The 65,892-nt window shown below is 32.6% G+C and overlaps 4 protein-coding genes and 1 long non-coding RNA gene across 9 annotated transcripts; 3 read left to right on the plus strand and 2 right to left on the minus strand.

The window, feature by feature from the left end:
• Positions 1-298: 298 nt before the first annotated feature.
• On the minus strand, positions 299-7,907 carry LOC125075832 (peptidoglycan-recognition protein LE-like). 4 transcript variants are annotated; one of them, XM_047687622.1, is made up of 6 exons: positions 7,858-7,907; positions 7,364-7,772; positions 6,869-7,033; positions 6,011-6,211; positions 4,756-4,907; positions 299-1,170 (listed from the first exon to the last, which is right to left on the minus strand). In XM_047687622.1, exons 2-6 carry the CDS (start codon positions 7,740-7,742, stop codon positions 763-765), a joined length of 1,305 nt encoding a protein of 434 aa, XP_047543578.1. In that variant the 5' UTR covers positions 7,743-7,772; positions 7,858-7,907; the 3' UTR covers positions 299-762. The 4 variants fall into 4 exon arrangements, with proteins under 4 accessions (XP_047543578.1, XP_047543580.1, XP_047543577.1 ...); XM_047687624.1 differs by lacking the exon at positions 7,858-7,907 and having other exon boundaries at positions 7,364-7,525; positions 7,676-7,820; XM_047687621.1 differs by lacking the exon at positions 7,858-7,907 and having other exon boundaries at positions 7,364-7,820.
• A 1,161-nt stretch (positions 7,908-9,068) lies between these two features.
• On the plus strand, positions 9,069-13,136 carry LOC125075813 (RUS family member 1). Of its 2 annotated transcripts, XM_047687586.1 has the most exons (10): positions 9,069-9,129; positions 9,383-9,534; positions 9,605-9,766; positions 9,875-10,013; positions 10,291-10,448; positions 10,725-10,866; positions 11,610-11,818; positions 11,938-12,194; positions 12,359-12,551; positions 12,663-13,136. In XM_047687586.1, the coding sequence occupies exons 2-10, from the start codon at positions 9,453-9,455 to the stop codon at positions 12,974-12,976; spliced, it is 1,656 nt and encodes a 551-aa protein (XP_047543542.1). In that variant the 5' UTR covers positions 9,069-9,129; positions 9,383-9,452; the 3' UTR covers positions 12,977-13,136. The 2 variants fall into 2 exon arrangements, with proteins under 2 accessions (XP_047543542.1, XP_047543541.1); XM_047687585.1 differs by lacking the exon at positions 9,069-9,129 and having other exon boundaries at positions 9,293-9,534.
• Positions 13,137-14,955: 1,819 nt separating this feature from the next.
• Positions 14,956-35,461, minus strand: LOC125075802 (probable citrate synthase 2, mitochondrial). Its single transcript, XM_047687568.1, has 9 exons — positions 35,310-35,461; positions 29,217-29,378; positions 28,031-28,260; positions 27,163-27,319; positions 26,344-26,543; positions 18,077-18,209; positions 16,846-16,991; positions 16,551-16,713; positions 14,956-16,308 (listed from the first exon to the last, which is right to left on the minus strand). The coding sequence occupies exons 1-9, from the start codon at positions 35,352-35,354 to the stop codon at positions 16,147-16,149; spliced, it is 1,398 nt and encodes a 465-aa protein (XP_047543524.1). The 5' UTR covers positions 35,355-35,461; the 3' UTR covers positions 14,956-16,146.
• A 624-nt stretch (positions 35,462-36,085) lies between these two features.
• Positions 36,086-48,172, plus strand: LOC125075902 (putative serine protease K12H4.7). Its single transcript, XM_047687751.1, has 9 exons — positions 36,086-36,407; positions 36,660-36,847; positions 38,199-38,434; positions 38,630-38,765; positions 39,571-39,718; positions 39,842-40,001; positions 40,218-40,350; positions 42,863-43,032; positions 43,153-48,172. Exons 1-9 carry the CDS (start codon positions 36,195-36,197, stop codon positions 43,263-43,265), a joined length of 1,497 nt encoding a protein of 498 aa, XP_047543707.1. The 5' UTR covers positions 36,086-36,194; the 3' UTR covers positions 43,266-48,172.
• A 2,782-nt stretch (positions 48,173-50,954) lies between these two features.
• LOC125075907 lies at positions 50,955-53,753 on the plus strand. The gene is made up of 3 exons (XR_007120255.1): positions 50,955-51,222; positions 51,727-51,850; positions 52,244-53,753. It is a non-coding gene; the product is annotated as an uncharacterized LOC125075907 (long non-coding RNA).
• Positions 53,754-65,892: the final 12,139 nt, after the last annotated feature.

Here is a 65,892-nt window from a genome sequence, read left to right on the forward strand (position 1 = left end):
TAACTGGCATATTTTAAAGCAATTAAAAATAAATTCATAACGTCAACCAAAATTAAAATACACAATTTGGGAGTATAAAAAAATATTATATAATTAAATCTTCTACTTAAAAATGTCAAATATAATTTTAGCCTTAATGGGGTTACTAAAAAACTGTCATGATAATATCTACATGTATCAAATTTAAGTTTATTTAATTTTTCTCTTAAAACATTAACTACGATATTGTAAATACAATTTAAAAATAAAAAGTGGCACAGTATTTTTTTTATATATTTATAAATAAAATAATCAGGTCAATATCCTCGATATCTTAAGATCTATATAAATAATGCCACATAATTTTGAAATTCGAATTATTTAATAACACTTAAGATATAATAATTAATTTCGTACGTTTTAAACAACAATGTCGTACCGTAAAAAATATTTTAGTCAATTTAATGTGAGATTCCTTAAAGCCAATAATTTAGAATCAAATAGCAAGGAACTAATCAAGTTTTTAAATAACGTAAATAAATGTCGATTGATCTCGTACAAATGTTTAATCGAATTTTGATTTCGTAAATTTTATATCAAATTAATTGCAAATTTTTAATATCACACTCAAAACTATACACCCATATAACACAAATTTGTATTTACTTAGTAACTAAACTATCGTCTATATATCACTAACTAAATAACAAATAACAGTAAGCTAAAACTAACTAAAATAAACTTTCATTCGATGTTAAAACTTTGGGGAGTCAGTCTTCAATGTCAGTTGGGTATCAAGGAGTCCAAATCCGTAACATTGCTTACGAAATTCGGCCATTTTTTAATTATATTAAACAATTCGTCGCCAGGACTTAGAGTAGACATCAACTGTCTATGCGCAAAAAGTTTATAGTCCTTGACTAGTTTTCGTAATTGAACGCCCCGCTTGATAATTTTCTGGCAGGCTTCGAGCTGCTGTTTCGACGGTGGATCGTTGTTGAACGTACCTATGAAAGCTATTCCTATACTGTACTTATTGTAGCCCTTTGTATGGGCGCCCTCGTAATCCCAACCTCTGCCGTAGTAAATGGATCCGTCGCCGCCGACGAGGAAGTTGTAACCGATGTCGTACCAACCACGGGATTCGATGTGGAACGACTGGATGAGACGTACGCGAAGTACACATTGACTCTGGAATAACGAATACACCAAAACTATAGAAACATATATCCTATAAGTAATTATATAAAAAATATAGATACTTTAAATTTAGAAAAATAATAGTAATACATTGTTTTTTTAAGTTCTATACTTCATGTTAGTAAAGCCGCGATGGCTTTATGTTTAGAACACGAGAATCTTAACAGGAGAAGGTGACACCACTGAATTTTCATGTGCCTATTTGTGTTTTCAATTCACCTCGCGTTTGGTAATGAATGAAAACTTCGTTAGGAAACCTGTTTTGTGTAAATCTGCATAAAGTATATCCACCAATCCGCTTTGGAAGTGTAATGAAATGAAATCCAAACAACTCAACCGTTGAGGTTTCCCCAAAAAAAGATTTCGATGGTCCCTGACTTGACTATCATCGGCGGGACCTCGAATGCCCGCATCCGATATTTTTGCGCTCCTGGATTAAAACTAAGGGCTAAGCCTAGCAGTATAATAGTCAGGCCCTCACTTCGAATAATTAATTTAGAAATTGCTAGTTAATGATGTTATTGAAAAATATGTAATACTCTATTCAAAGCATCATCTATACATAGGAACATAAAACATACTTTTATATATGTCGAAGAATGAGCAACGCTATTTGTTAATACGATCAAGATCTATGCCTCGGTGTTGCTGTCAAGGGGAAATCGATTTTGAAAAACGACAACACTGCATTTTTGATGGGGCTGTCATTCATTCATTTTGTTATTACAGATTTTGTTTGTCGTGAAAAAAATAAAAAGATTGGGAAGTCCGATAACGGTGGAGCACGGAGTAATAATGGAAGAGGAGCGAATTGAGCCCGAACGTGCGGAGGATTCGACATATACATACATATAAATACGTTATAACACAGAAAGCTTAACTGGAAATAAAAAAAAAAATGTATTATAATAATTAACAACATAAACTCAAAAAACTAGAAAGCAATAAAGTTTTTGGTTACTTTTAGACTAAGTTCGAAAGTCAGTGGCATTTAAAATGTATCATGTTCTCATCCATATGTTATATGTGTGATTCAGGCAATGGAGATATGGTATTAAAAAAAAAGTATAAAGCCAATGCATATGCCTGTATAAAGTAAATATACCGCTCCGATTAAGCTTAAGGCTTGTGCTTGGAGTGGAGACGACAATAGCTCAAGGGTTCAGAATCGAACCTGCGAATACTTACATCGCTAGGCCCGCAAACTATTGCGTTACTGACGCTTTCAACGTATTTACGGTTTGAAATAGAAAGCGGAAAGCAATCACCACCGTCATAGACACCATCTACATATAATAAAATTGGAGTGTCTGTTTGTAATATTAAAATAACCAATTTTTACTAAATGCATATGTATGTATGGTATAGATATACCAAAATAACATTTCCTACAATTCTTGTCTGTCTTTTTGTCTGTTTGTTCCGGCTAATATCTAAAATGGTTGGAATGTTATTTCGACGGGGCTTTCACTGGCAGGAGTAACTTTGGCTACTTTTATTTTAAAATTATATATAATATAATAATAAGGACACGCTGCAATGTCAAAATACTGTACAGCACGCAGACCTCGCTCATACCACCACTCTGCCGTCATATCGGGCTCCTCCCACAAACGACATAATATCACAAAAGCTGCCTAATGCAGAATTAATAAGTTATAGTAAAATCTGCGACCTGAACAATAACTTTTTTTTTTTTAATTCAAACGCGCACGATGTCGCGGGCACAGCCAGTGAGAAATATTAGTCAGTCCACATATCGCCATTGCGCCACAGACTGAGAACTAAAGAAGTTATGTCCAGAATCCAGTGTTCAGTTACAGGGACGTGTGAAGACGGACATACAAAGAGCCCTACATAATAATTTAGTTAATAATTATTTTTGATATTGCAATGAGATAAGATAATTATTGTGATTTAAACTACTAACCGAATACTTATACGGGTACTCGAGATAAGCTGTTCTTGGATATAGATAATATTAACCGGATGAACGAATTTATATAACGCGTGTATAAAATGTTCTATGTAATATAAATTTTAATGTATATAGAACACACGTGTCTGACATGTATATACTGTATATAACGACATATACATAACTAAATTGAAAGTAACTAACAGTCACTTTCAATTTAGTTGCATAAAATTGCTCAATCAAATTACGTAATAACAAAGTCTACATTAGTTTTGGTAACTTTTAATTAATTATTTCTGATTTCCAAGTGATGCATGAATTTAACTATATTTTATATAAAGTATTTTATGATGAAATATAAATGTAATGAATTAAATGTTAACGCGCTAAGTAATATATCACTTAAATGATCGTAAACTATCAAAGTGTACCTGATTTGTGAAAATATTTGCATAAGATTGATTTCGTACAGAGAGAAGCAAACGTGACTTTATTTAAACTATTTATAGATAAATGTTCAATTTTGAATAACTATCACTAAAAATATATTTACGTATACACTAAAGCGTCACAAGCTTATATTCCTAAGCAAACTCTAGCTCAACAAACATAATAAAATATGAATAACGCTTGCAATGACAATATGGAAAACTCAAACGTCCTACAATTATAAATAGAGTATATTTTCGTATCTTCAATTTCATTATTCAACTCATGTAAGTCATAAAAGAAATCGGTAGTTTATTGTGTTATGCACACAAACATGGTAATCGAAAAATATTGTCTACACAGCAAGCATAGAACAATACAATTAAATATTTTTTTCCTGTTATATTAATAGAAACAAACCCATAAACATACCTAAAATACATAAATTTATTTACATAATATATAACTATTTAAAAATATATTAAGATATTTAAATTAAGAACGACATTTTTATGACACAATATTACTATATTATTATTAGAACATCAGTTTCGATATATATCAATAATTGATTCTTCTTCAAGAAGACTATCATATAACTTATAATAATAATTTTCTTCTAGAACTATGTTTCAATAAACGATTTATTCATTAATTTAAAATTTATTCCCATTTTAATAAACAAAATGTCAAATAGTATGTCCCATCGCCCATAGACAATAGTACATAACCCACCAATGCTCTACTAACAATATGAACTGCGTCATATCCACAAATAGCTACCATACTAACCATTAAGACCAGAAAACACCAATCAAATATTGCTGTTTGGAGATCAGTGGCGTAGCTATCGTAGGGCCAGGTGGTGCAGAACACCAGGGCCCCTGAGGTCTGGGGGCCCTCTAATCTAAGCTATGAAAAGAGCTTTGAATAGAGATGAAGTATGGATTTAACTTACTAATGATATGTTCAACTCACAGTATCCTGTATCCCATTCTTAATTACTATCTATAATTTTGAATGCCAATATACGTTAAAGAGGGGGGGCCCTTACCCACCTAGCCACTGTTGGAGATAGAATAATTGATAAATCAGCCTAACCATATAAGCTTGCAAAAGCTATACTATCAAGAAGGCAGTATAAAAAACATTCTACAGGCTGTGATCAAACCCCATCTAGTCACAATATTTAAAAACAATGCAAAAGTATTGCATATTTACCAACTAACCTGAGTTAAACATGTTTCGGTAGCTGTGTGCATAATAATAACCCATGGCACGGGTTGATCCAATTTATTCAAGGGTTTTTCTACGGGCTGAGCTAACCAGTCTGTTCTTGAAACTATCCTTAAATGATCAGGAGCTATTAATAGTGGATCACCTGAAAAACCATAACCGTTCAATATATTTATTGTTTTAAATATTACATAATTGATAAAAATAAATGATCAAAAACGATAGTAGTATTAATAGTATTAAATTAGTAATATAATTTCAAATACAGAATGTGATAGAGTAACTACAAAGTTTATAGGATTATTCCTATATTTTTTTATTTATAATGCAAATAACTTTTTTTCATCATACATCAAAACAATTTCATTACGCTTTATTATTAATAAGACTTAAAAAAATTATCTTTTGATTTTTATTGATAATTATTATCAATGTTTTATTTGAAATTACAAAAAACAGTATTTTAATAATCATGATATATGCAACAAATCATACAATCAATTTATATGTTTTTATCACTTAAAATATATCAAGTCTCACATAAATAATATATGGCAGATTGATTAGGGGATGGCCCCAGTAGCGAAAAAGTCCCTCAATTAAATTATTATATTATTATTATTATATCTCCTATGCAAAATTTGGGGAATTACATAAATATTAGATACATACTTAATTTTGTTCTCCAATTGATATATTGCATATTTTTACAAATGTGTCTTTACAATTCTTCATTACTTGGTAATGAGGAAAAGAACATTACGTAACATCAATGTAATATAAATAAATTATTAGGTATGACAACAGTATGTTGGATTAAGTTAATCATTACCATTACCATATAAGAAAGGATAAGCAGCTATTGCATTTCTCATAAATAAGAAAAAAATTAATGACTTTTCACTAACTTTATATTTATTACTATCAAACAATCATACAAATTTTGCAGGGCCTTACTCAGGTGGAATTTTGAAATATAAAATTGATGTTAATTATTTCTGCCTAAAATTTATAGTCCATAAAAGTTTTGTACTTTTAAAATGTTTATTATTGTTATGCAAACGTTATAGGAAAAAAACTTTGACATCAAAACAGACTGCCTATTTTTTTAATCTTTTTTTTTAAAGAAATGCATACAGATTTCACGAAAGTATATCTGTGAAGAAGGAAATAGTATATGAATCAAGATATTACATGAAATAACATTAACACACATTGAATGAAACAAAGCAGTTTGTAGTATCATACCTTTTTTGTTGCATTGCATGCAAAAATTTTTCAGGCACTTCTTGTGAATTTTATTCTTCTTCACAATGCAAATCATTCCATCACCGACAACATCTTTTGTTAGTAATGAATAAAAAATTGTCAACATTAATGGTAACAGAATCACTAATACTAAAATGACTTGAAAATTTTCATGACAATATCCCACCACCGTTGTATCGGCTGAAATAAATAGTCATATGTCTATATTTCATGAAAAATCTTATCATACATTGTTGAGAACAATGAAAACATAGTTTGGTTAGTTACAAATGTTCATCACAATTTTAAAGGACTTGGTAAGGAACCAATATTACATAAAATGACTAATTTAAAATATCAAGGAAAAAAGATTTAATTTACAAAACATTTTTTCAAGTGGTCACTAAAGAGATAGAAAGGTGATGCAACTATTTCCTATGTGAATGATATGCCACTTAATACTACTACTAGTTCGTCAAACTTAAGAGGATTGTAGTAGCCAAAGTATATTGCTGTTTTATAGGTCATCTATGGAGGTGAGCTCACACAAGCCCTACTACCAAAGAAATTCATGCCTAAATATAGATTTTTGTTAGCACAATCCAGAATTTCATAAATAATAGAATGCAATGTTTATTAACATATTAATTCTAAACATTTGATAGTGGAATTAATTTAAATTAAGCATGATAAGGGATAGAAAGTTTTCTAAAACTAGACACAATATCAATTAATTATAGTATAGCATAATGCCTATAGCTATTTACCGTCTCACAAAGTGTTAAGTACTATATCCACCAGATTACTTTACAGCATTAGACTTTAATATTGTTTTATTTAAAATGTAAAGATACTTACTGTGAGATTCAGATGTTTTAAAGTCTGTTTGTGGATTGGTTCTCTTTTGTTGCTCGCTTTTATGTTGTAATACAATTACAATTGCAACAATACTTCCTATTACCGTGAAACAAACTGCAGAAAATGTAATTTTATGCCACAGTAGTATCTGTTCTTTCTTTATTACTGCAATATCAAATTTCTATTATAGCATATAATATATACTAAAATTTTGTGTATATATAAAAACAATTTATTACTTAAATCTTTTATTGTCTACCTTGTTAGTCAGCTATTTTGTTTTTTTAATATGACCTCGGTCATTTCAATTTACTATTTATGTAACTAGAATAGGATTTTCTAATTCAAAAAATTCATATTCAATTGATTTAAATTTTTGACAATACACTCAGGAGTGCAGAAACTAGAAATATCAGAAATTTTCTCTGTCAAGGTATGATATGAAGAAACAAGGAAATTGAACGACTTTTTTAGCTAAGCCTGCGAAAAACTTACATGTACCAGCAAACTTTCCACTATGGAGATGATGAGAATTAGGGTCGATTTCATCTTCCGTGCTACTGTAAGCAGCATTATCTACTCCAGATTTATTATGAATCACTTGTTTTATTGTCACGGGTCCATTGAAATACGTGTTATTACCAATTTGCACATTGTCTGAATTTGAAACTGTTACTGTACCAAATACCGGAACAGTATTTTGAAGTAAATTTGCCGGAATTGTTGATTTATTGCTTCGTGAAACTTTTTGTATTTTATTATTATGGTCATCTTCACAATCACTACTTTCAGTTATTTGTATATCACCTAAATCTCCCACAACTTTTGTACAGTTAATGTTATTTTTATTTGAACAATTTGAGTTCAAAGCCATCTTAGTTTCCTGTTTTCATATTTTCTATATCTAGAACATAAATTAATAGTAAATAAACAGGGCAGCTTTTATTTACACAACGAAATTATAAATCTATAGAACTATAAACTCATACATGATACAGATAATAATTATAGTGCTACGATCATGCTGCTGTAGCCTGTAGGTATGGCAGAATACTATTTTATCATATTAAGCATTCGGTATAGTGCAGATTAAATAAAGATTAAAGAGCGAATTAAATTAATTAATTTAATTTTATACAATATTGAAATGAAAACCAGAGGACACAAAAAAATTATAAAGCTGGTAAAGTTTTATATTTAAGTACTCGAATAGTCGAATGTGTCTTCCTAAAGTTGATGGAATAAAATCGAGTAAGTTTAATAATACTTAATTAATAACCAATGGCAGAAAACTTAAGCCACAAGGGATATGATAAAATCCAATCTTCCCATATTAATTGAATTCATTTCATAGCTATTTAAAATGCTCTTTGGTAGACCAAACTTAAAATGTTGAGTTGAATATTGAGCGTTTAAATAACAGGTAAAATTCATAACGCCTACGAATGCGAATTATTCGATTTAGCAGATGTAGAAATCAAATCCGCGAAGCTTGAAGCTTAAACGGCAATTGGGTGCATTTTATCATATCTGGATATGTTTAAATTCATAAATACGTAGTCACAAACTGGATCCCTCACAATTATAGTCGTCTTATAGACCAAGAAGGTCTACAAAAAGATGGACTGACGTATTATCTTCCTTTCCGAAAAAGACGTGGCTAGGAAAGGATTTTTAATAACGACTTGTGGTATTCCACAATCACTATAAGGGATAAGTCTTTGCCCCAGCTGTGCGGCACTTAAGAGCTATAAATAATTATATTTGTGTACAATTTATTATTTGTTAAATTATTTTCCCAGGATTTTAATAATAGAATATATATTATATGTATAAAAATTCTACCTCTAGCCCAACTTAAGAAAATTATATAATTGAATATTAACAAATTTTAATTCACATTTTTATATATTTAAGTCTTCATGTTAATACATCTTATATGTAATTACAAAAGAAAACACTAAGGTTGACGTAGAACGAACAGTTGTTTTTTTTAATCGAACAATGGATGATAACTAAACAAAAAGTGTAAAATGTATAGTTAGTGCTAAATTAAGAATTAATATTTTTTTAATAAAAAAAATTAAGTTAAAGATAATTATCGATGAATTAACTTCTAAATGAAATGCCACAGAGTAAATAAACTGCGAATAAAAGAGTTTTGACTTTGAGTAATGTATATAATTACGTTTTTCACGAACTAAAATAATAATTATGAAAATTTGTTGCTTAAAATATAATAATTGCACTACAATAAATTGGTAAACAAACTCGTGTCTTAAATAAGCCTTAAATAAAAAAATGCATTATTGTTATGAACTCAATCGTTTATTATTATTATTGATTATTGCTTAAATATTTTATGACGTTTCACCCGGTGCCCGTGATTATTGTAAACTGTAATGATTATCATTATTCATTAATGACAAATCATAATCAACTGAAATGACATAACAGTAATCAAATGCACTAGTTTTTAAAAATAAAATAATGTCTAAATATTATCATTTTTAGAATTATTACATGCTTCGTTGTAAACTATGATTCTGCAATAATTGCATAAAATACTAAGAAAGAAGCAAATATGAAATCGCAAGACGGAGATATTATATTCAAAGAAAAGTATGGTTCATCGACTAAGGAAAGATATTTTGTGAAACCTCCAGGTAAAGAACTGAACTAGTCTAACTAAATTAATGAAAATACAGAAATAAAAAGTGGAAATTCCTTTTTTAGATCAATTAAATGTTGTGGTATGTAAAGAAGAGAAATTCAATGATGTGGCAAGTTTATTCACCAAGGTATTTTTGCCTCAGGGTTACCCTGACAGTGTAAGCAAGGATTACATTGCATATCAAATATGGGATACAGCACAAGCATTTTGCAGTACAATTTCAGGTTTGTTTTAAATACTCTCATAAATTAAATGCATTTTTGTATTTGAAAAAGAATTGCTTATGAAATAATGTAATCCTATCTGACTTAGAAGGTAGAGTAAAATTACAGGCACACTTGCAACTCAGGAAGTTTTGCGGGGTGTAGGAGTTGGTAACAAACATGCTACTCCTCTAGCTGCTACTGTTACGTGGGTGCTCAAGGATGGTTGTGGCCATCTTGGAAAAATACTATTTGCCTATAGTCATGGGTAAGAGATGTATCCATATTATTGTAATTTAAGTAATTAGATATTATGATGAGTGTGCTATAATAATGTATCAAATCATGTAAAATCTAGTTATCCTCAGTTATGGTTGTCCAATTTTCAACAACAAACAATAATCTAGACCAGCAAAAGCTTTGATTTTACTATTAAAAAGTTAGATAACAGACTAGAAAAGAATATTGAAATTATTAATAATACATATCAGTCTTATGACTGTAGATGATCACATGCATATGGTAATATAAATTTTCCTTAACAGTACTTATTTGGATGCATATAGCAAGAAGTGGAGATTATATGCTGATACTCTTAATGATGCTGCCATGTGTATTGAAATAGCTTTGCCCCTATTTCGGAATTATATTACTTTTGCTTTGTGTGTGAGTACTGTAATGAAAGCGGTTGTCGGAGTTGCAGGTAAGTTTTTTTATATAAATAAAATATTTATATATATAACTTAAACACATATAAAGTGACATTAATGTAATAAATATACTTTGTATTATTATTTAAATTATATATATATGTAATTAAATATAGCATATGTGCCACACACACAATTTGCCATTTTGGTACCCTCAAGACATACCAATAAATTATTCACATCAATAAAATATTATGATAATAAAAAATTAAAACCCACAAATTGCTGCTAGTTTATAATAATTAATTACTGAGATACTATTAATAAAGGTGGTGCCACAAGGGCTGCAATGACACAGCACCATGCGCTTCGTGGCAACATGGCCGATGTCTCAGCAAAAGATTCATCCCAGGAAACAGCAGTCAACCTAATAGCATCCTTCACTGCTCTCTTCATTATTACTGTTTTTGGGTAAACATACCTGTTATTTATTGAAACATTTTACTTACTGTTTTAGTTTAAGCTAAATATTGAATAAGTATTTTTTATTTTAAAAACTTTACTCCTTAGATTCTTTATATATATTACAAGAACTAATACAAAAATGTCAACTTTATCTTATATAATTCGGTGTGCATATCATACTACTTTACTAGTGTGCATGTACTTAGTGGGCAACTTTTTATCATGGTGTTGTGAGCTTTGACATTACATCGAGGCATGTAAATAATAAAAGCTTTATTTTTTACCAAGAACCTCTTTCCTTATATAAATACAACTAAAAAACATATAAACCATTTATAAGAGCACTTTCGCCTCAGTATTGCATCCACTGTTATAATACTTAACATACAGTCATACAATAACCAAGAGCTATACTGTTTTACCTGTAAATGTAATTTCTTCTTATTTTGAATGTTAAAACAGTTATGGCAGAATGAGAGAACTTTGTGTTTAACTAATTCATTAAACAATGTTTGTTAGTAAGTCATTTTTTTTTTTATATCGGTAGGCGGACTAGCTAATAGGTCACCTGATGGTAAGTCACTACCGCCCATAGACAATGGCGCTCTAAGAAATATTAACCATTCTTTACATCACCAATGCGCCACCAACCTCGGGAACTAAGATGTTATCTCCCTTGTGCCTGTCCCTTACACTGGCTCACTCACAATTATTATGATAATTAATTGATATTTAATATTTCCTTACAGCAATTCACTTTTCATATTCAGTCTTATGTTGATATTGCATATTGTGTTCAATTACTTTGCGGTCCGCGCAGTATGCCTGAGATCCCTTAACGAACCACGTTTCATACAAGTAATTGATACTTACCTGAAAAGGGAGGTAATTGCAAATCCTTGTGAGATAAACCGAAATGAACCTATTATATTCTATCAACTTGGCCCTAACTTGTTAGGTAAGTTTTATGGTTTTAATTCGTTTAGTAATATTAAAATTCAATTAGTAATTGTATGATAATTTTATCATTTAGCTTTTAATACAAAATGATATATTGAATTTGTTTATTTTTTTTAGACTTAAAAATATGTGGATTTCAAATGAAACTTGGAGGTTCGATGGCGCAAATAATCAAAGAGGCGTCAAAAGCATCGCATCTAAAGGAAATTAAAGAAATATACAATGAGAGGAAATACATTTTGTATCCAAACACCAACTATAGGATTATGTATATATTTATCAAAGATGGATCAACGACCGATGATATATTGTGCGCGTATTTTCATGCTGTTTTGCTATCAATAACAACGTGTGCCATAAATAATTATAAATTGGTGAGTTTTACTGAATTTATATCTAATGATAATTTATTTTCTAACCACTGATCTAATTTTGATGTCTGTTTTATTGAAAATATTTATTATACAGTAAAATGGAAATATATTGGTATTTTTTTTTATTCTTGAGGACTAGTTAATAAACTATTCAAAACTTGTAGCCAGTGTTCCACAGTACTTCAGAACTTAAGCCCTTTGCCCAAGTGTGTAAAATGCTACAATCAGTTGAATGGAGCAGAAAATCAGGCAAACGCACTGGGTTCATCTATGAACCATCTTACGAATTACAACGCTATGTTAACAGTATTGCTACACAAGAATGGCAGTCTGTAAAATCGGGTCTCATACAAACTGGTTGGTACTATAACTGTGATAATATATTGGATTTTTTTTTTAAAGCGTTAAAATAATGAATATACTTTATTTGATTATTCAAATTATTAAATAATTTATATTTTTTTTTAGGATGGGATTTGACCAAGCATTTATTAATGGTAGACGAATGGCGAGTATGTGGCGAAAAATCTATTTTGAACGAAATATCATTTGAACACATAGAGTTTGCAAAATCTACCATTGATCCACAATGCACACAAGCCAAACCGAGAAAAATATCTGAACAACAAGGAAATGATCTTGACGATTTAATGGATGACGAGATGTTTACAATAGAACCTGAGCCATCAGTCAAGTTCCGCGACTCAGAGGAGAGAAAAGGAGGGAAATCGAAAACAAATATCAAAGATACTGCTGAAAAAGATCCGGAAAAAAAAGATTGACATCAACTGTTTACGAAACGTAAAGCAAGGAAACGCAAAAATCGTAAGGGCAAGTTGTAATAGGACGATAGTTTGTGTGCAATTATGACAATCCATTTGTGGTGTGATTAAGTTAAGTTCTGTGTTAATTATTATATATTGACTGTAATTGTGAAAATATATACATTCCAATATTATCATTTCTTTCCACTTAATCATTTGCTGCTAAAATGATTGTACCAATTTTTGTTTAAAACTAAACAAGATTACAAATAGGCCTTCAGCAGGATTTAAAGGGGCCCCAGCTAAGTCAAGTCAAAGTCAAAAATAGACCTGTAATTAAACAAACCCATTCAATTAATTTAATTCAAGTCTACGTTCAGATATGTCGTAGATGGGCCACTAAGTAGTGTTAGCTGAGAGCCCCCTAAACTTACGGGCCGGCCCTGGCCGGGTGTCGGAATTCAATTCAAAATATGGAAACAATTTTTTTTATCAGTAATCTGTGCAATTCCTTCTATTCAGACGAGTGTCGAAAATCATTGTAAGGAAGCTCAATGTGTTACTAACGTGAAACTTAGATATTATTAGTAATACTTTTGAGACAGAAACTATAAGGATCGCATCTGTCATCATCGTTGCGCTGCATTGTCAGTTGACAACGCTTTTAGAATCGTTAGAAAGATTTTGATGACTTCTTTGTGGATGTTTGGTTTTCAGAATAATTTTGAACATCAGCCCCATAAGGAGATATGCGTAAAATATTCTCGAATGGATTTATTCTTTTTTACAAATATGCAGCAGCGACGTCTGACTTTAAATAATTGAACTAAATCGATTCGAATTAATGAAGTGTCTGTTATAAAATAGAAATTAGTAGTGATTTGATTACAAAATATAATCAATGCTAAAAGTAAAAATGACTACTTCTGATTTTACATGAATTCAAAACAGAATGCTAAAAATATTTTCACCGAATATTATTCAGAGTTCATAAAAATATATATTTTTAATGTTTATTATAATTATGTCTTAATTGTCACCGCAAATGGTAGATTTGACTTTATTGACAAAGTTCTGTAAGCAATCCGCCCAATTGGTTACACTATCAACTCTTCGGCCGATGTCCAATGCAGTTCACAGCGCGGAGCAGATAAGTTGTCACGGCGGCAACATTGGTGCTTTCTTCTAAGTATTATAATAAACAGTTATCGTAGGTGGATTTTCTTATTAATTTACAGATTGCTATAATCACCTAGTTTACATTAATTATATTTTCTTTTTATGTTATTGATTTGATTATGGTTCTGAATAATACATGACTTTTTATTTTAAAACAAGATTTCTAAAACTAAATCACTTTTTTTGAATAAAATAACCAAATTCCACCATTTCTTAGATTGAACAAAAATTTGATTCTAAGTTATTGTAGAAATTTAATGTAGGTTGAACTGTATAAGGATTCATCCTTAAATCCAATAACGATTCCGAAGCTACTACTTTTATAATGTGTTATATACAAAAAAATCTTATTTCCTACTTCAAAAAAAAGTACACATTTTCGTAATATTTTTTTAAATTGTCAAAGTTGTAATGTAGTACAATTTAACTTTAAAGAAACTAAATAATATAAACAATAGATGCTGGATTTTCTAAATGTTACGTTCCTTTTCAACGACATCTCCATTTCTTCTTAAATCTGTTTGATATGAAATCGGTTAATTATAAATATATAATTTATAACAAAAGATCAAGAATATTTGAATTACAAAATTAATATTAATGGACAATTTAATTGTTCAATAAATCATTATTTAATCTGAACTGTCATTAATTAATGTGATCTTATCGGGGAAAAAAATTATAAGAATAGAAGTAATGGACAAGTGCAGCACGCGAGCGAGTCACTTCACAGATTGCAATAATTACTTTTATTATGACATACATATCGCAATGTAAAGCGTTCGCCGTGACTGCACGAGCAATAAAAAACACGGACAGTAACTACACCGTACCAATTTATTTTAGTATTGTCAATTTACCATATCGTCGCCATGATATTCGTAGATAGAACATTACACGACATAGTTTCTCGATATAATATTGTACGCGCTCAGCGCACCGAACCACACACACAACCATACAACTAAGGTGATCGAATAAATATCCATGAACAAAGAAACAATGATCGTCTGATGTAACATCACTAATTACATGACAGAGCTGTGCGAATGAATTCCATCAATATAATATCACACTATTAGTTTACAATAAAATCATTATAAATCGATACATTTATACATAACTGTTCAATCAAATTGTTCCTCCGTATCCACAAAATGAATACCAACAATACTTTGGTAACTTGATTTTAAATTACAGTACAACTACGAAAATGTTATAAGATGAAGAATAAATAAATAAAACGGTAAGATGTTTATAGGTGAGAAGTATGAATCGAGTTTTCTTAAAGTGAAAACTACGCACTTACTAATACCTCATAAATGTCTTACTACGATTAACAGAACCTATTGAATCTAAATACAATGACAACAATACAATACTGAGTGAGTAACATCACTTCAATCTAGTATAAAGACGTGAATATCGTTCTGTTCGTCGTATTCATTTTCTAAAACAACAGTATGCACAGCATACTATCACATTTGCTATGAAAAACCCTACATTTATTTAATGAACCCAACAACGAAACATCTCGCTAATCTAGAGCAGCTATGAAGCCCGGAGTTGAATCACACCACCAGTCAATTTTACTTTCAATATAATAGATTAAATTTTTTTAAATCTAAATATATGTATACAAAATACCGCATACAAAATACAAAACAATCACAGATATAAGTACACCGAGATAATTGTAAGATATTGTATAATGCATCAACAATTATATAAATTAAAAAAGAAAATAACACTATCAAAACATTCACTTACACTTACCGCTAAACAATATTTTAATTTAAGTTAAAATTTTGAAAAATACCTCCCATATACAAATTGACTATTGGTGTTGTGTGTGAATCAAGGTGTGTAAAGAAACCGGGCAATAGTGACAAAACTATCACTACATGGCCACTACGTGGAGTACTGATACGTAGGCGATCTGACTATATTGTTTCCTGCATTGCAACATGTCAGATGGCAGTGAATCGCCTAGTGGGTGGTGTGGGGGGTTACTTGCCGATCTGCTTAATAAGGAGTTCGGTGCTGAGGGACTTGGGGCGTTCGATGGGTAAGCCTAGAGCGCGGGACCAGATCAGTTGAGCGAGCACGCCGAGAGCACGGGACACGCCGAACATAACGGTGTAGTAGTTCATTTCCTTCAGTCCGTAATACTGTGAAAACACACAGATATAAGTAAAAACATACTTGCATATTCATTTCAAACTAATAAATGATTACAATAACTTTTGTACAATTTTGACCTTGAATATAGTGGAATAATAAGGAATTAACTGTTGTTATTTATGCATTCTATATGTAATAATAATAAGTCAAAAGTTTATAATATTTAGAAACACATTTGTCATTAGTACCAGACCATGTATCCAATAAACAATATTATAGTTTTATTTACCTGTAATAGCACACCAGAGTGAGAGTCTACATTGGGCCAGGGGTTCTTGACCTTGCCGAGCTCAGTTAGGATTGGTGGGACAACCTTGTACACGGCAGCTACCAACTTGAAGAGTGGGTCGTTGGGCAAGTGCTTCAAAGCAAACTCACGTTGGCAAGTGTACCTAGAAGTATCAAAATGAAAATCGTTAATAAAATCTTTTTATATTTTATGATTTTATTATAAGGGTATTATGATATTATCGTTTATACTACTAAACAAATCTTTTTTTAATATAATGTTTCTATAAGTTTACCTTGGGTCAGTCTTTCTAAGCACAGCATGACCGTAACCGGGCACAACTTGGCCAGACTTGAGAGTCTTCCAGATGAATTCCTTAAGGCCTTCTTCTGTGAAGTTGTCTCCCACCTGCTTACGGAGTTTCTCCAACCAGACCAACACCTTTAAAACAAATAAGTTTAAGTTATTGTTTATTGTAACTACAAATTCTAAGACAGTCAAAAATTAAAATTTACTCATTTTACAACTATTTTAAAATATCATTAATTGAATAAACATAACAACTACTTTATTAAACATAATTATAATTGAGTTTGTCCAGCTATAGCAATTCACTCGCATTTAAAATGGTCCATATATACCTAAACTATATAATATACCTCACTACTTATATTACGAAATAATATTTTTACAATATGTATATATAGATGTTACAGTATAGTTTTGATTCGAGTGCACTTGTTACCGATTATTCTTAGTAATGTGTACATGCGACTAAACAAACACTTACTGCTCTGTTTGTTGATCTCTTCAAACAATGGCAACATAAAGTGTACTACTTAATCGTCCTTTGTTTTGTGGTCATATAGTATTTTATTTATTGATTTATTTTAGTTTCTTAACCAACTGAGTTACCAAAACGTTTAGGTATTTTTAATGATTATTATTATGAGCTTAGCATTAAAATGTTGTAAAATTCGTATTTCAATTATTATAATTACACAACTGTATTATTGTATATTATTGTTTTTGTTCATAATCGAATATATAATCTGTGGTTTAGTCCGCCTAGGAAGGTACCACCCATTAATCGTATATTTTACCGCCGAACGGCAATATTCTGTTCCAGTTTTAGTGAGCAATTGTAATAAGCAAGGCACGAGGAACATAACATCTTCGCAACGTTAGTGGCGCATTGGATATATAAGGAATTATTAATATTTCATAGGGTGCCAATGTCTATGGGTGGAGGGGGGCACTTAGATGGTTATAGTTATCACAGTTAAACTAATCTTAAGGTAGGCCCCTGTGAAGCATCTTGTCTAAATCACTTATACCATCTTTAGCTGGCATCAAATAACCACAAACAAGATGAAATCAATAAGCTTTTTCTAAGCAAAGAGAGTTAATAACCGACGATACAATGGCAGAAAAACTACCCTCTAGCAAAATAATTCCTGAGGGTTGGTGTCAAGACGACCGAACGCAAGTTGATAGATTTCATAATGATTGCATAGTTTGATTACCTCTTGATTGGCGAGTCCGTGAAGAGGTCCAGCAAGACCGTTCAGTCCAGCTGCGAAGGACAGGTAGGGGTCGCTGAGAGCGGAACCCACCAAGTGAGTAGTATGCGCGGACACGTTGCCTCCTTCGTGGTCACTGCAAAAATAAATTAGTTTATAATACATATTAAATGTAACAAACATTAAAATACATATTTATTATATACGGTTCCTATAATAATTATATTTTCAATTTTATGATGATGTTTATTCTTGGTTTTTTATGAGCGTGAAGAAATCGTATCATCAGCAATATATCTCTCTCTCTCTCTCTTAAATGTATTTAGTACTAACATATGAACTTCAAATTATAGGTTCTCCAAGTAGTTAGGTATATAAGGGAACTTTTGATTAGTCATTGTACGAGATTAAATATAGTTACTACCGGTTTGTTAAGTATAATCTCCGAGAAGATACTCAGTAGTTGATTAAGTTTTACATTCATTAAAAATAAATATGTTCATTGCAATGAACTTCAAAGGTGTCATATAGAATATTCGTGTTAATAATAAAATGTAAATAATAATTTATAGTCAGCGAGTTTTACTCTACACTCTATTCCAACCAAAAGCCAAATAAACAACATTTGACAGCAAATTGATATCGAGAGACTTAATCTACGATATTCACTATGGATTTGCAAAAAAATGGCGAACGTCGACGAAACTGTTATCGGAATTTTAAAAGTAAAATTAAATTGGATATAAGTAGTCAAGTGTAATAGTATTTTATTATAAAGAAATATATATTAATCGTAATCTTTTAGTAGTGAACAATATAAACCAAATCGCATGAAATACGGTAAATTTGAGGTTTGTATTATCTTTATTCCTACTTCGATTGGAATAGGCTATAAATATTAATCTATTACTGGTTCCCAAATTAAACTTTACTCAATGACAATATACATTAATTATTATTTTACGATTAATATTCGTAACAAATCTGAAAAATTTGTTGTATTTCAACGTCAGATATATTAGTCCTATTTGGAAAAGGATATTTTTTTTAATTTACTTTACGCAACTCGTTAATTTAGAAAGGTACCGAGCAGTGGCGTATCTAGGTGGACAAGGGCCCCGGTGCATAGAAAAAGAAACGGGCCCTCACCCCCTCTTTAACTTATATTGCGCTTCAAAATTATAGATAGGAATAAAAATAGGATACAGGATACATTGAGACGAACATTAGTAGGCTAAATCCTTATGTCATCTCTATTCAAAGCTTAGGTTAGAGGGCCCCCTGAGCTCCGGGGCCCTGGTGCACTGCACCACCTGACCCTACGATAGCTACGCCACTGGTACCGAGGTAGCAGCGACTCAAAGGACGAAGCAGGACGTCCAACGATATTTCAACTTCTATCACACTACTTGGTAAATTATTGAATGAGTATGTTTCCCTCGTAAAGGGCATTAATCTCACCAATTGTTTTGGTACAGGCACGAGACGACTTACTATGGGGTATATATATATAGGATTAATTTTTTCGTAATGTGTCAATAAATGACTACTTAGTAAAGAAGTATTTTGATATTTCGATTTGAATTTTCCATCCTTCGAATTCATCCAATTGACACAATCAAGTATTATCATTTCCGGTAAACCACTACAAACATTAATGGTCATGTACGACAATACATACTATACAATAATATTTTATTTTCAATTGGATTTCCAACCGACTTTTAGCGCTAATGTCATAAAACAATTGTATTTGTATTTATAAAAATGTCTGAATTATTACAATGTTATTTCAATCGTGTATTATCAGTTCGCTCGACAGTTTATCACGTATTCCTAGATTCGTATTCTCAAGTAGACGTATCATGGATTAATTGTTATCGGCCACTTGTCACTTTATCGACTTTAACTGGAAGAAAATGTCTTAATCCATCAAAATAGATCATCTTGGACATATACATGTGTATATCTCCATATCCTTTATTTTATAGTCGGTTTAATAAACAATCTACACGATATAATCTATACGATAAAAATACAAGTTTAACTGAATTACTATTTATATCATCTTTATACTCATTTCTGAACTGATTACGATCACAACTGATATTCTAAATGTATACGAGCTAATTGGGTAGGATATAAAGACGCACAAGAATGTGTGCGCAACCACAGGTGCACACAATCTGACCGAAAGGAATTCAGAGAGGTGCAAAACTATCACTTTTACATGCTTCCCGAGGCACGGGAGTGTAAATATTGTCAATTTTTGGGCTCTGGGCCGGTACTGAGTCGACGGAAATATCGAATAACTCTTTGTTGTATAGATCCCGGGTTTGAAACCTGGGCCTCGTCGTGAGCATCGTCGTAAGTAGTTTTAGGAATATACTAGAATAACCCCCAAAAGTTATCTTGATTATGTATCGATACTAATTGTCACAATCATCGTTTGGATATAATGTCGAGTGAATGTGAGAAAAATATGCAAAAATCAATTTATGTTATATAAGATTACAGCGACCATTAGCTAGTAGACCACAGTGCACATATTATCAGTATTGTATGCGCGTGAGCGATAACGTGTATGCCTATATCTATTTCTCAACAAAAAAGATAAACTTCATCTATACTTTAATCTATATTTGTATTTTAAAGCTACAGTATATATATGGTAGAACTACATAATCTTGTATCTATGGGCCAATTTAAATTTATTTAGTAATAAGAAGCAATTAGAATTTACACTAATAGTACTAAACTTTACGCTACGAGCGTAATCAGCGGAGCGGTGACTAAATACGTCAACCAATCCTGTGGGTCTGTAGTTGGGACGAAACTTAAAGTCGATCTCGTAATGAGAGAACGGCAAGCTCGTATTGGTAGATACCCACCCACTGATCATAAATAATGTTTAAAGGGTGAGTGAGCCAGTGTAACTACAGGTACAAGGTTTAGGCGATGTAAGAAATATGTAAAAGTTCTTACAGCTCCAATGTCTACGAGGTGATCACTTACTAAAAGGTGGCTTATTTGCAAGTCCATCTACCTATATTTAAAGAAATTTAAAAATACATTATTCTGATACTATGTAAGAACACGATAATTTACCGAGTTATCAGTTTTTGTCACTAAATTTAACGGTATGTCTAGTATAATGCTTACTGCATGTATTTATAAGTTGTAACTATTATAATATAAATTTAAATAAAACTAAAAACTAACTTTTACTTTTTATAAATAAAATATTTTTTTATAAATTTAAATATCCTACTGCTGGGCATAGAACTGCTATTGTTTTGAAGAGAGAATTTGGCAGAGTTCTTAATTTTCCTTCATCGTAGTGCAAGAAAGCACATGAAAACTCATCGGTGCTTACCGGAGTTTGAACCTGCCAACTTTTTATCTCATGTAAATAATATATAACCGACAAATACTGGGAAAAAATCCAAATTCAGAATATTAATAGATATCATATTCGTTTTATCTACGCAATAAAATGAACAGTCGTTCAACATAATATCTAAAACGATTCTCATACCGTACGTACTATCTATTTAATCAAGCTATTGTCGTGATGAAAACGATTTTCAGATTATTATCATTGAAAATTACACAAATTACGCGGACGGTTAAGGTATTATTTAACGTTAAAATATCGTAATGCGGTTAATGGTGTCGTCGGACACGTGTCTCGTGTTACGCCGTACACAATTTGATATCCAGCTCAAACAATGAATCGCTATACAAAGATATCATTGTTTCTCTTTTTTTTTTAAAACTATTTATAATACATAAATTACTGAAACGACTTTAAGATACTTTGTTATGTTTAAGATTACATAGTTATATAATTCGTTACGTATACATTTTGTAAAATATAAAATAATGAGAATTATTACTTAGTGATAAACGACAAACAGCTATTAGTATTATGGGTTACAGTTCAAAGGATGGGGTCAATATTACTACGGGTACAGGAAAGGTAACATTTTAGTGCTCAAGGTTGGTGGAACATTCGCATCAAAATCCGTTGCATAGTTTTAAAGATCTAAGCATACACAGGGACAGACCGACAGCGGGAATTGACTTTGTTGTATACTAGTTAGTGATTTAGAGCATCTTTAATAACATATGAAACTCACCATAGAACACTAGTGGAATGTTCGATGGTTAACGATGTAAAGGGTGGTTATTATTTCTTAGTGTCAATGTCTATGGGTGGTACTCACCACTTACCATCAGATGGCCCGTTTACTATCCATCTGGTGTAAATTAAAAAATATATATCAGCAAAGCTGATAAACTATATTGAGAACTGATTAAAAAAATTGAATGATCTCGCATCGTGATAAGATTATATGTTATTATAGCCTAGCTGACATAAAATATTATTTACTTTTATTAAATTACTAATTATTAAATATTATTAACTTAGTAATATACAAACAAACTCATACTACAAACCCCACTCACGACATAAAGAAAATTTTAGTTACAATTTAATTCATTGTTAAAATTATAAAGTAATATCGTTTCAAAGATGTCTCGAGGTCATATCACTTGCAATATCGCAAAGCAAAGCGACAAAATTGTGCGAACAATTCAATTTAACATCAATGGACAATCAAAGAACCTACAATACGGACAGACGATGTCTTTATAAGTGCAATATCACCCCTCGTGTTAGAAAACTGTTGAATATATCACGCTGGCAAAATTTATTGAGTGTAGGTTATACTTTTTGCGATAAACAAAATAATGTACTATAAATTCTATATTTAAAAATGAATATTCATAAAACTTTCACTTTTATGCTGTAATCAATTGTGTAACAAAATATATATCATTTATTGCACAATAAAATGCATCGTAAAATCCTAACCGTATCACACATTTGCAAATGTTTTTTTCTATATGAACACACGCACACAAGCGTAAAAACAGATGGAAGCCGTGACGATTTTTTTATTAAGACAGATGACGGCTAGGAAACGTAAGACGTTAAAAATTGCAGAGAATTTATGCATAAAAGGCTGAGGAAATAATGAGCATAGCAATTCGCATACAGCAGGGAAATTACACACAGCATGCAACGAGCGACACGTTATGGAAAAACCAGTACACACATTAGCAACAACCAATAAATAATATTTCACGGTATAAATGATATTATTTTCGCAGGGCATTATATTTTTATTAACTTTCAAATTACCGGTTATAACCGGATCAGTATTTTTCAGTCGTATATATAATTGTAACATTCGTCACCAGTTTAGATGAATCGTGTATGTATAGCAATTCATGTTTTTAATTTATTCTTAATGCATAGCGAACGATAAACTTACAAAGATGCATAATAATTATAACTATAGATCGCATATTACATAATCAGCATGCAATTAGTTACTGATTCATACGTATTGTATGTCTTTGGAAATATTTATAAATAAATTACAAAAATTTACTCAATTAATGCTCAGCTGTCGCTACGCCGTTTTATATAAGGACACATTCCAATTCGAGTTTTTAAGCACGTCACAGAGTATTAGAGTAAAGTTTTACGAATTTGTATAATAATTACTTATCTTACCGAAAGTATTTACTATACAAGCAAATACAACTATTATCAATGAATTAGGTTAACACGTTAACATAATTTTATGGTGGGAAAAAGTCGCCATATTGTTGTGAAATATATTTAATGTTAAGACATTATTGAGTTATTCGTAGCAATATTACATTCTTCTATTTCACTTGTGTAAATGTTATATCAAAAAAAAATGTATACCTAAACAACGAACTGGAATTAAATATACATATAGTATTGGATATTGTATTGTATTTCAATTGAACCTTATAATCTGTTTCATAGTACATAATTCAGTTAACGTAATATACATACTTTCGTACGGAGTATACTATAAGATATATTTTAATTTATGAATATTTTTCGTATAAATACAAAGCTGTATAATTCAAAGGCAATATTAGGTCTTTCTTCGTTCGATTCGTCTCAACTCTCTTTACAATCCTTTAAAATTTTGGTGTTTTTAAGGTAAGTTGTAAACAGAATCCTAAAAACTGTGATACTCGTACTTGTATCGTTTTGAATTAAATTAACTGAGAACACGCAAAGCACGAACAAACGTTTCATTACAATCATTATCTACAGCTCGAGGCTCGGTGACGTCACTCACCTATCTTTAAACGTCTAACGCGACAAATACGAAGCACTAAATTAAAGGAAAATATCCATAAAACAAATTGAGATAGCAGCGCGCTGAAGTTGTTACATTTAATATTGTCCTTATTTATTACTTCAACGAAAACGGAAAAACACGCGATAATTCTATAAACAGGAGGTCCCATCGTAAAAATATATAAAATCCGTTAAGTAGTTTTCAATTTACATAATACTTTTTTAATTTATTAAAAGTCAGAAATGGAACCCCCTAGTCATACCGAAACACGTCGAGCAATATTCGATAAACAAAGTAAGTGGAACCGGAACACTCAATATTATATCAACACTTACGACCCATTTTGCAATACAAACGACACAAATTCAAAATCGACTTTTGCTAAACTATGATTGGTTTGATTACAATAAACTGTTGTTTTATTTGTTATTTGCCACAACCTTTACCTTAAATAATAAATTATAAAGGCAAACAATATTATTAAATCATGTAATAAATTACTTGCTATCCCTTTTTAGTCGCGTACATGAGAATGAGCAAGCGATATTTCAATTGGTACCATTATCGAAAAACACTTACATGTTAATCGATTTGCGATAAATTGACACTAGCAGACTTTTAAATCTATAATAAAATCGTGCAAGTAAAACTACAGAGCCTAGAAGGATGAAATTTGAAATATATAATTTTATTTTATAACGTCATTATCTGCTAAGAAAGGATTTTAGAAAATAATTTTTTGTGCGATAATGCCCCCCCTCCCCTATTATCGCCCTAAATGTTTCACTAAAAACTTCGTATGAATTTAACTTGGACTAATAGTTCAAAAGATTTTTAAAACATAAAACTAATTTAAATAATAACAATTATAATATAAAAAAATATACTTAAATAATATAAACTATGTAATTTGGTGTTTTTAATCTGACAATCGTATCACGCACACTAAGATATCTTGTGAGCACGCCACTCAATCATATACGTTTAAGGTTAAATAATTAACTGTCGTTGTAATAAGGTCATAAAATTATGATAATAACTGTCTGTCTGTCCATGGGCTGCACATACATGTATAGAAGAAATTATTGTATCTATATTAATATATATTAATATAGATTAATATATAGATACAATAATTTCTTCTATACATGTATGTGCAGCCCATGGACAGACAGACAGTTATTATCATAATTTTATGACCTTATTACAACGACAGTTAATTATTTAACCTTAAACGTATATGATTGAGTGGCGTGATTTTAAACGAAGATTTTAAACGTTCATTAGAACGTTTAAAATCTTGGAAATTAAAGCATAATATTCGAAGGAGAAAAGTAGGCAGCACAAAGTACTTCAATTAAAATATTTATAAATCGATAAAATATAAATTAAACATTATTGGCTATAGCCTCTCTACTAAAGGAGATGGCGCGTAACTTATTCAAGTATATCAGTCAAAGTATATTCGACAATTAATGTCGAAACGATCTTATCGAAATATCAGTTTCGTCTAAATTATTAATTTCGATACATTAATACGCTTGCCTAGAAGATTCTTATTCACTCTAGACTTGAAGGTTAATCTAGACGTCAGCGATGCATGTCAGATATCTTTAGATATAACAGAGCACTTTTCCATTTTTCTACTTTAATTTTTACTTCCAAAGTTCATATATAGTCTTCGCTGACATTAAAAACATAATTTTTCCGCGAAACCACAGTGAATACCATAGATTATTACACACCGACCAATGATATCGTATCAATTCAGTATCAAATTAGTTTATTTTGCTTTACTATTCTTGTGGTTAAAATATTCTTGAGTACCAAGAAATATACTAAATACTGACTACAAACTAACTTGGATTCGATGCGTTATTAAAAATAATGAAATAAATAGAAATATATTAAAGTGAACGAACGATGATTAAAAATTGAATAACTTCGAGGCTTTAAATATTAAATTATCGGAGAAACAATACAACAGTCCCAGACTTGTCATCACCATACCCTTTACTCCTGCACTGTGATAAGACTAACTGAAGGTTGACGATAATTTGCTTTAATTACCTGTGGATGGTGAGGTACAATCTCATCAGCTCGGTGAACTGGGGGTCGTCGAAACCGAGCATGGTGCAGTAATTGGCAGACCAATCCTTGTTGTCGTCAATTGCTCCGATACCCTTGCCATCACGGTATGTATTCCTGTAGATCGTGGCAGCAATCACTGGCAGCTTGGCAATCAGGTTCATCGAGTCCTCATATACGTACTACGAAACAAAATTAATCATTATTTAACATTTTCGAGGTTACATTACTTGGAATCGTTTTCATTATGGTATCTATATAATTATATTTAAATTAATAGAAAATTAGCATAATGACTGAGTAATGATGCCGCCGACTGTACACAGTGGTACATTTGATCTCTTTTAATAAGTTCGAATATCTAAGGTGAAATGCTTAATGGGTAATGTTTTTGTTCATATTTATTCATAACTAAAATAATCCTTCATTTAAATTAACAATTTTTTGCATTACACTTGACCGTAGAATTTTTATGTCGTTATACTCTTACAATTTTTCACAATAAATCCTAAAAAGTAACAATAACTTGCAAACTGTTTCATATAAATATACAAAGTCAAAAAAAAAAATAAGTTACGATTCGTTTTTAAAACAGTCTTATTTGAATGAACTTCCTATAACAAGTTTCATGGTCACTTTCATGGCCAACAGGTATTAAATAACTTATTTTTGAAATTGTATAATTGTGTGTAAAATGTTTAACTTTTTATGACAAAAATCATTGAATTACATTACGCAGAAAATAATAATTAGAAGAATAATTGCGTCAACGTATGTATTTGACATTAATTTAAAACTGACCTCCCAGTATTTGGACTTGTGTACACCCTCGGAATAGGCCTGTGCGAACTTAGACTCGCTATTGAGTGCCGTCACAGCCGCTGAGAACTGGGACATCGGGTGCAATTTGCTGGGCATGTTGTTCAGCATCGTCACAACGTGAGCGGGGAGTTCAGCCCTGGACACAGACACATTTCACGTGAAAACTCAGCAGAATCAAACATATACCATATATCATATATTTTGCTTTAAAAACGGTAAATGTTTAAATAAAATGAGGTCCCTAGTACAAGGACACATCAGTGGATACGTATACACTAGTTAACTGACTATTAAAATCCAAGAATGAGTAAAACTTTGAATTTCATTTTTGCGGTAGAATGACTAGAAAATCGGTGGTACCTTGACTTTTTTTGTCTTATACCTTGTAAATTTTATATAAATATATTTCATAGTTACATTACACATAACACTGGAATGTTCTTGGTGAGCATCCCATTCGTAAACTGTGTTCTCTTACAAGCCAAGAACGGGTGAAGTAGATTTTTAAAACAAAATCATTTAATGTAACCGAAGTTTGCATAGCCTGTTTTTCAAACTCTTTAAATTAATTATTTTATCAGTTATGATGAAAAATATGTATTCTTTTATTGAATATTTAGTATTTTATTAATTTGGATGAGTTTTTTCTGCACTATACATAAATTTCCAAACAGTACTCTGACGCACGGGATGTGCGTCAGAGTACTGTTATAGGAGTACTGGAAGCGAATAAGCTCTACGTTATAGTTTATGTGGTCTTAGTTATTATGTACATATAAATTGTTGTTATATTTGCCCCTTCCATACCTACCAACATAAAAATATACTTAAATTATTATTTACATACCTCTGTGCCCATTCTTTGGATAAAGCTTTGACTTGCGCTTCGGTGGGTATCTCACCGGTCACAAGGAGCCAGAAAAGACCTTCGGGAAGAGGTTCCTCTCCCCCTTTAGCCTTGGGCAGTTGTTGCTGGCATTCGGGGATCGAGAGACCACGGAATCGAATACCCTCTTCGGGATCCAACACTGACGTCTCCCATACTAATCCTTTGATGCCGCGCATACCACCGTACATCTAAATAATAAGATTATTTGGTTTTATTACTAAAATTCGAAACAATTTTCAATTATAATATAAACTCAATTGTCACTAAAATAGGGTCAATAATATCAAAACACGTAACAGAAGAGCTCAGACGGATAAAAACTGTTTTTCTTCGTTAAATAATTTTCCTTATACATAATTATGTAATTGGGACGCTTAAAGGTCATACAATTGCACGACAATTCTACAATGACATTGTCTCTAAATAACATAGGTAGCACGGTATCAGCGAATTACGAGTTAATTTATCTATACATACAATAAAATTGGAGTGTCTGTTTGTTATATTAAAATAACCGCTTTTTACTAAATATATATATTTATGTATGTATATACGGTACATATACCGAAATAATATTTTTTTTCAAATTTTGCCTAACTGTCTGTCTGTTTGTTCCGGCTAATCTCTCTAACGGCTGGACCGATTTTGGCGGGACTTTCACTGGCAGACAGTTTATATAATAAGGAGTAACTTAGGCAACAACAATAACTATTTTGTTAAATTCAAACGCGCACGAAGTCGCATGCGAGTAGTAAAAAAATATATATATTACCCTACAAAAAGGGATTTTTATTAATAAACTGATCTATGTCTATTATTACACTTTCTATACTGCAGTGACTTCGAACGAAACTTATGAATTTTTACGAAATAAATCTTGTGACACCTTCATGATTAAACTTCGGACATGGCGACAAATAACAAGTACTTATACCAACTGGAGAAAAATTATAGTTGTCACTGTCACACTCCAAAGGGATCGCAATTCAATAGGCACGGGACTTCCCAACTACGAAACTTCATTGAGAATAACTTGACAACTTAATTACCTTTTAGTAGCTCAACGCTGAATTTGAACCCAGGACCTCAACATATACCAGTCGACTGGCTAGTTGCCAGACGGACGACTAAGTAAATGACTCACCATGTCAACTGTGACTTCTCCAACTTTGGTGGCTCCATGTTTCTTACGGAATTCACGGATCTTTTCCTGCTCCTTGGGAATTTTCTCTTGGAGTATGTTCTTGAGGTTGGTCTGCTCTGCGCTCAAATTTCGCAGCAGAATCGATGCCGTTGGACATACTTTCTATAAACAAAAATAATTCTTGTAATTTATTACTCAGATTAAATTAAGTTGAATTAATCTTTAAAAAATATTAATTTATAGGTAAAACTCTGTACGCGAAATACCTATTTAGTACACATGAATGGCAAGAAGCAAAATAATTTATTCTCGGGGGACTTTTTTTCAATAGAAAGTTAGTACTAACCACACAGGGTTTTTCCTAACTATGACGCATACTCAATACTTAAGAAATACAAGTTTAATCAAAGTATTGATATTGCGTAACATATACAGCTTATAAATTATAAACATTTAAATCTCTTTTTCTAACACTAGCGCTGTCCCGGCTTCCCTTGGGTACATTTTTATTAGCAAGGAAAATAATATGTTATCGATATAATTAGTATTCCATAGCACTCATAGATATAGAATACTAAAAGTGGATCATTTGTTTCGCACATTACCCCTTACATAAAAAAAAATAGATTTTATATAATAGATGATTCCATATTTGAAAGAAGACTTTTTTGACTTATCATCCTTTAGTCAATATTTAAACTACATTTTATGGTAAAAGTGAGATGTATAATAAAAATGTATATATCAAATAACAGACAGCCAAATAAAGAAAAAAAAAACCAACGAACATTAAGTATAATGGAAAATTTTACTTAAAAGGGAAGCGTGATCAAAAATTAGCTAGAGATATCAGAAGTGTTATTCTGTAAAAACTAACGCTATTTTATATTTGCATATACTTAAAAAAATATAATTAATTAATTATTTACACACTCAGACATTACGTCTATCGTCAATATCACGTTCATCGATTGGTTTCGACTATGCTCTTACAGAATAGTTCCACTGATGGCATTATTAGTTGAAAGTCAAATGAAATGTCAACGACAATTCAATAAAACAATCGCTGTACCCATGACTATGTTTAATCAATGCTGATCTCGGGTCAGGCTGGGGCAGAGTTTAATGTTATTGACGTTACTGTACGCTATACCGGCTGTCTTGCTTTGATTAATCGATACGAATTATATCAACGACTACTAATATTTAAAGAGAAATTGACGAAAGAAAAATCATTTGGTGATGATATCTATACTAATATTATATATGCGATAGTAACTCTGTTGCTCTTTCACGGTCAAACTACTGAACCGAATTTGATGAAATTTTTTATGCATAACAACTAACGCAGTTTCTACAGCAACTAGTGATATATATATTTATATATTGATGTTTTATTTTTGTGTATCAATCACGTGAAAACTACTGAACGTATCTGTGTGAGTATATTGCCATACGACGCGGAGTCGTCCGTGGTAGGTTTATAGGCTATTTATTTTTTTGTATTTCGTTGACCCTTTCCCCACTTTTTAGTTACTAGTCGTAGTTACTGCATAGTTTCAAGTTACTTTTGTCTTATATTATTACTCAAATGATTTGATAAATAAAAGTCAACTAAGCATCTGGAACTATTTAAAAAATGTACAAAGTACAAAGTACGTTTGACGTGGATATTAAAATCCGGACAATTCAATTCGATAATCATAACAGGTCGTGCGTTATTCCGATAAAAACCAGTATATTAGTCATCTACGCGCTCCGATGAGGTCAAAAAATGATTCGAAGGCTGAATAAAAGATAAAACATTATTTCAACGTAAAATAATAGAATAATGTGTAACCTAATTCAAATATTATACAAGGTAATGAGTAAGCAAGATTTCTCAAAGTAGGACAGACGACGTATCACGCGTATACTAATGATACTAACGAGTTGATAAAAAAATAATACTACTAAGGTTGCAAGTAGAGTTTATATGTTAGGTAGTCACCAATTATAAGAATATTAATGTTCAAAATAAACACACGAACACTTCGCAAAAACCAACGAAATCGTCGAAAACAAAACGTGTTTTTTAACTTTAGTTCAAGTACTTGTACTGAATGCAAATTTAATGAGTTTTTACATTACTTATCGCGGAATTTGAAACGCCTTCATTATAGTAAAAAGAGGTCATGGCGCAGACGCGGTGGATAGAGAAACGTTATCTTTAAGTGGTAAAAAGCCGATTCACCAAAATAAATTTCCTCGAGGAAACTACGTTCTCGTTCAAAAAACCCTTCAACAAGGTCAATCACGAGGAAGTTTATTAAATTTTTCCGGCATGCTTACGTTGTTAACCTTAGCTTATATTGATTTGTACATATTTTCTCGTCAAATATATTACTATTTTAATAGATAGCGATTGAGATACTTTCGAATAAATATAGGGAGGTAATGATAAGTATAAATTTTAGCATTCTATGAAATATAAAGTTTTCCCAGTGTCGTCAATGCGCCGCCTATCTAAGATGAGTAGATTATTATAGATTATTTTAGATTATTATAGATTATATTAGTAGATTAAAGTCTATTAACTCATTTCGTGCCGAAATATTGCACTAGTAAATGGGCTTATTTGGCGCAATTGCGTTCCAAACGTGAACCTTAATCGGTCATTATGGGTTCAACCACCACCGAATTTTATGAATGCTCTAATCCAAATTAGAGCTCTAAACTTTCTCTTCAAAAGGAGAGGAGGACCAGCAGAACATTTATTGGCTGTGATGACTTTTAAATTTGGTTTAGCGGTGAAATATGAGGTAATAGATAAACACCTACGAAGTCTTGCACAAATTCAAATAACTAAATAAATACATATTACTCCGTCGTTTATAAACTACGTTAAGTCAAGTCTATCGTCTTCTTAATATCTTTTCAATGCCATCTCGTATCTATTCTGATAAAAAAAGAAAATTTCCCGTATAAAGTGAAAGATAACATGAATTTGGAGAGTATACAAACAATTATGTAATCTACATACATATACATATTGAAGACACTCTTCACATTCGAAATGTGAACTAGCAAATATTCATTTATAAAAGACCTACGTATTGTACGTGGTTGGACATAAATACGTAATAATTTTTATATCATTTATATTAAGAGTCCAAATTCAATGAAAATTTAACTTATTGGTATTTTTAATTTTTTACAAGTTTTTGTTGGTATGACATATTACTTTATAAAGATCACACAGTACAAGGGAGAGTCATATCTATCTGTGCAAACGTTCGTCTATTTTTTTTCTCTCACTCCACAAAGATGGGCCGTTAGCTCTATTGTCTTAAAAAAAAATATAACTCAATGTCGGTCTTTCTTAATATGACTTGAAAAAAAAATATATCCGAGTAAATTTACACTCTCGAGGGTTTCCTATTTCTGCTAAAAATCCTTTCAGCTCCTCGACTACTTTAATTATGTAAGGGTAAAATAATAAATCTATAATGCAAACAATGTCGTGTATAATTAAGAAACAATCATTTTGTACCTCACGTACTTTATTTGTATAAAAATATTTTGAAATGCTGTTGGACAGAACTATTGCTTAAGCCCGCCCGCCCATCGTAAACAGAATATGAAGTAATAGACATAAAAAAATCGGCTTCAGTAGTGTATAGTACATATATAACCTAATAGCTCTAAAATAAAACGTAAATAAAATATAAGAAACGGTAATCTTACTACTACAATTCAGAACGTTTATCGTCTGTACAGTACCTAATAGTGCGTACCAAGTGATGTCATAATAGCTTCGGACAAATTTTGCGCCAAAATATTACGAACGACATTGAAACAAGAATAACCTTCAGCGGTATTGCGTAACCGAGCGCGGATAATCGTGAAAAACACTTGCGTGATTTGCTTCGTGTTCGTATCGTTTATGCGAGGAAGCCACATGGTCAAATTATCTTACTGACTCAATACTGTGACAGAACGGGTCAAATCGCAAGAAGCCATTTTCATAGTTCATTGTATTTAAAACAAAATGTCAATGACATTAAGAGAATTAATTTTGGACACGCCGTAGGTTTTGCCAGGTCGGTATTCGTTACGTAATTTATCAGCTGAGAAACTTTTGAATTTGTAGTGCTTTACTATTTTTAGACGTTCTACGAGCCTATAAAAGCGTTACTTTATTGAATATGATCGAGCGTTACCAGAATATTCCAAATGATAAGATATAATATGATAACAAATTGTAAGTGAATTCAATGTCAATCTATCACGTGCATGTAATTTGTGAAAGATAATAAAGAACCCTTGTCTTTATTATATAAGAATAATTCATTATCGCATTGTAGAGAATTATTTAATACTGAGTTATATTATGTATAGGATAATATGCTTTATCAGTAGCAAATATGCAAAAAAACTAATCAATTTGTATAATTATACAAGTGTAACTACACATTGCCTTATAAATATGGTTTAATACAGCTAGCAGCAATTGAAATAACCATTCCTTTGAACATATTGGTTCACGTGTTTTCGCCTTTATTGCAGATTGCAGCCAGCTAAAGTATGTCTTGTACAAAGTGTCTTTAAAGGTTTCGTTGGAATTAGTACAGCCTTATGAAGCCATAGATCTATGGACGACCCTGAAATAACGAGTCGACGACTCACATGTTCTTAACGAGATTTCGTTCGCTAACTGGCGCCAAGATTCTTTGACATAATAATTACGAAATAAGTTTATTTCGAAGTATTTTTACTTTTTTGTTTTACGACAATGGCGACTTTGCATTACCTACGTAAAGGTTAAATTATATTTAACAGAGCCAACTATATTTTTACGTATTTTTTTACTACACTTTCAAATAACGCTAAAACCATGTAAGCACGTGCTCAAACTCGGAGCTAACTAAACGAAGTTATCTGAAGGGGGACATTAAAGACACGGTGAAAGTCATAACAATCCAATATAATTTTAAAGCAGTCTTACTCTTACTTTTAAACAAGTTTTCTTTACAAATTCCCTGATACCTATATAAAATATTTAGTTTCGTTAACGGATAGCCTGTATGCAAACATTGCGGGTAAAACAAAGATTCTCTTATTCTCAACTGAACACTGTTGCAACGCGCGACAGGACAACCGAAATACCGTTACGACCGACATTACGGACCATTGAAAGTGCCAGCAGAAATTGTTTTATTTTTATCGATAGTATTCGGCGATGTAGATTAATTAATACATTGTAACATTAATCTTCGTATCATTTTACTTTCCTCTTTAAAATCAAATACATACGCCCCATATATTGTTTAAGTATTATTCATTTTATTCATTATTCACGATAAAATCTATTCGTACATACCAAATTATACAATTAACATTATAAAAAATATCGGAGAGAGTGACCTGCACTTTTAAATATTGTATGTACAACGTTAAAAGTTACTTTAGTACTAGGTATTAGTTATTTTTAGTAAACGATAAAGTAAGCATGAAATTAATATATCAAATGGCGCCAATATTACTTAAAGAAAGAGACTAATTTATAAATGATAATACATACACGACAAACAAAAACTTCAAGTCCGAATTTCATTACTATTATTGTTATACAATCTATCTAAATAAAATTGGATTAGCCTCTTCGCATTATAACCGCGGTTATAATCAATTCGAAATTAGGAACTATAGTAAAATATGGGATAACAACTTTTTTTTCTATAATAATATAAAACAAGGGCACAGCTTAAACATTATTTTTTATACTTAATTGAGTTTATCATTTATTACAGGAACCATTAAATATTTTCGATATATTTCTTTTCTATGATTGGCGGCATGCGGCTACCGTATTAATTCAAAGATGGGAAATATGAATTCGATGTATAAAAATTAGCTGTTCGTTAACAATATGAAGCAGTAAATTATCGCTTAAACATAAACTAATTACAAGCTTAATCCGAAAATAGTTTTATTCACATTACATAACTTCAAATTCAAAATGTGGCAAAGAAGGTTATGTATAAAACTTGCGTACAAAGGTATATAAATTCTTATGTGTTCAATAAAATTTATTAGTCAACAAAAAATTACCTGTATTTCAATTAATTTTGTAGATGTGATCCTGAATAAAGCCATTTTAAAACCCACCGAGCGCTAACCAACACACAACCAAGGTACACCTCGCTATTGATCGTATTCGCGAGTGGAAACTTTGAATTTTGAAAGGTTGGCTGACTTGAATTGTTATATGACCAGTGGCGCTAAAATGTTACTGCCGCTTGGCTACTACAGATGGCGTGCTTTTATATTTAACCGATACTTTCAAATTTTATTTTTAAATCAAATTTCAAGCAACTATATTTTGCACACTTACAATGTATTACTTACTTATGAGAAAAGGCTTTAATATACATATATTAAAATATTTCGTTATTAACATTATTTATAGTTATTTTTAAAGAACCTTCATTACTTCATGACAGAATTATACAAATGACAGTTCATGTACTTTTTGTTTAATAATAAAATAAATATAAAAGTATAGGTTTTTTATTATTCAGAAATTAATTTCAATTAATTTAAAAAAGTAATTAATTATAAAGAAAAGTAATAACGGTTAATGTAACATTATATTTTATTTTACTTTAAAAAGTTTTGTCGTGTGTAATTAAGCATACACGTGTAATTTATATTTAAATATACACTTTGTAAGTTAGAATCAATAAGAGTATGTTGAATAAATTAAATATATTTAATCATTCCATTTTTTTACAATTTTTAATGTGTATCGCATGCCTTATAATCGTTGGTATATATAAAAATTTGAATTGATATTATAAATATTATAATCAAAGTCAATCATTGGTCATGGTCAATCATTTTACGCTTTGCTCTTCATTGTTTAGTTAATTTTTTCTTCTGTCTGTTTAGTTTATTTTATATCATTTTTGGTAACTTTACGTATGCTATTAAAAAATGTCCCAATACTTTTATACTATTTTGCTAATTTTTACATTAATAACTTTAATACAATGCGGAAAACAATTTCGACTTGGTCGAAGTAAAGGTGGTAACTTAGGAGCACCGGCTGGAGGCGAAAATCAGAAAATTCATGATTTACCTCCTAAACAATGGTTTAAACAAAAACTAGATCATTTTTCTGCGACAGACACAAGAATATGGAAACAAGTAAGTTTGTCAAATGTTGTTATTGTGGTTTATTAAAAAGAATAATTATTACAATTTTGTATATTAAAAAATATATAAGGGAAGTAACTATACCCAATAATATAATAATGATATTATTGTTGTTTAATTAAATTATTGCTTTATTTTTTACTTACTTTTGACTCTGGAAGAATATTGTTAGTATAGTATTTTTGAAACTGTTTGATTATTTTGTAATGTAATCAATACCAATGTGAATGTTTTTCATTTCAGCGATATTTTGTTAATGAAAGCTTTTATGATTTCAATAATCCTGGACCAGTTTTTCTTATGATTGGCGGAGAAGGTCCAGCTGATGCAAGATGGATGGTGAAAGGTGCTTGGATAGAATATGCCAAAATTTTTAAAGCAATGTGTATACAATTAGAGCATCGCTATTATGGAGAAAGTCACCCTACTACGTAAGTATCAAAATCTTTAAAAAAAATCAACTTTCCGCACCCTTTTTTTTAATATTTACTTTGAATGTTGTTATAGGATGATTTTATAGAATATATTAACAACTTTAACTTAATTTTTCAAACAAATTTAAAAGTATGAAAGCATCAAAGGTCAGTTTAAGCTATTTATGTTTGGTTTCTATAATAAATATTTAGATTTTTGGCCTGTCTGGCATTTATTAAGTTTATTTTAGTGTTAGTTAGCATTAGCATATAGCAATAAGGTATCACAGTCGGGAGTTCCAGCCCTGAGATTGAACAAAGCCATGTGGAATCCAAATGTGAACTAAAACTAAAACTACTGACCATATTGGTATAAGACTTTGACTAATCAACATATCATCAGCATAGGCTATTTAGTTTTCAAAATACATAGATCCTTATGAACCTTATCCTTAATGAACAAGAAAGCAGGTGAACAGGAAAACAGCTAGTATAAATATTTGGTTTGTTTATAAAATTGTAACTTTCACTGTAAAAAAAAAAATTATACTCTTAGTGCTAAATGGCTGACTTGTTGAATGGAGACTCTTTTTTTAAATCTTGTTGATTTCTTGTTTGCTATTGCAACCACAATCCACATGCATACATAAAGTTCTTTGTGTAATATTTCAATTCGACATACGCATAATAATTGTGGTTATTAGATAAATAATAATTGAACCGTTTATGTCCTGTTATAAAATACATAGTTCAGATAAAATTGTTTGCGTTATTTCTTATCGGCTGAATAACCCCAGTGATAGAAATTTCTTTAAATTATTGGTTTATATCAACATAATATGTATTATGAAGGTTATACAGGTCATATAAATATAAAACATAATTTTTTTTTAACTTTATTGTATTAAATTTAATTTATGAAGATATATCTTACAAAACTTTTACTTTAAAGAATTTATATCTAAACTTCTTTGTTATGCACACACTTACATCTTGCAAATTGCTTCAAGTCTTAGAGGTATTTGGTATTAAATATGGTAGTGTACTGTTATTAGAGCAGGGGGGGTTATTTACAACTTGTAAAATTATTAAAGATGACCCAAGGTTACAATTTCTTTACAGTAGTTGTATAAAATATACCATTATCTTTACTTCAATAATTCTAAGTTACTACAATAACAAAAACATTTAGTCTTAATAATGAGTATAGATTTAAAAAAAGTTTCATAAACATTAGATTATATGTTCTATAAAATGGTTGCCATTACTTAACATAAATAATGTAATGATTTAATAATTGTGTCATTTTTTTATTTTAATAATTATTATTAAGTTTAGGATTAATTGAATTTGGTTTGAATTATTTCAGGGACATCAGCACAAAAAATTTGCAGTACCTCTCTTCACAGCAGGCACTTGCAGACCTAGCATATTTTATAAACAAAATGAATGATAAGTATAAGTTCAATAAACAAGTGAAATGGGTTGCATTTGGTGGATCCTACCCAGGTTCCTTGGCAGCTTGGTTGCGGCTCAAGTACCCACATTTAGTTCATGCCTGTATATCTTCCAGTGGACCATTGCTTGCAAAAGTTAATTTCATGGGTAAGTAAATAAATGAATATTATATGCTCATTATCTTAAACTAAGTTTTTTGTCAAATATATGCTAATAAATAATTGATTGATTGAGTTTATATAGTCTGTGATAAGGCTATTAAATTATATTGTAGAGTGATAGAAAAAAAATGTTTTGCATGAGACATTTGCTTATTGTATAACACTGTTTCGCTTTTTGCAGAATATTATCAGGTTGTTGTGAATGCATTAAGAGAAAAAACTGGTGGTGAAGAATGTGTTACACAGTTAAAACTAGCTCATCAACAGATTAAATCTATGATGAAAACAGATCCAGAAACTGTTGAAAAGGAATTTAGGTAATAATGGTAGAATATTATTCATATCAGACTATAGCTGATCTCAGCGGCGGGAGGAGTAAATTCTGCAAGAGTTAACTTGAGACTTCATTTGGGCCTAAGGTTTGGCCTCATTGACTGTGAAAGTGGTAACACCTATGTTGTTAACTCGTTGCAGCTTACTAAGTCAGTGACCTACGTGCATAATCGGAACTTCGGGAATATAATTATAGAATAAGCTATGCTCATTATTGAAAAACATTTTAACGTAGCAGAAAGATATATGAATCAAATGTTAAAAACTGTCTCAGAAAATGCGAAACATGTACTCAATTATAGGATGTAATTGAAAGAGTAAAAGTGGTTCAAATAAAAACAACTCCACTTGCCGATGAGCTAATAAGAATTAACAAGAAAAATTAGCAAATCAAATGAGTCTAAATATCAGGTTCATCTTTTCTCCTCCCGCTGTTGGAATGTCTTGTAATAAAATTTATAGTACATTTATATCATATCATATGAAAGATACAATTTACTAAAAAATGTCTTGTATTTTTTATATATTAAGACCATGGTCTGCAGGATTTTACCATCCCATATGTAACTATGACATATAATTGTCATTTCATATATTTTTTTTTAATATGTCCTAACACCTTTTATCTATGATATCATGATATACTTTTCAAGTAATGATTCACACAATACAAATATTTATTCACCTGTATACATAAGTCAATAATCTTCACTTACACGTTCCGTATACCGAAATACTAAATACATAACAATGGCTTTAAGTATTGATTCATCCACTAATATTATTCAGGGTCTGCAAGCCTTTCTCTAAAGCTTCCAAAAATGACATCAAGAACTTTTATAACTCCATCGCAGATGATTTCGCTGGTCTCGTTCAATACAATGAAGATAATCGAATGAGTGCTGATATGCGTTATAAAAATTTAACTATAAATACGGTAATTGCTTGTCAGTGACAACATTCATTATTCAATGTTTTAATTATGTTCTCATTTTAATAACTTTGTAAATAAGTAAACTGTATATTTAATTTTGACTCAAACCTGTATAAACATTTGTAGGTGTGCCAAATGATAACAGAGCCAAGTGGTAAGCCAGCATATCGTAAGCTGGCAGCTTTCAATTCCATAATATTAGAAAAATCAAACCAAACATGCTTGGACTACAGCTACGACAATATGATTGAAGAACTAAGAAATGTTACTTGGGGATCAGAAGGAGGTATCTATCAATTATTCAACTTGATTGATTGATGATTATTATCTACTAGTTTTAGCCCGCGGGTTTGCCTGTGGAGTGGAGGGAGGGGGTACCCAATTCTTTACGACTTGGCTAATTGTATACTATATTATATACAATAACGATTATTATGGATTATTAAAGTTGCTTTAATAAAAAATATTGAATAGAATATAATCATAATTTTTGTTTTTGTAGCTCGTCAGTGGATGTACCAGACCTGTACGGAATTCGGTTTTTACCAAACGTCGTCAGGTGAAGTGGAAGTGTTTGGTGATTTCTTCCCGCTCAGTTTCTTCATTCAACAATGTCAAGATGTATTTGGACCGAAGTAGGTGAATTTTGATTATTTGTCTGTTTACTGTAATACTTCGCATTGAATATTAATCAATTAAAATTATGTAGTAATAAATTAAAAACAATACGTACAAATGTATATTTTTCGGAAACGCGGCGAAGTCGGATGTAGGTGGGCTGTACGTGTACTTTTTTAAATAACAACCCTTGGCAACCGTCAGCTGTCAACAATCCCAATTTCCCACCATCGTATCCGAATAAATCAAGGAGGTATATTATAACAAAGTGAATCTTACAACATAATATAATGATGTAAAAACGAAAACTATGTATACACTTTATACACTAGCGATGGAGTTCTCTTCCACGTTAAATCATCGGCATGCATTAGTCTGTGAGTGATGCTCATGTATGAAATATATTCTATTTTATGCGAGTTAAGTTTTTATAAAAAAATAAATATATTTTACGACATGGACCGATATTGTGTTGTCCATTATATCGACACTCATGTTTACAAGATGATTCAGAAGTCAATGAACTGTCTGATTGTGATGCGTCAGACGATTAATCATACAAACATATATTTTTTATTTAATCATGGTTTCGCTTACAAACTTAATATAAATTAATAAATAGTAATAAAAATCTAAATTAAAATTGTTAAGCTATACTTAAATATAGATTTAAAAATAGTAAGACATACATATGTACATACCAAAAGAACATAGTAGTAACATATATACTAATATTATAAATATAGAAGTAAATGTCTCCTTATCACGCTTAAACCGCTGAACCTAGATATAATTTGTTATGAAGATAGTTTGAGTACCGTTGAAATACATTGAGTACCTTTTTTAATTTGTTCCTCGAGGCTATTACATTTTATGGGGTGACGGTTTTAGTTCTATATGTAAGTTTTATAAATTTCGCGCGGATAAAGCCGCAGATTCAGATAGTATTATGTGTATTATAAATTAATGCATAAGAATTACAATATTGTGTGTACAATTATTAAAATATTGTACAATGTTGCTAAAACGGAATACGATATAGGCTGAGCGAGAGCTGATCACCCAAATGTCTATAAATGTTAGTTACTGATGTATCAACGGAATAAAAAATTAAGCGACAAATAAAATATGATATGTCATGTTCACTTTAAGTGCGAGTTATTGTCCCATAGAGGTGATGTAGGGGTCATGTAGGCAGTCAATATTCAACGACATGCGCAGTAGCCACACTAAAGCTGTATCAATATACCGCTGCAGTAGAGCTAACTCCGCGACGCGAAAATGTCGCGATCACCTGTGCCCACGATTCCAGAGGCGTTGCTTCAACCCGATGATGAAAATGTAGACGAAGTTCCTCAAAAGAAACCTCGGCCTCCATTTATCTTTTCATTTTTCAATTTATTTACTATTAATTTAGATTTCTTTGCTGATTCGTCGGGCAGAGTTGTGTTTTCGTTAGTTTAAATTTTCATTATTAAAAACTATTAAGTTTTTTTTTCTTATTCTCCTACACTGTTATCCTCTGTTGTACTTCAGCTACAAATGCAAGTCTTCAAGAAGATCGCGAAGCTTTCAATATGTTAAGGTATACATTTTATCGTTGCAAATGTCTTAAAAATCCTTTAATTAGTATAGTAAATTAAAAATGTAAGATATATAATTTTCATTATAATGGTGATATTATAAAAATCACCTTTAAAAATAATATTTTCAATGATAAGTTGCAAAAAATTTTTTAAATACTATACAATTTTTGCGAAAATAAGCCTTGCTTACTCATTTTTGTATGAAATGCGAATTATTTCTTAACGAATAAATTAAATACAGACTATTTTGTACGTATAAGCGCGCGCAGTTGTTTCGTAAGCAAATCAATATCTGCGAGCGTGGTGTTTTATGCGCACTTGTCCACACCCCAATATTATATCCATACATATATATATATATATAATATATGTATGAAATGCTAAGCAATTGTTATTTTGCATTTTATTATTTGTATTATTCCTTTTGTTTATCAATATTTAAAAAAAACTTCCTTTACTTTTTGTAAAAATTTACACTATGATGGACTTTGTTCAAATGTTTTGATTGATTGTATTTCGTTAATGCAATAAATACTCCTATTTAGTCAGCAATGCAGTGAAATCATTTTCATTCGGACATCATCTTTATTTATTTTTTAAATCAGAAAAATTTAGAGCTATTTTACTGACGATCCAATCAACACAACGTGTGTTTAACTAGCCATTTACATCCCGCTGTGATCGACTAGAGATTAACGCTTGGGTTGAGCTTCTCGCACCCCGTTCTTGCCCTTGCGGAAAATAGTGGCGCGCGTCTTCGTTGATTTGACTGACAATTTTTTTTGGTTTTTCTCAAATGTCGATATAAATTACTCCATTTTTAAGTACATTTGTATTTCTTTTAACTTTATTTCCAGGAATTCAGCAATTTAATACAATTCAAATTTAAGTATTTCGCTTTATAATCTATACGTGATTGTGCTCAAGTTAAATATTTTTTCAGATTTGACGCCGGCTTCGTTAGCGAGGTCGCGGACTCTACGAACAACTGCTACGGTGGTCTAACCATAGGTGTGAAGCGAGTCGCGTATGTTCATGGATCGGTGGATCCCTGGCACGCCCTCGGAATGACGACTACAGAAGAAGAGGATGCGCCTGCCATCTTCATCAAAGGTGATTGTACATTTTAGATTATATAAGTTAAAATGATATCAAAAAAGCATATTTTTATTGTTGGCAAGGTTTTGTGATTAATCTTATACGTTCATGTAAATTTAATTAAAAATATTGTAGGGACGGCGCACTGTGCGAACATGTATCCTCCGAGCGCCTCTGACTCTGCTCAACTGGTAGAAGCACGGACTGAAATTCGTCAGTACCTCGAATTATGGCTGAACCTTCCTTGACGCTCTGGCATCACGAGGCTCTGAAGAATAGGTTAGCTCCTTGTCACGTGGGGTCTACGACATCATCTTACGTAACGTCTTCGTTCAGGGCAACTTTATCGACGACAGATTTCGAATTTATTTTATGTATCTATTTCGATGTTTATTTAATATTCGATGTTATTATATTTATGGATCTGATATAAGTGCGCATTTACATATATCGAATACAATACGTTTCGCCGTTTGTATTCGGTGGGCGGGACGGAGACTATCGTACACCAAAGTGCTTCACGGAGCACTCGGGTGCGGTAGTATTTGTTCACGAGGAATATACATCTTCTGTTTGGGCTCGCTGTAAAGTTCACGATCACGAAGAGTTTTGCCTTATTGGGAAAAAGTTGGATGCTCTAACTTCTCAAAGCAGACATCTTAGACGCAGAGTTGACAGTCTGTATGTCAAATTTGTAAACCGCCAATTTATAGAAGTGGGGTCTTATTACTAGTACCCGCCAATTTGCTAAGGAGTATAGAGTATAATTCGAGATAAGAATGTAAAAGGCAGGGTACACGCGGACGGTAACTGTTGGATTATTTTTAAATGAAAAGTTGACATCGACGGGATACAGAAGATAATATATGAGGATTAGGCGAAGAAAAAAATTAAATTGTAGCAATGGACTTTGTGCCATTTTAATTAAATATAAATTAAATTATTTTTCAAATTATTATGAACATATCTCTTACCTAATTTATATTTTAATGTATTGTATTATTAAACGTTTAGCGGATGAATACATACCATGTCGATACACATTCCTAAAACATATATAACTCCGATCGACGTAGATGCGCATTTATGGCAATAGTCATTAATTACAGACTGTGTGAATTTAAAGGTATTATGGGAACGGTCATACAGGTGACGGTTTTAACTAATCAATTACATTATTAGTATAGAATATAGATGCTTACGTTCTCACAGTCGAAAGAAACGGTTGAGAGTCACTTTACACCACATTCAGATCGGACCTAAAGAATTGCAAAAATTGGACATTTACGGGAAAATTCAACACAATAAAGAGATTAGCATACTTTCTCTGATTCTTTCGATCCGTGTTAATGCTATTCGCCACATTTCAGAGGAAATGTCTTAGGGAAGGATCTTGGAAATACATTTTCAGAGAATGGCATATATACTCTTGATTGGACTAGATGTTGTGATGGCGTTTTGGATCGCGATGTTCAGACGGCGCAAGTTTGCTGCAGTTGAGAATGTCTGTCGGATCAACTTTATTATTCTTACACGATCGCGGTCAAGCCCTTATATTAACAGCTTGGATGTTCGGAAACTGTTTTATTGACGCCAAATGTGACGTTAAATTTACCGATTGAGACGACTGACGAGTCTGTGTTATTTACTTTGGCCAATCGAGTTGGAGTAAATAGCATGGCGCTTGTCTTCCCGGACTTGACGATTAAAAACAAGTGCTTGCTCCCGTTAATTAAGAAAACATATAAATGCGAAGATACTCACCAAAGGAATTTTGCCTTATTTACAATTTAATATTTCTGACTTCAAAGAAAACTCGCTTAGCAATAATTATTAATTACGACAAATTTATTGTCGAGAAGTAGCTGATTCCCGAAATTCGGTATAGTTTAACATTTAACATAATTGGACGGACTATCATAATTTTCGCCAGATATACATTTATACACGATTATTTACTGATATATATGTGTCGTATTTTTGAGATGTTTGTTCATGATTCATGGCAGTCGCAATGGTCAAACGGTCATGGGCAAATCGTGTTTTTTATACATAATAATACAAAAATATGCGGTAGGACGGGTACAGAGAGGGATTCATACAATGACTCGACGCTGCCAATAATGTTTGTTGATCGAAGCGCGGACGGCTGCGTCGGACCGTTGTATGCCCTCAGTTCGGATCGTATGAACAAAGCGAAACTCATAGACCTCTATAAAAGCAATAACTGTTGTGTGTATTTTGTTCGGATTACTTTTGTCATTCGCAATATATTATAACAGCAACCTAGAAACTACCTCATGGTGCTCACGGTTAGGTTTCAGGATCTCCTCGGCCACCCGGCCAATACACCTTTTCACGGCTATTTGGAGGCGATCTCGGAAACTGGACGCGCTTTATAAATATAGATTATTTTTTTAATATCGATTAACACTCCGCTCTTGACATCTGGAGTGATACACAACGAGAGTATTTTTACAAGTCAGCGAAGTATTCTGTAATCAAACAATATTATATAAATTCATGACGTTTTTCGTTGGTTTAGATCTAAACACGACGCCGTCGCGTTTTATTTCGGCGACATTTGATTATTTTCAAATTATATTACATCGCTGCTCAATAAATTAACGAATTATATATTTATTTTGATTTCACTTCATTTTCGAAAAATGTCGGCGCCGTGTTTTGTTAGTAAATTATTAGCAACGTCGAACAGTATGTGCCTTAAAAAGGAAATATTATTTTAGAGCGCTTTGTATGTGTACAGACAGATTAGTAGAGTTTAGCAAAGTTATATGACGACGTTATTTTTAAGAGAAAACGATAGATTAGATTTATTATTTAACGATGTATGAGTAGATAGCATCCGTATTGATGTTTGTACACAGACAATGCACACCGTTACAAGTAAGCGATATGGCGAATATTGTGATATGCTATGCGAGTTCCGTGCACTAGTCGATAGCCGACCGACACCGGCCGTGACACATACCCCGGACTTGACTTTATGGTATTTTTCATTTCCACCGGCATAATCGCTCTTTACTCAATGTGTGGATAAAGTCTAGGTTTAACATCTCGCAGCTGATCCGTTGACAGTTTCGTAGTTCTCCGGAGTACTTAGAGTTCATTACGTTGCGTGGTTTAGGGTACGTGCCTTAGTTTATTATAGTGTAGTTTATGAAAATATCATCAGCCGGTCGCGATTCACCATCCAGAGGGCCCGGAGACTTACCCAACTGTCAGTTATAATGAGTGCCTCAAGGTTTAACTGCGGCGATCCATTGAGTAACAGAGCACAAATTGGTCAATTTTAATTTTAATATTGATTTCGTTGAGTTATCTTACGATTAGCGACCATTTGTTCAAGTGTTAGTTACATTTTCTATGATAATTTAATGATGAGTTCGTGTACGTGTGATCATCAGTTAATTACTTTATGATGCGGTTTGAAGTTATATAATGGTCTGACTTAATACTATCAGTGCGCAGGCGTCATCTAACTGGAAGAACAGACGATTTTAAATAACTTCAGATCATTTTTCATTAGTATACATACTTTAGTAAAATATGAATGCTGTACGAAATCGTCAATAACAGTTTCAATACATATTAAGAATGAGACGAAAGGGCTAACGAAGTGGAATGATTTTATTTCAACGGTAAGATGTCTAGTTTCATGTAGCTGTTTCGGAGGATGGATGTTTATAAGTAGCAGATTTGAGCAAAGATTTGACGAGAAAGACGTATTGGTATTTACTATTGAGCAGTCCGAGCAATTGAAACTTGACATTAAGTTCCTAAGTTGTATTTGAAGTTCGATCCGACAGAATATTTTCAACATTGATGATTGATCCTTTTTAAAACTCACCCGCACTAAGTTTAATCGCTTGTGTTATGATTTAATAAATAAAAAATGAAATTCATTGGTTACATATGTTACGTTTCGAAATATGTTATTTGATTGAAATGTTTATGATATGTTGTCTACTTAAGTTACGCCACTTTGTAAGAATATCAATAACACGTTCCGCTGGTACTGATGTTATACTCTTACGTACCGACAGTAATCTAGGGACGTAATATTCTTATTCACATACACAATAAGGATCGGGAAATGTGAGCAAAGTAACAGAGCGATTAGTCTTTAGATATCTACTTTGAAACAAATATGAATATATAATCTCATAGTATAATGGTGGGGCAGCCCACGCTAGTGTTGTGTCCGCGAAAGGAGATGGTGTCGCTGGATTTTAGAAGGAGGATTTTTTAGGGTCAATGCTGTTTGTCGTTGTTTGGTGCGTTAACCTATACAAGATTCCGTTGTTGTGAGCGCTCGCAGTTCATATTCAATGTCGACCTGAATCGTATACGTCTACATGACGTCTGAGTACCTATTCGAGCCGATGCGAGCTCTTTCTGATTGTCATGTCACGAGCTTTTGATACGTTGGATTTTTCGAACGATGAGGGGAAATACGAAGGCTAAATTATATACGTCCCGAGCCGAAAGTTGGATTTAATATCCGGAAAAAGGAATTAAATGAAAGTATCAAATTACAAAATTGGTTTCACTGGTTCACAGGTCGGACATATTCCCCCGACACAACACAGCGTGGAGACTTAGGATAATTTAATTATACGAATATGTATCGCAATATATCGATGATCGATATTCTGTACTTTCTTCTTCTATTAAGAAACTACAGATCTGTAACACCTTACTCTGGACCTCACCATGGAGTGTTTCCACCAATTTATTAATTTAAACAACTTTTGGACATGGCCTACTTGCTTTTTATACTTGTATTAATTATAAATTTCAATAATTTTAAGTCTAAGTTTTTATAAATATTCTTTGAAATAAAAATGTTTTTCCTAAATCATTTAATGTGTACTTCAGATTTAATTTTCTTTTATATTTCTGTATCATAAGATCTAGTATAACGATTTTTCCTATTTAACATCTGAGTGTCTATAACCGACTTAGTGAATAAGTACGAAGGTTTCACTCATGACTTTGAAAATAACTTAACCAACTAACAAAACAGAATTTCATACAGAAATTCGAAGATTTCTCATTAAATTCAAAGACTTGAGTGAAAGCATTTTATCTTTAAAAGTAATATAACCTATCGATTAAAGAGAGGAATTAACTGTTGTTTTATTTCTTATCTTATCTTATATATTAATAGACTGGGACGATAGTTGCATATAAGAAATCGGGTACGGTCTCATTTTGAAGAGCTCCAGCCGTAGTGTACAGAAAAATAAAGACGATTCTTGATTGCAATTCACAAAATTACTATGATTTAACAAAGAATTAATTATAGAGAGCGGAAAAAAGTTACTGGCCTGTTGGAGAGCGGTAGGCTGTATAAGAATAAAAAAAATAAAGTGAATTGTTTTCAACAAATTCAAATTCTAACTGAACTAATGTATACTATTTGATATTATGACATTTATTTAAAAGATGATTCCTCATTTTGGCGCCAAATGTAGATGAGTGACTTGCAGTTTATTATAAAATGAAACGAAAATAAAATCTCTCATAAGTTGAGAAAGTCCTAGGAAATCTTTTGAATAAACAAGTTTTGCTGGAGACCCGCTAGTGTGTATATAACTTAAGTAAGAAAATAAGTGTATTTGAAGCTTATTATTATCGTTTGGCCGTATCTCCAACTATTATAGTGAATATAATATAAAGACGTTATTTTCGGAAATTATAGTGATTTGGAAGAATATTATTTGTACGATACCCTTACTATGTGTAGGATGTAATACTTTATATAAATTGTTATTATCTGTATACTACAGATGAGTAGGTATATATCACTTTGTCTATTAAACATTATAATATTATAATTTTAATCTGGTAACATAAACATTGACAGATACTCGTCATGACGGGGAAATTCATTCTCGGATCGTCATCATCAGCCCGCATTTGTCCACTGCTGAACATAAGCCTCTCCAAATGCACGCACTGTGGTCTTTCTTCGGCAACTCGCATCCAGCTTCTGCCAGCCGTCTTGCACAAATCATCACTCCACCGTATCTGAGGACGTCCTACACTACGTTTGCCGAGACGCGGTCTCCACTCTAGAACACGTTTTCCCCAACGGTTATCGGTTCTACGACAAATATGGCCAGCCCACTGCCACTTCAGCTTACTAATCCGGTGGGCTATGTCGATGACTTTGGTTCTCTGACGGATTACCTCATTTCTGATGCGATCCCTCAGAGATACTCCGAGCATAGCCTTTTCCATAGCACGCTGAGCAACTTTAACCCGGTGGACCAGCTTTGTCGTGAGTGTCCACGTTTCGGCTCCGTATGACATGACGGGTAGGACGCACTGGTTGAAGACTTTCGTCATAAGGTACTGTGGGATCGACGATGTGAAGATTCGTCGTAACTTTCCAAATGCTGCCCAACCTAGCTGAATTCTTCTATTCAACTCGTCGACAAAGTTGTTTCTACCTAATCGCAATATCTGCCCGAGGTAGACATATTTTTGAACAACTTCGAGAACGGTACCGTGTATCGCAATCGGTTCCGGTAGAACATGTTCATTGAACATGAACTTGGTTTTATCCAAGTTCGCCTGTAAAATAGAGGTACTTAAACTTATGCCTAATATAAGGAATAAGTAAATTATAAAATCACTTTTCAGAAATTTTGAATGTTAACGGAAAAAGAATGAAGAAGAATGAATGTTATTTTTTGTAGACTATTGCATGATTTCAATTTTTGACTGAGCGATTTTGTCATAAAACTAACCGTTTTTTCCACTTTTACGAATTTAGGCCTTGCACAAAATTTTTTACAAATACGGTGTCGATGGGAACTTTTCACAATTTCATTATATTGGCGTCCGTACGTTAATGTAAATTTTTAGCTTCTTGGGAATTTATGCAAGGGTGAACTTCTCTTATGACCGGACTATTACCAGTACCTATTTTCTATTAGATTTTCTATTAGCTCCAGTTACGTCATTATAATGTTCCGCGCGTTCCTTTTGCCTAGTTTTATAATTATTTACCTATTTGTCCAATTTAGGCATTGTACCAGATTTATTTAGATCAAGGAAAATACTTTCAGTATGTACATCTATAAAAATGAGAACTACTTGAACATCCAGGTAATGCGTTGAGGTATTGATCCCTTCAACTCGCGAATGCGCTCTGTACAGAAAATTTAAGTTTTAACTTAGTCGAGTCAGTGCTTGCTTTGAGGTGAGACGTGTTTTATTTAAAATATTTTATTTTAGGTGTGGTTCAAATTTTTTTAGACTGTTAAAAAAGAGATGTGTGTGATTGTGAATTGTGAAATTTAATCAGTAGTAACGGTCATTTAATAATTACTCCCTAATTATATTTTTCAATATTATAGCCTGAGTTGCACTTATTTTGAAATGTATTTTTTTTGGGGAATCTAGGAAAACCATGCATATTAGTCAATTTATATATCCTTCTCTTATTGTTACTTGCAAAGCGTTACTTTACAGCTCGGATAATTTAATTCTGCCGAATTCTAGTTGCACCTACACGTGCTTTGATGTCTTGATTTCTCTTAGCTCGCGAATGTTCTTTTACTGAATAGGCACGGCGATAGTTTTGATGTATGACATTTTTTTAAAATATTGTCTTTTAGAGTAGTTTTTAAAATTGTGCCAGTGTTTTGAAAACAAAAATTTCCTCAATCCTTGGAGGATTGTGGAAATTAACTAGAAATTACATTTTTAATTTAAATTTACTGGCTATGATGTTTAATGGGATCAGTGTTTTGACAAAGAAGTGAATTTCTGACCAATGAGCTTGCTTCAATCGTTTGTTGCACATCATGCGCGCGCAACTTGCGGCCCGGATAACTTAGCTCCATAGATTATGCAGCAGAGTTGCATCTAGGCATGCGTCGATGTATTGATATCTTTAATCTGGTGAATGCGCTCTGAATTTGCAATTTTAACTTAGTCGAGCCAGTAACAGCTTGTTTTATTTAAAATATTGTGTTATTGGTGCGGTTCATAAAATTTTCAGTCTGTTAAGAAAAGAGATGTTTTAGTTGAGTGCCTAATTTCCGATGATTGGTTCAAGGATTGTGAAAGAATAACGTATTCGTTTATTAAAATTATTTCCGAATTATAAAGTTCGAGCTAATTCTGATTTTATAAAAAAGAATTTGACTTAAAAAATACACAAAGGTTTGACCACAAACTATTTTCATCTGATTTCATATAAAGACAACATTGACCTTCTTAATCTTTTCTCATTTGTTGCATTTCGGCCCGGATATTTTACCTCTATCGATTGGGTAGTATGGTTTGCTTCTAGGCATGCGCCGATGTATCGATTACTCAAAACTCACGGATGCACTTTGTAAATGCAATTCATATTGAGTTGACTAAACTTAATTTACAAAACAACTTTTCTGGTGTTAGACGCCCTTGTTAAAGGTGTTTAGAATGGACTATGAATCAGAGTCAAAATCAAAAATCTACCGTAGGTTCGGAAATATATACATTATTGAAATACAAAGGGCACATTTATTGAGATATCTTATCCTACAACCATTCTTAAAAAATTCTTTCGTTGTGTAGATGAATAGTTTAATTTAATAGTTTAATTTAAAGACTTCATTATTTCGTTAAGTTTACGTTAATAATTTTTATATTTCATATAGGTACTCAATTTAAATATTGTTTTAGATTCGAGGCCGTCTTCGTAAAAGAGTTCTACGAACAACCGCTACGGTGATCTAACCGTTTACGAAGCTTGAAGTCGCGATGCCGGCTACAGTAGAAGATGAAGCGCCCAACATCATCATCAAAGGTGATTATAGAATTCAGATTATCTAATTCTAAGTTATATATAAATATATTGAGTTAGATGGCACAATAAAAACTATTATTTTAATTATAGTGTATGTATTTTAAAATAACCGAACTAGGAGTTCGGTTAGTAGCCTATTAGTAAACGAAAATTGAATTAGGTATATATTTTTACGTATTTTTGTGTGCGGTTAAATAGCTCCAAATCTCTATAAGCGAAGAGGAGGGCGTTGCCCAGCTGCAGGACTTTTACGGAATGTTATTAATAATGACTAGATGATTGTGGCATCGAATCTTAAAGAATCATCACACCCTTAAATTTTTGCTCGAATCTATTTGCTCAATCCTTCCATATATTAAATTATTGACAAGTTATAACTAAATCAATTTTTAGGCACGGCGCAATGCGCGAAGTTGCTCTCGCATATTCGAAACATCACCGACTCGACTCAACTCGTAGAGGGACCGACTGAAATCCGTCAGTACCTCGGACTTTGGCTGAACCTCCCCTGACAAACTGACGTCATGAGGCTCTGAAGAGGCAAGCTCCGCATCATGTGGGGTCCACGACAACGGCGTACATAACGGCATCATCTGACCAGGGCGACTTTACCGACGACAGCTTCTAATACATTAATGTGTGTTTATTTAATATTTGACATTATTATATAATCTTCATAGATAATATCACTGATATAAGTGCGCACTTATGCATAACGAATATAATATTTTTCGCCACGTGTTTTTGGTAAAGGGACGGAGACTATCGTACATCAAAGTGCTTCGCGGTAGTATTTGTTTACGAGGAATATACATCTTCTGTTTGGGCTTGCTGTAAAGTTCACGATCACGAAAAGTTTTGCCTTATTGGGAAAAAGTTGGATGCTCTACCTGTACGCAAATACCTTAGACGCAGAGTGGATCGTCTGGATGTCAAATTTGAAAAATTCGATGTTATCACTAGTTCCCCACTAGTGATAAATGGAGGCATAGGAGTATATATAGTATAAGGATGTAATAGGCAGGTTTCATGCGAACGGTAACAGATTGATTATTTTTAAAATGAAAAGTAGACATAGACGGGAGACAGAAGGTAATATAATTGACGCCTTGACTTCTTAACGTTTTAAACTTTTGTTAACAACTTCTCATACAATAACAATGTAATGATATAATTTTAACAATAGACAAAATTATAGAAAAATACCATGACAACATTAGCAAAATTTCAATATAGCATTAATATTGCAACTTTGATCGACATAGATGCGCATTTATGAATAATTAAGTATTTATACTTTCCCCTGTGTGAATTTGAAGGTACTTGATGTTATGGGAACAGTCACACAGGTGAAGGTTTTAATTAATCAATTACATTATTAGTATAGAATATAGATGCTTACGTTCTCACAGTCGAAAGAAACGGTTGAGAGTCACTTTACACCACATTCAGATCGGACCTAAAGAATTGCAACAATTGGACATTGACGGGAAAATTCAACACAACAAAGAGATTAGCATACTTTCTCCGATTCTTTCGATACGTGTTAATGCTATTCGCCACATTTCAGAGGAAATGTCTTAGGGAAGGGTTTTGGAAATACATTTTCAGAGAATGGCATATATACTCTTGAATGGACTAGATGTTGTGATGGCGTTTTGGATCGCGATGTTGAGACGGCGCAAGTTTGCTGCAGTTGAGAATATCTGTCGGATCAACTTTATTATTCTTACACGATCGCGGTCAAGCCCTTATATTAACAGCTTGGATGTTCGGAAACTGTTTTATTGACGCCAAATGTGACGTTAAATTTACCGATTGAGACGACTGACGAGACTGTGTTATTTACTTTGGCCAATCGAGTTGGAGTAAATAGCATGGCGCTTGTCTTCCCGGACTTGACGATTAAAAACAAGTGCTTGCTCCCGTTAATTAAGAAAACATATAAATGCGAAGATACTCACCAAAGGAATTTTGCCTTATTTACAATTTAATATTTCTGACTTCAAGGAAAACTCGCTTAGCAATAATTATTAATTACGACAAATTTATTGTCGAGAAGTAGCTGATTCCCGAAATTCGGTATAGTTTAACATTTAACATAATTGGACGGACTATCATAATTTTCGCCAGATATACATTTATACACGATTATTTACTGATATATATGTGTCGTATTTTTGAGATGTTTGTTCATGATTCATGGCAGTCGCAATGGTCAAACGGTCATGGGCAAATCGGGTTTTTTATACATAATAATACAAAAATATGCGGTAGGACGGGTACAGAGAGGGATTCATACAATGACTCGACGCTGCCAATAATGTTTGTTGATCGAAGCGCGGACGGCTGCGTCGGACCGTTGTATGCCCTCAGTTCGGATCGTATGAACAAAGCGAAACTCATAGACCTCTATAAAAGCAATAACTGTTGTGTGTATTTTGTTCGGATTACTTTTGTCATTCGCAATATATTATAACAGCAACCTAGAAACTACCTCATGGTGCTCACGGTTAAGTTTCAGGATCTCCTCGGCCACCCGGCCAATACACCTTTTCACGGCTATTTGGAGGCGATCTCGGAAACTGGACGCGCTTTATAAATATAGATTATTTTTTTAATATCGATTAACACTCCACTCGTGACATCAGGAGTGATACACAACGAGAGTATTTTTAAAAATCCGCGAAGTATTCTATAAACAAGCAATATTATACAAATTCATGACGTTTTTCGTAGTTTTAGATTTAAGCACGACGCAGGCGCGGCGCTTTTCCTTTGACGACGTTAGAGTTGTTTTCAACTTATTCTTACCTCACCGCTCAATTAATTAACGACAGTCTTTATATCTGATCTAATTTCATTTTTAAGCAGCGGCGGCGTCGTGTTATCGCAGTAATTTAGCAACCTCAAAAAGTATGTGCCTTAAAGAGGATATTATTTTAGAGCGCTTTGTATGTGTACAGACAGTTTAGTAGCTTTTAGCAAAGTCATATGACGACGTTATTTTTAAGAAAGAAGCGATAGATTAGATTTATTATTTAACGATGTATGAGTAGATAGCATCCGTATTGATGTTTGTACACAGACAATGCACACCGTTACAAGTAAGCGATATGGCGAATATTGTGATATGCTATGCGAGTTCCATGCACTAGTCGATAACCGACCGACACCGGCCGTTACACATACCCCGGACTTGACTTTATGGTATTTTTCATTTCCACCGGCATAATCGCTCTTTACTCAATGTGTGGATAAAGTCTAGGTTTAACATATCGCAGCTGATCCGTTGACAGTTTCGTAGTTATCCGGAGTACATAGAGTTCATTACGTTGCGTGGTTTAGGGTACGTGCCTTAGTTTATTATAGTGTAGTTTATGAAAATATCATCAGCCAGTCGCGATTCACCATCCAGAGGGCCCGGAGACTTACCCAACTGTCAGTTATAATGAGTGCCTCAAGGTTTAACTGCGGCGATCCATTGAGTAACAGAGCACAAGTTGGTCAATTTTAATTTTAATATTGATTTCGTTGAGTTGTCTTACGATTAGCGACCATTTGTTCAAGTGTTAGTTACATTTTCTATGATAATTTAATGATGAGTTCGTGTACGTGTGATCATCAGTTAATTACTTTATGATGCGGTTTGAAGTTATATAATGGTCTGACTTAATACTATCAGTTCGCAGGCGTCATCTAACTGGAAAAACAGACGTTTATAGATAACTTCAGATCATTTTTCAATAGTATACATACTTCAGTAAAATATGAATGCCGTACGATATCGTCAATAACAGTTTCAATACTTATTAAGAATGATACGAAAGGGCTAACGAAGTGGAATGATTTTATTTCAACGGTAATCTTACCGTTGAAATAAAATCATCATCCTCCGAAACAGCTACATGCAACTAGACATCTGTCTAGTTGCATGTAGCTGTTTCGGAGGATGGATGTTTATAAGTAGCAGTTTTGAGCAAAGATTTGACGAGGAAGACGTATTGGTATTTACTATTGAGCAGTCCGAGCAATTGAAACTTGACATTAAGTTCCTAAGTTGTATTTGAAGTTCGATCCGATAGAATATTTTCAACATTGATGATTGATCCTTTTTAAAACTCACCCGCACTAAGTTTAATCGTTTGTTTCGGTTTAATAAATAATAAATGCAATTCTTTGGTTATGTATGTTATGTTACGGATTATTTTATTTGATTGAAATGTTTATGATGTATTATTTACTTAAGTTACGTCAATTTGTAAGAATATCAATAATAGGTTCCGCTGGTACTGATGTTATACTCTTACGTGCCGACAGTAATCTAGGGACGTAATATTCTTATTCACATACACAATAAGGATCGGGAAATGTGAGCAAAGTAACAGAACGATTAGTCTTTAGATATCTACTTTGAAATATTATAATAAATATGAATACTTATATAATCTCATAGTATAATGGTGGGGCAGCCCACGCTAGTGTTGTGTCCGCGAAAGGAGATGGTGTCGCTGGATGTGAGAAGAAGGATTTTTAGGGTCAATGCTGTTTGTCGTTCGCGTTAGTTGAAATTTTTTATCTCTTGTCCCGACGGACTCGCCAGCATTAATGTGTCGACAGACTGTATAGCGGGTGGCGCGTAGACCTATACAAGATTGCATTGTTGTGAGCGCTCGCAGTTCACATTCAATGTCGACCTGAACCGTATACGTCTTCATGTCGTCTGAGTACCTATTTGAGCCGATGCGAGCTCTTTCGGATTGTGATGTCACGAGCTTTTAATACGTTGGATTTTTTCGAACGATGAGGGGAAATACGAAGGCTAAATTATATACGTCCCGAGACGAATGTAGGATTTAATATCCGGAAAAAGAAATTAAACGAAAGTATCAAATTTAAAAATTGGTGTCACTGGTTTACAGGTCGGACATATTCCCCCGACACAACACAGCGTGGAGACTTAGGATAATTTAATTATACGAATATGTATCTCAATATATCGATGATCGATATTCTGTACTTTCTTCTTCTATCTAGAAACTACACCTCTCTAACACCTTACTCTGAACCTCACCATGGAATGTTTCCACATTTTATTACTTTAAACAACTTTTGGACATGGCCAACTTGCTTTGTATACTTGTACTATAAATCTTAACAATTTTAAGTCAAGTTGTCAAGTTTTTTATAAATATTCTTTGAAATAAAAATGGTTTTCCTGAATTATTTTACTTTAGATTTAATTTTCTTTTATATTTCTGTATCGTAAGATCTAGTATAACAATTTTTCCTATTTAACATCTGAGTGTCTATAACCGACTTAGTGAATAAGCACGAAGGTTTCACTCATGACTTTGAAAATAACTAAACCAACTAACAAAACCGAATTTCATACAGAAAATCGAAGATTTCTCATTAAATTCAAAGTCTTGAGTGAAAGCATTTTAATTTTAAAACTAATTTATCTTATGGAATAAAGTAATAGAGGTATTAACTGTTGTTTTACTTATTATCAATGGATAAAAATGTTTAATTTTGGGATTATTCAAACCTAAACTATAATGTTATCTAATGTCGCTAAAAATACATATCAAGCAGGTGATTCTCGGAAGATGTTACCATCACACACTCAGTGTGATGGTAACATCTTCCGAGAATCATTTTCGAAAGGAAATCTCTGTATTTTTCCATAGAAAGTAACGAAGACTTAATTTGTCCTGTCAGTGCTGACTTTGGTGTCGTCGTTTAGCTACCCCTTTTCCATTCTGGCAAGGTGATAATGAGAAATCTGTTCTTCATACCACGAATAAATCTCTGGACATTCGTTCATTTTATGTACCCAAGTTCCTATCCCATATCCTATCACCACAGATCGTAGTTGTTCAATGCCATTGGCTTCAATCCTCGTGATGCGCAGTCAGCAGGATTGACATTAGTAGGCACGTGTCCCACTCACTGCTAAAAATTCATGATTGTAAGAATATGTGACACTCAGTTACTCACACACGTCACCCATCGATTCATAGGTCCTCGTATGTCCCTGTGTCTCTTAACAAAACCTACATGATTTAAACCACATTGTCACGGTGGGCGGAAGTTTTTATAAAATAGTTGTAATACTAAAAAAAACCGCATCAAAATCTGTGTAATAGCCTGCGTATTACACAGCAGATTTAGATTTTGACAGACAGACAACGGTAAGCGACTTTGTTTTATACTATGTATTGATCTATATTGTACTTATAAGATAACAAGTCCTTGCTGGCTGATTAATCGTAGCCGAGCCAAAACTATTAAAGTTAGGTAAGGTTAGGTTTAGGTGTAGGTTTTTAGGTAGACACCCACTAAGGAAGGAATTTTAGATTTTATACCCCTAAGGCCTGAAAGAATCTATGGAAGTCCAACATTTTTTAAGTTAGGAACATGAAACTTTAGATGATAGAATGAAGATAAAAATTTGAATTGAAAAGAGCCATCATCGACGATGGATTTAACTAATGTGGATTAAAAAGTTTTATTGTGAATTGAAATGATTACATTTCACAGGTAATCATGTAAAAGAGCAAGGTAAGCATGAAAGGGTGAGCAGAGCCCATCAATATACCCCTGGGGTATCTTCTCGATCTGATTTGATATATTTACAATTTTTCTGAGAATAATTCTTGGGGATCGTGATTTGGAGTTTGATCTACAGGTAAGGTTACTGGATTTGGAAGATTTGGAAGACTTGGGAATGTGTCAAAAAACCCATTGAATCGAAGAAAATTAAAATTAAAACTCAAAGCTAAATTCGATAAATAAATTACATATTACATAATAGAACATTATTTAATTTTCGAGAATATATAAGAGCATCAAATATTTTCGAATATATAAAATTAAAAATATATATATTCTTCCATGCTTCAAACATTATAATTGGTTTCAGTCGATATGTGGTCGACAATGTTTAATAAGCAAAGGATATGTAGGTATTGACTTCCGTTTAACTGTCCTGCAATACATCAATTATTGATAAGAATAAAACAATCTACTGAAATTATTTTGAAAAATTACCTCAAATTGTTAAAAACCAAATTAAAATAAAAGGAGGTATTTGTTATATTAGTAAGACGTGCAGTTTTTGCTATATTTATAATAATGAAGACTCATAAAGACTTTGTTTCTGACAACATGACATGTAACCAATACCAATATAGAGCTTATCATGCTCTAGGCATGCGTCGATCAATTGATTTCTCTTAACTCGCGGATGAGCACTTTGATAACAATTTCAACTTAGTCGAGTCAGTGATAGCTTTGAGGTAAGACGTGTTTTATTTAATATATTTTGTTCTTTTTTTTTTTTTAATTGTTTCCTACATTACATCCCAGTGTTCAAAAATATAAGCTTGTATAAATATACCTAAGTGCAAAAATTCTGAGTCCAAGGATAGCGCAATTATTTAGACATTTATAACCTTCTTTGATTTTATGCGCGCGCAACATTATAGCCCAGATAATTTAGCTCTATAGATTGTGTATTTGAGTTGCATCTAGGCGAGCTTTTACAAATTTCTCCTATGAAATTCGCGAATGCGCCCTGCAATTTGGTCGATGTATTGATTTTTCTCAACTCGGGTCTGCGCAGTGCGATTGTAATTTTTACTTAATCGTGAAAAGCCTGGGTTTGTCTGTGTTTTGGTTTACGTGAATTTATTCCGGTTTCCAAAATTGAAATAATTTTCTGAGTACGCAAATTCCGCGTGTCCGTTAGATTATAATATTTATTAACAAAAAAAAAACAATTTAAACATCATCGATTTATAACAACATACAACCTTTATTATAATGCAAGGTTTATTAATTTAATTATTATATCATTATTTATGTTAAGTTATAGTACCAATACTTTATCAGTGGATAGACACGAATAACAACAAAGATTACTCGTTTTTATTTTACTTTAACTTTTAGTGTTTACTTATTAGTCTGTAGTTAGTTATGCATTCAGTTGAACTTACTCGATTAAATTATTATTTAAGATTCAAAGCTGCCTTCGTAAAAGAACTATCGCCAGGGTGGTCTCACCTGGACAGGCTTGAAGCGAGTTGCGCATACCCAAGAATCAGTTACAAGGCCTCGCAATGACGTATGCGATAGAAGAGGATGAGCCTGGCATCTCCATTAAAGGTGATTACACGATTCATATAATCTAATTGTTAATACATTAATAACTGAAAAAATAAGTTGTTCATAAAGCATATTCTAAAGATAGTCCAAACCACGATGATGCGTCCCACTATTTTCCGCAAAGGAAAAGCGTGAGGTGCGGGAAGCTCAACCCAAGCACTAAGTGAGAGTGAGAAGTGTGGTAAATAACATCCAAGTCTTCTCTTTAAGCTATCCTTCAGTAGATTACCTTTACTCAGCTACAGGATATTTACAAACTTTTACTTTCTATAGCACTACAATAATAGTGACCAAATAATTGAGGCATTACATTTTAATTAAAAATATTCCATTGCTACACATATATATTTAATCTCAATTAAAAAATTGTAGGCTCGGCGCACTGCGCGAACATTTGTCCTCCGAGCGTCACTGACTCGGCTCAACTGGTAAAGGGATGGCTTGAAACCCGTCAGCACATCGGGCTTTTGCTGAATATCCCTTGACCCAATGACGTTACGAGCTATGAAGAGCGAAGCTCCGCATCGTGTGGGGTCCACGACAACGGCGTACGTAATGGCAAAATTTTACCAGGGCTACTTTTTTGACGGCTAATACATGCTTGTATGTTATTTAATATTCGATATGATCTTCATAGATAATGTAACTCATATAAGTGCGCATTTATGCATAACGAATATTATCAATTTCGTCACTCGTATTTGGTAAGTAAAATCGACGGAGACTACCCCATACAAAAGTGTTTCACGGAGCACTCGGGCGCGGGAGTATTTGTTTACGAGGAATATACAACTTCTGTTTGGGCTGCCTGTATAGTTCACGATCACGAAGAGTTTAGCCTTATTGGGAAAAAGTAGAATGCAAAAACATCTCTACGTAGTTTGAAGAAGTAGGGTTAAAATCCCATTTCCTGGGGGACTGTTAATAAGTCACCAGTCTCCTGACTGGTGGTAAATGGAGGCATAGGATATAATATAGTATAGTTTCGAGATAAGGAGGTAATAGGCAGGGTTCAAGCGAACGGTAACAGATTGATTATTTTTAAAATGAAAAGAAGACATAGACGGGAGACAGAAGGTAATATATCACTAATTGACTCCAAGATTTCTGAACGTTTTATACTTTTGTTATTAACAAATATAATAATAATGTAATGATAAAATTTTATATCATTTTGTCTCAATAGAAAAAAAGTAACATGATGATATTAGCAAAATTTAAATACAGCATTAAAATTGCAACTTCGATCGACATAGATGCGCATTTATGAAACGACTAATAATAAAGTATATACTTTCCCTTGTGTGAATTTGAAGGTATTTATCTTGATGTTATAGGAACGGTCACACAGGTGAAGGTTTTAATTAATCAATTATGTTAGTAGTATAGAATAAAGATGCTTACGTTCTCACAGTCGAAAGAAACGGTTGAGAGATCGGACCTAAAGAATTGCAGCAAGTGGACATTTACGGCAAAATTCAACACAATAAAGAGATTAGCATACTTTCTCCGATTCTTTCGATCCGTGTTAATGCTATTCGCCACATTTCAGAGGAAATGTCTTAGGGAAGGATTTTGGAAGTACATTTTCAGAGAATGGCATGTATACTCTTGAATGGACTAGATGTTGTGATGGTGTTTTGGATCGCGATGTTCAGACGGCGCAAGTTTGCTGTAGTTGAGAATGTCTGTCGGATCAACTTTATTATTCATACACGATCGCGGTCAAGCCCTTTTATTAACAGCTTGGATGTTCGGAAACTGTTTTATTGACGCCAAATGTGACGTTAAATTTACCGATTGAGACGACTGACGAGACTGTCTTATTTACTTTGGCCAATCGAGTTGGAGTAAATAGCATGGCGCTTGTCTTCCCGGACTTGACGATTAAAAACAAGTGCTTGCTCCCGTTAATTAAGAAAACATATAAATGCGAAGATACTCACCAAAGGAATTTTGCCATATTTACAATTTAATATTTCTGACTTCAAGGAAAACTCGCTTAGCAATAATTACGACAAATTTATTGTCGAGAAGTAGCTGATTCCCGAAACTCGGGATAGTTAAACAGTTAACATAATTGGACGGACTATCATAATTTTCGCCAGATATACATTTATACACGATTATTTACTGATATATATGTGTCGTATTTTTGAGATGTTTGTTCATGATTCATGGCAGTCGCAATGGTCAAACGGTCATGGGCAAATCGTGTTTTTTATACAAAATAATACAAAAATATGCGGTAGGACGGGTACAGAGAGGGATTCATACAATGACTCGACGCTGCCAATAATGTTTGTTGATCGAAGCGCGGACGGCTGCGTCGGACCGTTGTATGCCCTCAGTTCGGATCGTATGAACAAAGCGAAACTCATAGACCTCTATAAAAGCAATAACTGTTGTGTGTATTTTGTTCGGATTACTTTTGTCATTCGCAATATATTATAACAGCAACCTAGAAACTACCTCATGGTGCTCACGGTTAGGTTTCAGGATCTCCTCGGCCACCCGGCCAATACACCTTTTCACGGCTATTTGGAGGCGATCTCGGAAACTGGACGCGCTTTATAAATATAGATTATTTTTTTAATATCGATTAACACTCCACTCGTGACATCTGGAGTGATACACAACGAGAGTATTTTTAAAAATCCGCGAAGTATTCTGTAAACAAGCAATATTATACAAATTCATGACGTTTTTCGTAGTTTTAGATCTAAGCACGACGCAGGCGCGGCGTATTTCCTTTGACAGCATTATACCTAGTTGTTTTCAACTTTTTCTTACCTCATCGCTCAATAAATTAACGACAGTCTTTATATCTGATCTAACTTCATTTTTAAGCAGTGGCGGCGTCGTGTTTACGCAGTAATTTAGCAACGTTAAAAAGTATGTGCCTTAAAGAGGAAATATTATGTTAGAGCGCTTTGTATGTGTACAGACAGCTTAATAGCGTTTAGCAAAGTTATATGACGATATTATTTTTAAGAGAGAAGCGATAGAATAGATTTATTATTTAACGATGTATGAGTAGATAGCATCCGTATTGATGTTTGTACACAAACAATGCACACCGTTACAAGTAAGCGATATGGCGAATATTGTGATATGCTATGCGAGTTCCATGCACTAGTCGATAGCCGACCGACACCGGCCGTGACACATACCCCGGACTTGACTTTATGGTATTTTTCATTTCCACCGGCATAATCGCTCTTTACTCAATGTGCGGATAAAGTCTAGGTTTAACATCTCGCAGCTGATCCGTTGACAGTTTCGTAGTTCTCCGGAGTACTTAGAGTTCATTACGTTGCGTGGTTTAGGGTATGTGCCTTAGTTTATTATAGTGTAGTTTATGAAAATATCATCAGCCGGTCGCGATTCACCATCCAGAGGACCCGGAGACTTACCCAACTGTCAGTTATAATGAGTGCCTCAAGGTTTAACTGCGGCGATCCATTGAGTAACAGAGCACATGTTGGTCAATTTTAATTTTAATATTAAAATTGGTTCTCGTTGGGTTATCTTACGATTAGCGACCATTTATTCAAGTGTTAGTTGTAGTTTTTTCTATGATAATTTAATGATGAGTTCGTGTACGTGTGATCATCAGTTAATTACTTCATGATGCGGTTTGAAGTTATATAATGGTCTGACTTAATACTATCAGTGCGCAGGCGTCATCTAACTGGAAGAACAGACGATTTTAAATAACTTCAGATCATTTTTTATTAGTATACATACTTTAGTGAAATATGAATGCTGTCAATAACAGTTTCAATACATATTAAGAATGAAACGAAAGGGCTAACGAAGTGGAATGATTTTATTTCAACAGTAAGATGTCTAGTTTCATGTAGCTGTTTCGGAGGATGGATGTTTATAAGTAGCAGTTTTTAGCAAAGATTTGACGAGGAAGACGTCTTGGTATTTACTATTGAGCAGTCCGAGCAATTGAAACTTGACATAAAGTTCCTAAGTTGTATTTGAAGTTCGATCCGATAGAATATTTTCAACTTTGATGATTGATCCTTTTAACAACTCACCCGCACTAAGTTTAATCGCTTGTTTCGGCTTAAAAAAATCAAAAATGCAATTCATTGGTTACGTATGTTATGTTCCGGATTATTTTATTTGATTGAAATGCATAAACATTTGTATTTGTATTATTTACTTAAGTTACGCCACTTTGTAAGAATATCAATAACACGTTCCGATGGTACTGATGTTATACTCTTACGTACCGACAGTAATCTAGGAACGTAATATTCTTATTCACATACACAATAAGGATCGGGAAATGTGAGCAAAGTAACAAAACGATTAGTCTTTAGATATCTACTTTGAAACATTATAATAAATATGAATATACAATCTCATAGAATAATGGTGGGGCAGCCCACGTTAGTGTTGTGTCCGCGAAAGGAGATGGTGTCGCTGGATGTTAGAAGAAGGATTTTTAGGGTCAATGCTGTTTGTCGTTTGCGTTAGTTGCAATTTGTTATCTCTTGTCCCGACGGACTCGCCAGCATTAATGTGTCGACAGACTGTATAGCGGGTGGCGGGTGGACCTATACAGGATTCCATTGTTGTGAGCGCGCGCAGTTCATATTCAATGTCGACCTGAACCGTATACGTCTACATGTTGTCTGAGTACCTATTCGAGCCGATGCGAGCTCTTTCTGATTGTCATGTCACGAGCTTTTAATACGTTGGATTTTTCGAACGATGAGGGGAAATACGAAGGCTAAATTATATACGTCCCGAGACGATTTAATATATGTATGTAGGATTTAGGATGTAGGATTTAATATCCGGAAAAAGGAATTTAAATGAAAGTATCAAATTACAAAATTGGTTTCACTGGTTCACAGGTCGGACATATTCCCCCGACACAACACAGCGTGGAGACTTAGGATAATTTAATTATACGAATATGTATCTCAATATATCGATGATCGATATTCTGTCTTTCTTCTTCTATCAAGAAACTACAGCTCTCTAACACCTTACTCTGGACCTCACCATGGAATGTTTCTACATTTTATTACTTTAAACAACTTTTGGACATGGCCAACTTGCTTTGTATACTTGTACTATAAATCTTAACAATTTTAAGTCAAGTTGTCAAATTTTTTATAAATATTCTTTGAAATAAAAATGGTTTTCCTGAATCATTTAATGTGTACTTTAGATTTAATTTTCTTTTATATTTCTGTATCATAAGATCTAGTATAACGATTTTTCCTATTTAACATCTGAGTGTCTATAACCGACTTAGTGAATAAGCACGAAGGTTTCACTCATGACTTTGAAAATAACTTAACCAACTAACAAAACAGAATTTCATACAGAAATTCGAAGATTTCTCATTAAATTCAAAGACTTGAGTGAAAGCATTTTATCTTTAAAAGTAATATAACCTATCGATTAAAGAGAGGAATTAACTGTTGTTTTATTTCTTATCTTATCTTATATATCAATAGACTGGGACGATAGCTGCACATAAGAAATCGGTTACGGTCTCATTTTGAAGAGCTCCAGCCGTAGTGTGCAGAAAAATAAAGAAGATTCTTGATTGCAATTTATTAAATCAATAATCATATCTTAATTCGATTTTTGTCCCAGTGATTATGGGAAGACAGCTGCACATAAAAAATCTGTTATGGTTTCATTTCGAAGAGCTCTTGCCTTAGATGTGTAAATAATTAAAAATGATTCTTGATTGAAATTTACTAAATTGTTACGATTTCACAAAAAAATAATTTTAGAAAGCGGAAAAAAGTTACTGGCCGTTTAGAGATCGCTTCTATGGCTGTATAAGAAAAAAAATATGAAAAAATAATTAAAGTTAATTGTTTTCA

Source organism: Vanessa atalanta, chromosome Z, assembly GCF_905147765.1.
Source record: "Vanessa atalanta chromosome Z, ilVanAtal1.2, whole genome shotgun sequence".
Taxonomy (NCBI): domain Eukaryota; kingdom Metazoa; phylum Arthropoda; class Insecta; order Lepidoptera; family Nymphalidae; genus Vanessa; species Vanessa atalanta.

Coding starts and splice junctions, on each gene's coding strand:
- LOC125075813 (XM_047687586.1), top strand. CDS start 9,453: ATGAAATCGCAAGACGGAGATATTATATTCAAAGAAAAGTATGGTTCA. Junction 9,535..9,604: donor ATATTTTGTGAAACCTCCAG/GTAAAGAACTGA, acceptor TTCCTTTTTTAG/ATCAATTAAATGTTGTGGTA. Junction 12,195..12,358: donor CCATAAATAATTATAAATTG/GTGAGTTTTACT, acceptor CAAAACTTGTAG/CCAGTGTTCCACAGTACTTC.
- LOC125075802 (XM_047687568.1), bottom strand. CDS start 35,354: ATGGCTTTATTCAGGATCACATCTACAAAATTAATTGAAATACAG. Junction 16,992..18,076: donor ACGGACTCGCCAATCAAGAG/GTAATCAAACTA, acceptor TTTGTTTTAAAG/GTGTTGGTCTGGTTGGAGAA. Junction 16,714..16,845: donor CTTAGAAAGACTGACCCAAG/GTAAACTTATAG, acceptor TGATACTTCTAG/GTACACTTGCCAACGTGAGT.
- LOC125075902 (XM_047687751.1), top strand. CDS start 36,195: ATGTCCCAATACTTTTATACTATTTTGCTAATTTTTACATTAATAACT. Junction 36,408..36,659: donor ACACAAGAATATGGAAACAA/GTAAGTTTGTCA, acceptor TTTTCATTTCAG/CGATATTTTGTTAATGAAAG. Junction 38,435..38,629: donor TGCAAAAGTTAATTTCATGG/GTAAGTAAATAA, acceptor CGCTTTTTGCAG/AATATTATCAGGTTGTTGTG.
- LOC125075832 (XM_047687622.1), bottom strand. CDS start 7,742: ATGGCTTTGAACTCAAATTGTTCAAATAAAAATAACATTAACTGTACA. Junction 6,212..6,868: donor TAAAACATCTGAATCTCACA/GTAAGTATCTTT, acceptor TATTTATTTCAG/CCGATACAACGGTGGTGGGA. Junction 4,908..6,010: donor CATGCAATGCAACAAAAAAG/GTATGATACTAC, acceptor ATGGTTTTTCAG/GTGATCCACTATTAATAGCT.